The sequence below is a fragment of the Poecilia mexicana genome, unplaced genomic scaffold (assembly GCF_051168715.1).
Source record: "Poecilia mexicana isolate PSO_F unplaced genomic scaffold, ASM5116871v1 scaffold_6, whole genome shotgun sequence".
In the NCBI taxonomy this organism is placed as follows: domain Eukaryota; kingdom Metazoa; phylum Chordata; class Actinopteri; order Cyprinodontiformes; family Poeciliidae; genus Poecilia; species Poecilia mexicana.
Window position 1 is genome coordinate 30247404 of NW_028263375.1, and position 72089 is coordinate 30319492.

At 39.4% G+C, this 72089-nt stretch overlaps 2 protein-coding genes across 2 annotated transcripts; one reads left to right on the forward strand and one right to left on the reverse strand.

The window, feature by feature from the left end:
• Positions 1–15233: 15233 nt before the first annotated feature.
• Positions 15234–29706, reverse strand: rassf9 (Ras association domain family member 9). The gene is made up of 2 exons (XM_015008629.2): positions 29514–29706; positions 15234–16750 (listed from the first exon to the last, which is right to left on the reverse strand). The coding sequence occupies exons 1-2, from the start codon at positions 29597–29599 to the stop codon at positions 15493–15495; spliced, it is 1344 nt and encodes a 447-aa protein (XP_014864115.1). The 5' UTR covers positions 29600–29706; the 3' UTR covers positions 15234–15492.
• A 4795-nt stretch (positions 29707–34501) lies between these two features.
• nts (neurotensin) lies at positions 34502–42015 on the forward strand. Its single transcript, XM_015008630.2, has 4 exons — positions 34502–34577; positions 36150–36211; positions 39814–40023; positions 41612–42015. The coding sequence occupies exons 1-4, from the start codon at positions 34517–34519 to the stop codon at positions 41753–41755; spliced, it is 477 nt and encodes a 158-aa protein (XP_014864116.2). The 5' UTR covers positions 34502–34516; the 3' UTR covers positions 41756–42015.
• Positions 42016–72089: the final 30074 nt, after the last annotated feature.

The window sequence follows — 72089 nt, forward strand, 5'->3', positions numbered from 1 at the left end:
TTAATGGTGCTATAAAATACCACTACATGCCTGGAAGACACGTAACACATAAACGTTGAAATTCAGCTTGTTTGTGTGTTTTTTTTTTTATTATTATTTTTTTATCTCATTTGCATCCCGCCCCGGACAACGGTCTATTCAAATCAATGTGACCTTTGACTGGAACTGTATTGTGTTTACTTCATTAGACCTGCCTGACATCTGACACCGCTTTGTTTTGGTAAGCTAGCATGATGATATATATCATAGAAAAATGTTTGTGAAACCTAAATGTTGCTCTAATGCTTGTGATTGCAGTTTTGTCTCCGACTTGCTCGTTGCCTTTGAGACGTTTTCAAAATGAGCCTAATAAAACCACGATGTCAGGCACAGATAAAGACGGCTCGGTTTGTAGAGGTGGGATGGGGGCCTAAACATGTGAACAGTAATCTGATTCATGGCATACACAAAGCTTTATATAATGCCACAGTAAGACCAGTTTAAAGGTTAACTGTCCATTCTCTCTGCACACAGTCTGCACTAATATTCAATTTACTTCTTCTCTCTTCGTCTCTCAGTAAAACACCAACATGAATCATTCATTTGCCTCAAACTTTTGCCTTGTTGCTCCATTGGATCAAACTTTACCTCCATGGCAGCAAAACCATATAAACATAAAATCCAGGCATTCTGAGACACTCATTCCTTTTTTTTTTTTTTTGGTGGGAAGTTATGATTGCTAAATGTGTTTGGAGAGGAATTTGTAAAAATTAATGAAAAATTACATTTAAGCCCTGTGGACGTCTTCAGTTTCAGTCAGAGATACTCAAACCTTCACAACATGCAGCTAGCAAAAGATGGAAATGAAGAAAACAGCAGATCAGTTTTTTACAACGTCTGAACTGGATCTCATGACCTCTGTGTCCGTTAATCTTGTTTTCTCTGGATTTCGTTTCTTCACTTTTTCAGCAGATAAACGCTCTCTGAACGTTTGTAGCTTTTAACTGTTCCTGTTTACATGTGGCTATAATGGATCTGCTAGTTCTCGAAGGTTTCTTCCAGAAAACACAACTTTACTGTAAACAGACACACCATTTTCCTCACTTCCTGTGCAGAGAGCTGCCAGCCCCATGAGGCCTAGCCAGCAGACCCGTTCTTACACATGCAGCTGCTTCATCAGGACTCCTCAGGCCTGGGGAGACATTTTAAAGCAGAAAATGTGCAATTATTTCACATTAAAGAAAGCAAAGCAGAAAAAAGAATAATCTCTGCATAATTTATTTCCAGAATTAACAAATAGATAAAAGTTTTTATCATCCCTAAGGCATTTGATATTGCTATACAAAACTGTGAGCACTGAAACGGAAAGAATCTGTATAAACTGTGGTATATTTACACTTGGTTTGTATTGTGATTATTAGGAGTCAACGGAAACTTAAAATGTTTTTAGCACAATGTGTGAAACTCCACATCTAATTTTATATATATTTTTTAGATTGTTTCATAAAAAAATCCCAATAAGCAATTTCTTAGTTTTTCTCAAAATAGCCTGTAGCTAAACCAAAAATTAATCGTTGAGATTAAACTTAACTTCTGAGTTTCAAATGTCAAAAATGTTTCATCTTTGGAAATGTTATTATTTTCAGAAATATCTTTATTTGTGTTTTTCAAAAATTTCTGAGATCTCAAAATGTCAGATATATTTGATGGAAATGTCTCTCCTCTTCCCGTCTCCTCTCAGGACCCTGACGTGTCGTTCCACTCCTGTGAATCAGAATAGGAGCCACATTTTCTCCTACGCTTCACTATGAGCTCATGTGTATTGCATCTGCCCACAATAAACCATTAAAAAGAGTTTATATTACCCAGCATCCCAGCTCCTCTCATGCATTTTACATTGGAGAGTAGATAACTACTGCTATGAAAGCCCCGTTTTGACAGGAAACACCACAGGAAGCCACTGCCCATGAGCACACAGCGGCGATTGGAAAAAGATCTCACCAGGTCAAGACCTGCTCTGTCATCCGTCCTGGAACAGAGGCGTGCAGCCCTCTTTCAACAAACCCTCTAATCTCTGGGGGGGATTCTGAAGCATCTCTAAGATTAGATAAAGGCTGAACTCTTTACACTCAGAATAAAACTAAATTCATCTCATTTTACTCTCTGCAACACCAAGTACATTCATGTCTCTGTAAGTCTTTACAATAGGCTACATTCTGCTACAATCTGTATTCATATGTTTGGGTGGGTTTACAACAATAACAGCCCCCTCTCAGGAAGCAGGTCCCAAATCCTAATCTCACAAAGTGCCAGCTCTGGAGGGGGAAGTGTGTCTAGATTAGTGTTACCATCGACCCTCCTCATGGTACAGGAAACAGGAGAGCTTCTGGTTTCCCCCAAACCTCCATCTCCATCAAAGGCACAGCAGAGCCAATACGTCCAATTGGTCTTCATCATTCTGCTACTTGAAAGCTCCTTGAATCTTCATCATTCTGCTACTTGAAAGCTCCTTGAATCGAGCTAATTATTTGAAGCCTCCTCTGAAAGAAACGCAGCAGAGTATTCATGCTAGGTTTACATGAGACCGCTGTCTGGAAACTGCCTGTATATTCCAAGTTCCACGTTTTAGACCAGATCACCAAGAATCAGCTGTAGTTGTAATGCCAGGCCACTAGATGGCACATCGTTGGCATACACTTCTGACTCTTAGCTTCCACCTAGCTAGCTCCCAGCTCATTTAGAAAACAGAAAACAACATGGCAGTTCAGAGTGCTTTATATCATGAACACACAATAGCCATCATAAATAAGCACAACACACAGTCAACAATCGACATTACATTTTGTTATGTGACATTGTGAAAATCATCAAAACACATCAAATATGTTGGTCAGTGTTCCATTAATTAGGAATCAAAAGCAACTCTAAACAGGTGGGTTTTAATCTCGATTTAAATGAACTCGGTGTTACAGCAGTTTTGCTGTGAAACTTTTTTTTTTTGGAAGTTTGCTTCAGATTTGTGGTGCATAGAAGCTGAATGCTGCTTCTCCATGTTTGGTTCTGAGGACCAGAGGACCTGAGAGGTCCGGAAGGTTGATACAACAACAGAAGATCTTTAATGTCTTTTTCTGCTAAGCCGTTCGGTGACTTATAAACTACCAACAGTATGTTAAAGTCTATTCTCTCAGTGAAAGGCCTTTAGAATTGGGTTATGTGCTCGGTCTTCCTGGTTTTAGGCAGACCTGTTGCAGTAATCAATACGACTTCATGAGTTCCTCTAGCTCTTACAGGGACATTAGTCCTTTAACCCTGGAAATGTTCTTCAGGTGACAGAAGGCCGAATTTGTAACTGTCTTTATGTGACTCTGAAGGTGAAATGAGGCTGAACTGACCCAAAAATCAGCCGGGGTCAAAGGCACATGCAGAGAAACGCTCACAAAACACAGGAAATAGGGAAATGGTCAGAGTTGATGAGAAGATGGATGGAACTGGAAGAGGTCACACATGATTCATAATTATGCACTACTCTGTGTTTAACAACCACACACAGACCTAATAAACATACTGAAGTTTATGGTTGGAAAGAGGTATTATTATAGGCAAGATGGCTGTTATGAATTGTATACATTGTGGAGTCAGCTCAGGCCTTCCTCACCACTGTGAACTAGCTGCATGAACCAACCTGATGACATTCCAGGGTGTGTATTTCGAATTCAGTCATAAACTATTCCTACAATTAAGTTAATGTGTCGGTTTAGCTCAAAGCTACGAAGATCCTAACCACTTTTCTTTTTACGAGGTATCTGATTATTGGTTTTCCTTCATGACTAAATTTCCTTCATACAGTTTAAAATACACAGTGTTGCTTTGACTTTGAAAACATTAGCACCAACTGAAGTCCAAAGGTGTAATTTACCCCTCAATGTCTGAATTGCTTCAGTGTTTTTCTAATATTCGACTGCTTTATGAAAGAACAGGAGGTTCCCTGAATCCGGTGTGGCTCTGGGATAAGATACCCGTCCTGTCCAAGACCTCTGGCTGCGTTTCCATTGCAAATGTGCACAAAAACTTTCCTAATATACGGCTCGTGTCAAAAAACACTTTCACAACTGTGGCGTTTCCATGAAATAAGAAATGCAATTAAAATCACATGTGAATAAGCTCGTTCACATGAAGCATCATAACAAAATCATGCCAGCGATGGATGTAAACAGTTACAAGATACGGTCATACTTTAGATACGGCTCTAGCACTCATCATCGGGTGTCGGCCTCTTATTCAGGTGTTGGGGCGTCAAGGAGACCTGCACTTGTCTGACTTGGCTGCGTCAAGTTCAAAGTTCACAGAGAGGGTTTGGTGTGAGGCTGTTTCTCAGCAGTTTGTCGTTTCATTCCAAACCTTTTGTTGTTTGCGCATACCAGGACTTGTTGAGCGATTTATTGCTCCCATCTTCAGAGGAACAGTTCCCGTCGAGGTTCGTGGCTCTTTGGGTGTTTAATTTTGAATTCGGTTTTGAATTTAATTTTTTTAACTAAAACACAAAGTTTTATTGAGGATTTTGTTCCTGCTCAACAATAAGCTAAGCATGAAATATTTGAGTCAAACAGAGAAAATAGTTATATTCTTTTTTTTAGGACAGAAATGCGTAGGTGCAAAACTACAAAAAGGTTTCGCATAATTTAACTTTGCTCATTTATTTTGGGCTCAACAGAAAACAGAAAAAGATTAGATAGGTCACTCTTTTGTCCAAATTGAATAATAAAAAAAGTCTCCATCTGCATCAATCACCTGCGCTCATGAGACAAATTTCCATCATTCAGGTGCCGCACAGAATCAGTCTAGGGGCCACAAAATGACACCCGGGGCTCTCTTTGGACATCCCAGATGTAGAAGGGCTTAACTTGCCGGCATGCACCAAGGCAGAAAACCACTGGGATGAAGTCAGAACAAGTCCAGCTAGTTGTTAGTCCAACATCTACTTGGACTAGTTGGACCAGCCCAACTAGTCCAAGTCGTTGCACTAGTCAGATGGAAGAACATTTGACCTCACAAATGTTCTTATATAAGTATGTGGTGCTGTACAACTATATGTAGAGACACACACATTTACACACCCTTAAAAAGACCAGTTGACCTGACAGTCATGTTGTTCTGTGGGAGGAAGCCGGAGTACCTGGAGAGAACCCACACATCCACAGGGAGAACATGCAAAGATTATGTAGATATTGCAGTAATATGCAGAAATTACTGTATGCAGTAACATCTTGCTGAATATTACCTCACACAGTTACATTCAATAACTCAGAATAAGCGTTCCAGTGAGGCTTGTCTGTTGGACTGAAAGTAACTTTTGAATAACCTTCAAGTTGGTAGCAAACCTGCTTTACATTTAGCTCTCATTTCTGTATTTAAAATGTTTTTTTTTATTACTCTGATGTAATATTCTAATCTCAAACATCGTGTTTTCATTAAATGTAGGTAGAAAGTCGTCATCAGCAGTAATAAAGGTTTGAAACATCAGTCAGTGTGGAATCTGTACCAGTTTCACTTAATGATTTCACCTACTGATGTGTGTTGTTCATCTGTGAATTTAAAATGTACATATTGAGCAAAATTTTGTCACAAGGCCCCAATAATTATAAAATAAATAGGTACATATGTATATCAATCATATTTGTGTACATGTTGCTCTGTGTGCTGTTGGTGGAGAAACAACTTACCGTCCAGCAAAACCGTTTATCTGAAAAAAAAAATCATTTCTGGCTATGCTAACTAGCCTTATCATTTAGGACAGACTATGTTGCAGTGAACCAGCTGTGGCGTAAGGCAATGCTGGTGATTGAGCACAAAACTGATTGACAGTGCTAAGACACACCTCCTTGCTCTGATTGGTTGTTTCTGACTGAGTGACGAATTCCTGGGTTACAACTGGGAGTAGACAGATTTTTTTCTCTTTTTTTCTCCACAAGTTATCTAACAATGCCACGACATAATTTTGATTTCAACAAATATGTAAAAAAAAATGTAATTAATGATAAAAACTACATACTGCAACTTAAACTCTAACGTTGCAGTCAGAAGCAAATGACTTCTGTCCATTTCTTGGGTTTCTCCACCTGCTCTGAAAAGACGAAAAAACCCAAAACAAAACAACGATCTCTGCAGCCTCCACCCCAGCCGTAATGAAAGGCTGCAGAAAGCAGCAGGCGGAGCTGGGCAGCATCAGAGAGCACCTGTAGAAAGCTAACAGCTGCCTCCTGGACAGCAGCTCCTTTAAAGCGGGGGATAATTAACAGCCATGCCAAAATATAATATGTTTATGTGAGGAGGTCGGATTACTGGGGCCGCGTTTGAAGTGCGGCGGCAAAGAGAAGCTCCGTAATGTTCACTATGACCTTAATTTGAACTGTAGACATGTTGTGTTTCCTGCAGTAAGCGGCCGCGTGATTTAAATCATATTTCACAGGCTGCGACAGTCGCCAAATTCACACACTTAGAAAAAAAAACACACTCTCAGCCAGTTTGCTCTCAGCACCCCGGTGACAGTTTATTGCTCTCCGCTCCTTTCACCGGGTGATTCATGCCTCTTGGATGAAGTGCCACTCTGAAAGCGCTTTGATTGAAGCAATTAAGCCCTGAAGGTCCTTGAACTGCGTCGACAAGTCCGGACTCGTGCGAACGTGAAGCTCAGAGGCGGTTGGGGTTCGTCGCTCTGTCACCAAATACAAATCAACCTGATGGTGTGTAGATTGTTTCAGTGAATTCTGGTTCATGGGGACAATCTCCTTATTTAAAAAAAAGAGATTGTTTTTGTAGAAACAGAGGTTTCACCATTTCGTCACCAACAAGCAGAGCTGTAGACGTTTTTTTTTTTTTTCAGGGGAATCTGAAACTGCATCTGCCGGGAGCTGCGTTATGGGAACGCCAGCGAGCGTTCAGGGATGTTGGCACAAGAGCAAGCTGAGTTTGATCCTGAAAGACGAGTTATGTGGGAATGAGACGAGAGAAAAAAAAGGAGAGAGAAAATGTTTGCTCACTTCACAAAACAATCTCGCCGCTCAGGAGGAGCAGCTGACTGAACTCTCCAGTCACCTCTGCTCTGCTCCGCAGAGACGTGAGAAGCACTCCTGGTGTGGACGTCCGAAATGTGTTTCATCTGTAGTGTGATGATGGCAGTGTGTGTCAGTGCGTGTGTGTGTGCGTGAAGGGAGGAAATAACAAGTCTGTTTGCATCAACCGTTTGCTCTTTCTGTCATCCTGCAAAATAGCTTTTTAAACTTCGAAATGTGATTGCTCAAAAGTATTCACACCTCTTGACAGTTTTCATATCTTCAACTCATAGCCACAAACATCAAAGTGTTTAATTTGGATTTTATGTAACCTGCATGAGAGGAAATAAGTATTTGACACACATGTATTATTTTTCTTTTACTTCAGAGTTATGCTCTCGTTTTTTTTTGTTTGTTTATCAAATAATATCTTTGTGAAACAGACTGGAGTTTGTGGCTGTGATGTGACAAAAGGTAAATCCGTTTTCAAGGCGACAGTCATTGGATACGCACTGATCCTGTATCGTCCTGATATTGAAAAAATTCAATATCGCATATTGGTGACAATGTACCTGATCTCTTCAAGTCTAATTCTATGATTTGTGCTCTGAGTGACGTCATGTTTTATTATTTAATTTACATTATATTTAGAATTCCTAGTTGTACTTTCTGAAGCATTTAAAAGGTTTGTTGCTGTTTGGACTGAGCTTGTGAAGCTACTGGTGTGTTTTAGTGTGCTGTACTGGTGCAGAGTTATCAAATACATTAATAATTCAGTAGATTTATGTCTTTGTTAAAAAAAAAAGGGGGGGGAAACGTTTAAGTATCGGCCGATACTTAAACCTCAGATATCGATATTGGTATCAGAAGTAAAGAAGTGGATCGGTGCATTCGTAGTTATTTGTGTGTGTTCAGAATTGCAGAAAAAAGAAAATCATCGCTAGATGATTAAATATAGTACTATTTAAGAAAAATAAAATAAAATAATTAAAAAATAGAAGTGGTTAGCATCAAGCTTTATTAAATTATGGTGTCATAAGAATCCCTGTTAGTTTTTACATTATGAACAGCTCTCATGTGGTAAATGAGGCGGCCTCATAACTTAGAGGAAGACGAAGCATTCCTCTGTGACTGTTGACAAACTTCAAAAAGCATGTAGTCCAATTTGTGAACTAAATGTTGCTGAAAGGGATTAATTACAAGTTCATGTCAACAAATACAGATTTAATGCACCGTAGCCACAACAGAGTTAGAGTAAAGGAGTGTGCCCATCATGTTTTCTGTAATTAGGCAGTTGTTTCTGCAAACAAATCAGATTGCTTTGTAAAAAGAAAAAGAAAAACTCTATATGATGGTGAAAATCTCTTCAGTGCCTGAGCCCAGACGATGACAGATTATAGTTTACTAGCTGCCCTGCTGCATCTGGGAGGAGTGGCTTCCAGTCGGCCTAATTGTAATTTTGGTGCGTCTAATTATTGTTTTTTGAGATGTGGGTTTGAGGTGGTGAGTCTTTGAGTTGCTGATCTGTAAGGTAGAGCAGAAATAAATGTTGGGTGTTAAACATGGCAGCAGAGTGAAGAGCTGTGGCCTCTGTTGCTGCTTCTGTTGAGAGAGGAAAGAGGGAAAAAAAAGTTTCATCCACGTTTGAATGTTTAATTCAGTTTGGGAAGTGTTGTAAAAATGATACACAGTAAAAAGGAAGATTTGAATTGTGCCAAATATTAGCCGGTAAAATTCCTAACGTTTTATAGAAGCGAATAAGCTTTTAACTCAATTAAAAGCTGATTCTTAATTGAGTAAATTAGAAATGGATTAACTCAAAAAAAAATTATATATATATATATATATATATATATATATATATATAATTTTTTATATATATATATATATATATATATATATATATATATATATGTATTTGTAGAAAGATTACACAGGGCTGGTACAAGAAATATAAGACTTAAATGGTAGCTTAGTGCCTCCACACCACCAGAGGGCCCCCAAGAGAACCAAACTAGCTTGATATACATGTGTAAACCTACAAACCAAATGCTGTTAGATGTGGGAAAACAATTTCTTTTTGTTTTTATTTAGCAAATAATGATTAATCTCTTCCTGTTGATGGCTGCTGCCACTGTTGGGTTAATATAAGTTAATGAGTTAAAGTTAAGTTGTTAACTTGTTTACGGTAAATTTAGCATTTATCAGCTGATGTTTCTTTCAAATAGTTAAAATAAATTGGCTCACTTTAATACGACCCTGTATTTCAAAATCCAAGTTTTTTTTTCCCTGTGTTCTCCTTAAAATCAGGAGCCATAATAGCACTGGGATGCTGTAAGCTAATTACAAATGATGGTAATGCTAGTAGCTATGTTACATACATAGTGTATCTTAGAAATGATGAAGCCTCTGATGTTGGTATGTTGGTTTGGGGGCCCCCAAATAAAAATCTACTTAGGGTCCCAAAATGGCTTTTACCGGATCCGAATTTGTTTCTTTGTTACAAAAACACTTTCAAAGTTTCTATGTTTTTTGTTCCACTGTTGTCCTTTGGGCATAAAAAATGCTCTTTGCATGATTTTCATAAATATTAAAGAGGCACATTCTTTTTCAATATGTTTTTATAGATGTCAGCATTTTCTCTGCCTGGGAGAGACAAGAATTGGTGGTTCTATTAAATATGGTTGAATGGCGAATTTATAGACATGCATAAATATCTTCAGCAACTAGAAAATAAAACATAACAATTTGATAGAGTTCAAACGCCAAGTAATGTAAATACTAAACTAATATAAATGTTATTGTAATGGTATATTCAAATAGGAGTCAGTGCCAGAAAAAAATGCTTAAGGGCAACAGATCACTCTACTTAATTTAAAAGGCACATGAAAGACTAACAGAAAATTAAAATTCACCTCAAAACACACAACCTGTTCAGCGTGTATTAACATACTGTTTTCATTAACAAAGCCAACAGTATGGAAAAAATAAATAAAATAAAATTCAAAAAACATACACAAGAACAAGTCTATGGACTTGGCAGATTCAAAAACTTGTTTTTCTTTTTAGTTAAAACTGTGATGAGTTCAAGTCAAATCAGGAGATCCTGTAGAAAGTTTTTAATATCGGTGGGAATTTAACTTATTTAAAGGTCCTTTAGCTTTCAAATTTAGACTATTTCTACTGAAAAATATTGATGAAAATACATCATACATAGTTAGATTCCAACAGGTTGTTTTGTTAGTGGTGTGGTGTAGGGTGGGGGGTTTGTGGTCGTGTTTAGTCTGCAGGCCTCTACATCCTGCCAGGGACTAGAAATGGAAACGGTTTGCTTTGTTGACCTTGTTTCTGCGACAGGTAGCATGAGAAACGAACCAGGAAGGCCTTGATGCTGTAAAAGCCCAGAGTGAGAATTGGTTCATTTTGTTATTTACTGCCATCTGAGAGCAAACGGTGCCTCAACATGTCTGAATGCAGACCTGAGCCGGAGCAGGTTTTGTCCTCTGTGACTTTTCCAACACACCCTAAAGGATCGCAGCGGGTGTTTTTCTCTTTTTTTTCTTTCCTTTCACTTTTGTCCCTTTTCTGCCAAAGCAGCAACACAAACAGCCAGCGAGTTACGGAAGACTGGCTCCTTGGGAAAATTATGCAACCCAAGTCTTGGGAATTGCTTCAGTGGTTCTAAAGAAACAGGGGAAGAAGTGACAGTTGAGACTTGGCAGTAGGCAGCCACTGGCGCTCTGCACAGCTGCAGCTCCAAGTACCTGTAGGTTATTGCCTCAGGGTTCTCACACATTTTCCATGTCAAAGGTTTATATTTTTCTAGATTTACATTTCTCTTTTAGTTTTTCTTATAGCCCATTTGAAAGTATAAATACAAAAGTTCACTGTGAATTTTATACAGATACTTCTACAGTGAAAAAATTATATATATATATATATATATATATATATATATATATATATATATATATATATATATATATATATATATATATATATATATATACATACATATATATAAACTGCTTGCCGACAATGGCTTCGATTGGTTTTAGCTGTCAAGATGTTAACATAACGTGCTCAATCTGTATACTGATTATCAACACTATGACAACTAGATAACAAGGTCAGGAAAAAGTTTTAAGAAAAAAATAGAGAGGGAGAGAGAAGTAGGTCAGTTGTGCTAGCTTGACTATGACAACCTTAATATGTAGATGCTCTGCAGAATTTTGTGTGTTTTGGTTCAGTTAAAAAATAAGATACATAACAACTGTCTGACAGATCATCAGTAGAGCAGTTGTTTAAATTAGCAAATCGATCACTGCTGTGTTCAGATGATCACTTATTAATAATCCCAAAATAAACATCAAGACTGAAAACATAACACTGTAATGGACTGAATGTTCTGTTCTTTATGTGGGGAAACGTTTGCATATTTTGTGGTGTTGAATCCTGACACACTAGTGGAGCTGTTGCCAGTCAATTCCCAGCCAACATACTTAGATGGGCCCCACATGGGATAAATGTGAGCTACGATATGGGTCTCACATGGTTTTCTCTGTGGTTTCCATGGTGGCCCTACATGGGTAGCCCATGACAACCATTGACAGCTCATTACAGGAGCTACTTCTCAGTGAAACGCTGGTAAAAAAAAAAAAAAACGTTGTTAAAGGGTTAATAGAGGAGCCATGTTGTGATGACTTCCTGAAGGTGGAGTTTCAGAAGGACCAGGAGTTTTTTAAAGAAACAGAAACCTAATTTCAAGGACTTAAATTGCAAAGTGAAATTGCTTTTAAGCCATATTTGAAGTAGGATTTCTATGACAACTGAAGTTAACATAGTTACTTTATTGTGCTATATAATGGCACTATGTGCCTGTAAAACACATAATACTGCCCTTTTAAATATGCAGGGCCACATAAAATCATTCCAAGGGCTGCACACGACCCCCGCACCGCCTTTTGGACACCCCTTATTTATATCAGTGTAATATATTTTTAGATTCATCAACATCTGAGTCAAGATAAGACTCAGTGTGAGAGCAGCTCAGAGGCAAGCTGAAACCTTAAACCCAACCGGAGACTCCTGTGTCTGATTAGCTCCTGAAAGAATAAAATATTCAGACTCTTCCTTTCACCCACTCAGTGCAAATCTCATTAACATTATAATACAAACTCTAAGATTTTTTTTTTCCAAATTGCTGTCAGTGAGACGGATCATAAGAGCAAAACAGCTGAAAGCCACCTCTCCATCAACAGGTGTGAGGCTCTGTTGTTAAACCATCCACATTGTAAGCTCTCCGGCTTTTCATGCCTGCTTACTTAGTAGCTTGAGAAGGAGAAAGGGGAGAGCAATTACTCCATGAAACAGATATCCCCCGGCTCCTCCGCTCGGCCCTGAGCACACAAAGTGTTGGTCTGTCAGCAGTACCTTTGCTTGAAGAGATCGCTTTGCTGTTTTCACTGCTTCCCTGGCGACCGTTTCATTTGATTATATGCTGCGGCGGCTGAAAGCGAAGCTCTCAGGGAGCCGGGCCATTTCTCACCACTGACTCAGCCCGTGGAATCCGTCCATTTCAAGCTTTAGCAGAGCTTTAGCATTTAGCGTCACCTAAATCAGAAGCAGTTTGGCAGTGGGTCTCGTCCTGTTTGTGGTGCTCTCATCAACAGATGGCAGAACGACGTCATGCCGGCCTGCAGGAGTAGTCTATCTCTGTTAGGATAGTAAAAATGTACTTTGTTGTTAGAGACTATCATTCAGTCAGAGTTCTCTTTTCAGGGTCTTGGGGAGTTTTGTTTACTTACAATATTGTCATGAGGACAGTTTTTTATTTTTAATCTACATCCAAAGAATTAGCTCTTGTTTTAATATGAGGCATCATCAGGACAATAAAAAGCCAGGCAGCTTAGCAACCACCCTGAGAACCTAAACAGGAGAACGCCGTGTTCCCCGTCTCACTAACTGTGATGGAGGGAAAAATAAATCTCTTAGAAATAATAATTACTGCTACTGTGACATGTTTTTTTTCATTGTTGGAAGGTGAACTTTTTAAAACCCCAGAACATTAAGAGGGACCAGACACGAACAGCTGCGTTTCCAATAACCACACAATTCCACAAGTTGAAATGACGAAATTAAATTTGCTTAATGGAAACACGGCAATTTCCATAAACAAACAAAAAGAAATCACTTTTTTCAATTAAGTTTTTGTGCTAAAATGAGGTGGTTTTTCAGCCGTATCAGAATAGATGTGTTTCACAACCAGTGCAACAGAAACACTTTGTTTCTTTCACAGGAGCCATGTGATACGGATGTTACTGCAGGTGAAGAAATTCCTGAGATTAAGCTCAGATTTTTAATTTTTTTAAACCATTAAAAAATAAACCTACAATGACCCTGATACGCCGTCATAGATTGGAAAGGGAGAATTCATGAATATTTATTTTTAAATAAAAATCCAGAGTCTCATTTGGATTTACATTTGACTCTGCTTCTGTCGTACATCTTTTGGTTTCTACATCAGGTTTCTTCTTCTTCTTGAGTTGCTCTGTGTGTCGCTGCATCCATCATCAATGCTTTTCTTCCTTCTACAAGATCAAGTTTGCAGACACAACTAAATATCTATCCTGTCAGTAGAGTCTGCCTTGACTCAGCTGTGGATCTCCGCAATTTATTTCAAAAGTATCCCCCACTTCTTTTTGTTCTATCAAAAAGTAAACCAATAAAAAATATTGAGATTCGTGGTTGTAAAGAGACGAAAAAAAAAGAAAAAATTAACATGAATACTTTAGTGAGGCATTGTTCAAACAGCAGTTGTGGATTTATTGACTAGCTGTTGGATTGATGGTTCATAAAGCAGAAGCAACAACAAAAATCTGTTCCAAGTAATGAGGATGTAGAAAAGAAACAAAAGAATCTGGAAACAAGTTTAACCGGAAATTTGTGGGAGAAAAATATGATAATTTATTTCCTTATTTCCAGCTGGCAATATCACGGACGAAAAACAACGTCACAAATAAGAGGAAATGTACTCTCAAGCACTTTTCATTTATTTTTAGCTAAAATGTGGATAGTCCACCTGTAGCACAGAGCTAAGAGGTTTTACAGGAAGTTAGCATATGGCCGTCATGGTCGGCCATCTTGCCTGCAGCTAGTTCTGTCTCGCATGAATTATTTACCTTTTTACACCTAAAGTGTTTGTGTGTTTGTAGAAAAGTGAATAAACATGAGATTAAAAAGTGATGATCATAATCAGTGGATATAAAAGTAGCACCACTGTGAAGATGCCAGGATTGTCTGATGAGACTTTGATGAATCAATTCAAACGTTTTCCAGCTTTTATGCTGCATATCTGTGGAAGTCAGCTGGAAAACAAACAAATCTGTAAGGGAGAAAATAATAAAGGAGCTCCAGCCTGGCTCTGCAGCACAATAGACCAATGCTACCAACATGCCAAGTTTTCGGACGGAAAGTGTTGCATCTTAAGAATCAACTTTTTGCTTTCTTTTTAATGTCATAGTAACTGGAACCAGTTAATTTTTATGGTGCTGGAAGTTTTTATGGTGCTGGAAGTTGTCCAGCACCATAAAAACTTGGAAAAATTTGCTTTTCATTCTTTTGGTAAAGAAAACCTAAAAATTTCTTTTATTGTATGATTTAAATCTGCAATGATTTTCCATAAGAATTATTGTTTGCCTCATTAGCAAACTGTTTGCACTCTTAAGAAAATCAGATTTTTGCCGTCCATAGGCTGTTTTGCTTTGATGATTCTGGCTCATGTGGCTGAAGGTTTGGACACTACTAGACCAATTCACAATGCAAAGTTTTCAACAGCGTTTCACTGAGAAGTAAGCGTTTTACACAGCTGAATGGTTTCCATGGAGATTAAAGGATTTCTTAAACATCCATCCATTTTCTGTATACCCTTGTCCCTCAGTGGGGTCGGGAGGGTTGCCAGTGCCTATCTCCAACTAACATTCTGGGCGAGAGGGGGGTCACCCTGGACAGGTCACAGTCTGTCACAGATTTCTTAAACATGTTTAAAAGAATTAAGGCAACACTACAGGTACGTTTTTGATGAAGGAATAACATAATACATGATATAAAGTTGATTTTTGCAATAATACTGTCCCTTTACAGTTATGCAACAACACTTTGGATGTTGTTGCTAATTTACTTTGTTAAATATTACAGAACGTCACATTGAAGCTGGAAAAAGTGATTTATTTCACAAAAATACCTGACATTGAAACAGGACAGTTTTGATTTTTTTTTATACCCAGAGTATGTACAGCAAAAAACAAAAAAAAAAAAAACAAACAAACAATAAATATATCTCTCTAGAAAAGCAAGAAGCCAGTTTTTCTTTTTTGCTTAAAGTAAATGTACATAGCTTGAACGCTCAACCCTACAGATGACATGTGAGAAGCAAAACCTGCGACTGGTGTGTTACGTAGCATCTCTAAACATCTGTATCAAGCGGGGGAGGAAAGTCGAGACACGGCGACAGCGAGTCCTGGCTGTGGGTGGAGCTAATCCCCGTGTCAGAGTCCGTGTCTGTGGCGTCCGCCGGCGATGGGCTGGGTTTGAGTTTTACCGTTCGGGTCAGGCTGTCCTGAGGCTCGTGTTTGAGGAGAACGAGGCTGGGCTTCGTTTCCTCCATCCTGTCCATGATTTGTAGGGAGTTAAGCTGGGCAGCTAGCTGCCAACATTCCTGGTCCTTGGCCATCAGTGAACCTTCCATATACATGAGCTGCTTGTCCATTTCTGCAACTTGGTTCTGCAGAGTCACTCCGCTGAAGAGGCTGCGCTTCAGTTCATCCTGTAGCCTCTCAACTTCTGCTTTGTAGAAGGATTCATCGGTTTCAAAAAGGGCCGTAGCAGCGGCCGCCCCTTTCTGCTCGCTATCCTCTTCCGGAACCGGAGGGAGGCCGAGCTTCCTCAACTCGGCATCGATCTCCCGGGACAGCTGGAGGATGAAGTCTTCGTGCTGCTGGACCTGCGTTTCCAGCTGCTCGATGCCGTCGCAGGCGTAAAAGTACTTCTCCAGCTGCTCCTCGCTGTTTGCTGCCAAACTCAAGCCACAAGCCTGGTCCGAGAGACTCTCTGAGTCGTCTCGCGGTCGGTTCTGGAAACACTCGATCTCTGAGTCCACCTCCCTCATGCGCTGGATCTGCTCTCTGATGGTGTGGTCCTGGTTGAGGATGAGCTGCACCATCCGTTCCACCTCCTCGGTGCCGGGGGAATTCCTGTTTTCGTTGTGGAGTTGCTCGAGCTTCCGGAAAGCCTTCCTCACCATGCGCTTTTGCTTGTCTGCCGGCAGAGGCTGGGCTTGCTGAGCCCGACCGAACTCCCATCGCTTCGGCCTGGCTCCCTTGGACTTCGCACCCTTCTTTGCTGTCTGTGGAACGAAATCGCTTGTTTTCACCAAAACGAACTGGATGAAGGGTTTCTCATCGCCCCAAGCATACCAAAGTCTCAGGATTCTTGTGAGAGGCGGCAAGGCCCGTTCGAACCCTCTCCAGCGCTCCACAAGACAGAAGTCTTTGGGCTCCCCGTCCAGAAGCCTTTTGCTCTCAGGAAGAGATTTGTGGTCCTCCAGTAACGCCTGAATCATATCTGTGCACGTTGTATGCTTTGTGACTCCGCAGACGACCTTCTCCTCATTGCAGACGGTAACTTGAATCTCCTTCCCGACCACAGGATCAGTATGTTTCGTCCTGGGTGAGAGAGAGAGAAAAACAATGTTCACAACTGTGGCTTTGGAACGACATGTTTGAATTAAAGTTCTTTGCATCCACTTTCACCTGCTGTAGTTTTTGCTAAGTCCTTTTGTCATGGTAGTTTTGACAGCAGTCTTTGATGTCTAATTCTCTGTGACTTTTATACAAATATCAGAATTCACTGTTAAATTGCATTCATAATGCAAATTGAAGCCCTTTCATAATTGTTTATGTAAGTTTAATTTTCTTGAAATTGTGGTTTTTATAAAATCTCACTCCAGGACCCTGAAATGAGAACTCTGACCGAATGATAGTCTCAAGACATAACAAGTTAACAGCTCAGTTTTTGGACACCAGAGACAATATTCCACAGTAACACGTCCTGGATGACACCATCAGTTGCTAGCGAGTTCTGCTAATCCAGCTCCTTTGTTCCTGCAGCTCCGCTCTAAATCTCTGTGTGGGGGTTTGGTTGGAGTCGGGAATATGATTCTTGGATTATGATTGATGGAATTCACAGCTATTTGTCTATTGTACAGAAGAGTCTATCAACATTCATATAAAAATATATTTTTAAAACAAGATTCTTCTGATTCTTTGACAAAATGTTGAGGTTGCAAGCTAGCATGGAGCACACGTCTCAATGATGATCTGCCATCCCAGACTGGAGTGTCTCTCACTGGCCTCCCCAGGCTGACAGTCCTCTCCTCAGTCTGTTGTCCTGTTCGATGTCCACCCTACCTTTTGCCCAGTAACTCTCTTTCCATTTCCAAAACTTTGTCAATATCCCAATGATGTAAAAAAACAACATAATTTTGCAATTGTGATGTTTGTGTTGAATAAAAAATACAATTTAAATTGCATGTGAATAAGCTTGTTCACACAATGTCAATTGAAACATGCCACGCCATCATCACTTGTGTGATTGGAGTTTTCCAAAATAAGCCATCACATCCTAGCGCCAAAACTTTTCATCAAAATTAAGATTTTTTTTTTCTTTAGATTAGCATGTTTCCATTAAGCAAATTTATTTTTGAAATGTCAAATTGTCAATGGAAACACAGCTACTGACTGCTGAAGCCTCCACTGCTATCCAATGCAGTGGACAGAGGAAAATTCAGTATAAACATAACTCTAGTTTTCCCCAAAGTTCTTAAGCATTATTTTGTGTTCTTGTTGCAAACTGGATGCATCGTTACATAAACAGTTTATAGAACAAGGCGACATTTGACAGCAAGACCATATTTCATAACATGACAACCATTTCCTAAATAAAAATGCTTGAGAGAGCCTCTTAAATAAGTAGTTACAACAATATAGCCTTGAATTAAATTTAAATATAACACCATTCCACCTCTTTTCATGACTCAATGCTACATTGATGCTTTTCCATTAGGCCAGTGAGCATAAAACTGGATTCAGTCATTTTGTGCTCCCCTGCTTGATTCTATTAGGCTGTTACTCATCATCTTACTCATCAGAGACGATCATTTGGTTCTGAGCTATTTAACCCCAAGGCCCTCATTAGGGTTTTGTCTGCATCATAAAACTTGTTCAAAAATTGACCAATGATGGGCTGATGATGTCCATCTTTTACCAGCCTAATGGAGCACCGGTAATATGCCGGCCCTAATATCCACTCATTAAAGGACACGCTGACAGCCACAGTAGATAACGTAGCCAAACATTTCAATCTGATTTGAAGATAAAGAGGGACCCATAATGTTACCGGTTTGTTCTGAAGATGACAGGTTTGGATTTTTTCTTTTTTTTTCTTTTGAAGATAATGTGATTTATTGGAAGTCGGTTACTGTCTGCCAAGTTCCTGTTTCTCTGGGTTACATTTTGAGCAAATGCCTCTGAAAACAAAACCAAAATGACTCATAATTTTCCTACAGCTACAGTCCCAACCTAACCACACAAAGATCATTTGCATAATGTCACTGAAAGACAAAAACATGAACTCTACCTCTGGCCCTGAACCTACGGCTAATTTTGTGGTTTGAAGAAATATTGTTATACTTTGGCAACCTGGATGATGTGAATTCGAGAACCTGTTAGCATCTGTAAATCAAATTAATGTGCTGTCTAATGTTAAGTTTCTCTTGGAAAAGGTTCACACACTTTGTTTCAACTAGTAAAACTGAATGACATCAACTTATCACCTGCTGGGTTTGGTGTTTACTTTTAGATATTTTGCCCTCTGACCGCATTTGTTTTGCTTATAAAATGAAAAAGGGTCAAGGAAACTGAAGACGGTTTAGCTTGACTATCAAATGATAGGTACCTTTTCATTGCAAACACTAAATACTATATATTGGAATATTACATAAATTACAAGGTCTTGTAAGTATTTTCAAACCTCTTGACCTTTTTTTATTTTGTGTCTTTACTAGCACAAATATGGAGAGTGAAAAGTGCCTGATTACAATAAATAAATAACTTGGGAAATAATTACTTAACTGTCATTAATTTATTAAAAATAAATTATGCAGTAAATACAGAAATAACTGATTATTATTGTGCACATTGTGAATTAATTTAAGAAGTCCACTTCACCCATCCCACCCGCATTTTAAGAATGATTTCTTTAACTGTAATTTGGCACTCACCACTTTCGATACGCAAACCTCAGTTGATTTTAGATCTGAGCAGTGAGAAACACATTTGTATTCACCCCCAGTGTCGACACCTTATAGAATCTGCTTTCGCTGAAAGTACACTGCTAGTTTGTGGGGAATATCTCCTGACTTTTGCAGATCACAAAATTCCTTCCATAAAGACCTGATGTGAAAACAGAAGCAAAAATCCTATGAACAACAAAACAAATGTAACTGGAAATGGAAGTAGAAGAAAAAAAATTAGCAAATAGCAAAAACAACAGGAAGTATAAAACGCTGCCAAGTCACTCCACAAAATGGAAGTCCTCCAGACCACTAGGGGCTGTCTAGAGTAGAGTAGTAATGTAATATTTACATTCCTGCTGTTCTATAATACTGCGAAAGAGTTTCCCAAATATAATAAGTGTAGAGCGATTTTCTTTCTTCTGGACATCCCGTATGAATCATGACAGGTCTGATCCCATGTGATTTGGTGATCGACTCCCCCTAGTGGTCTGGAGCACTTCCGTTTCACAGAACAAGTTTGCAGTGTTTTATACCTGCTGTTACTTTTGCGGTTTGCGTCATTTTCCCTTTTGCTTCTTTTTTCTGTGATTGTTTGCTGATTGTTTGCTGATGCATTTGCTTTTCGTGTTTTGGAGTTTCCATCAGTCATGTGTTTGCACCACATTTTGAAGTTTGTTGTCTGTTTGCACCTGTTGGCTGGCGTAGTCATGAATAATCTTATTCTAGATAGTATCTGCTTCATCTCAACTTTTGCCACCCACTGAACAGCAGGAGAAAATAAAGATGATACAGATATCCATTGCGTAATATCTCAACAGAGATAAAATAGTCCTTTCAGAATGGAACCTACATGTTATCTCCCATTTAGCAGATTTTAAACTTGATACCACAGTGTTTTGGTTGCAGCACAATGTGAAAACATAACCAGAGTGCTGTGTAAACTCCAACTGAATCAAGTCTCTGGAATGTGGCACATTGCACATTAAAGCCCAGTTAATGGTTACACAAACCTTCGCAGGAAATCGGGGAGAAGAAAATACCTGAGGGAACACAAACCCGACCCGCCTCTGGCATTTCTACACATCCCGCATGACAAATGCACCCACTGTTTGTATTCCCCACTAATGCTACCGCTGCAAAATGAAGGAAGCAGCGGGTAAAAGCAAACAGCCACACCTAATCTAACACAGCAGGTCTGCCATTAGTCATATATGCGACAGAGTATTAGGGCTATGGTGGAAAACAAAGGAGTCCATTTAAAAAAAAAATAAAATTTTGAGATTATTCTCAGGAATTTTCTAGAACAAACAAACCCTTTTAGAGATCAGAAATGTTATTGTTTTTCTAGAAAATTTCTGAGATTACGCTGAAAATTTCAGATTTTTTGTAGCAAATTTTTGACGCTTCAAACCGAGAAATTTTCAAGTTTTTTTTCTAAAAAATTTAGGAGATTAATCTCAAATTTCTCAAATTTTCTTTTTGTTATTTTAGTGGAAATTCACTCTTTTTTTTTTATTTTTTTTTTTTACAATGGCCTTAATAGACCATCACGCATATGTTTGTGCTTCTTGAAGTACAAAATATAAGTTTAAAATTCAAAAAAGAAAATCATGAAGGAATTAGCCATTTTTTCATAAGGATATGGAAGTGAAGTAAACGAACAAAGCAGCTCTACCACACTTTTATAAATAAACCAAGGCGTAAATATATGACAGACATGTTGCTCTGGTCAGTCATTAACAGTGAAATAAATACGCTGTACAGACAATCGTGTATTTTGGAGTGGGTGAGCCAAGGCCTCAGCTGTACAGGAAGAGGGGACAGCAGAGCAGGGAAACACCTGTGTTTGTCCTGAGCCACAATCACCAACTCCCAGGCAACTTCCTGCCGCTGGAGATTGACCAGAGAGGGAGGAAAGGGAAGAATGGGTTTCATATCGGTCACCGCCAACATGTTTTCAACTCAGCTCCAACTTGGGAGTTGGAGCTTGGCAGTTCTCTGGATGGAACGCAGCATTTCAGAGACCAATATGTTGCTTTTTGATACATTTCTGTTTAACATGGTCTGACTAGCTTTCGTCTCCATTGGTGAACTTTTTAATGCTGAGTGACACATTGCTTGGTTTGATATGTGACCTTCCCTTTTTTAATGTGTAGAAGACTACAACTAACACACTTCATTAAAACTTACATAATGTGAGCTAGCCAGCTACCAGCTTTTCGATGCACCTGGATTTCGAGAAGCATCAGTTTAAAAACTGCTTAAATGTTGTTTTTTTAAATCATTTTGTCAAACTAATGCCATAACCTTATTGGAACTGAAACAGTTAGAGATTATATCAGTACAACATGAAGAGTTTGTTTCTCCTGTTTCTGTTTTCGGCATATTTAGTGTAAAAGTATTTATTTGTTTAACTCTATGTACTCTGAGTGCTTTAAGGTTGCTTCAACTTGTTTTTTTTTTTGTTTCATCTGTTGCCTTTATCTTGCTGCTTTCTTCAAGTTTGGCTCAGTTAGCTACAAGTTTTATTTTGCTGTTCGCTTCCTGATGACTGTAGCTTCATCTCACTGATGAGGCTAACAGTCAGATGAGTGCTAGCTTCATCAGTTATCTGACTGTCAGATTCAGTCAGATGACTAATGCTGAAGTCCTTTTATTTTCAGCTAGCCGTCACCTATATCTAGCTGCTAGCTTCACGTTTGGTTCAGCCAGATTTTAGCTTCCTGTCTGAATCATTAAAAGTAAAGCAGTGTTTCATAACTTGTGGACTTAGGACGTCTTGTGATCATATACGTAAAAAAACTTGGCCTTTTTACATAACCCAGGTTAAATTCCACTTCCAATACTTGTTGTGGCTGTCCTGTAGACTTTTATGCTAGTAGCGTGACAAGGTGAGAGAAGTTCATTTAAATGCAATCTGTGGTTTAAAAATCACAACTTATTTTAAAGTGACTCATTTAAAATAAGCTGCATTGGCTTCTACATTACCTTAGGATCAACTTAAAGTAAGAAGTAAAATGAATTGTTCTCATGCAACATTTTGGTTTGGATTTCTGAACTGAAATTCCCCACATTCCAAACAAGGATTAGTTTAACAGACTAGTTAAATTATACCAATAACAAAGTTACTCTTTAAAGGGATTTAATAGGTTATTTCTATTACATATTCACTTTTTCCTGCATAAACAGCCAGGGGCTTATCACTGAGATGTGTGGTTCATATAATTAACCTAAGCCCCTACCCCCTAACACACATCATGCTTCACTTCAACCAAACTAAGATCTAGATTTGTAGGAAGACCAGAGTTCGATTACGCATTCACACATCCCCAAATGAACCAGACTTTCTAAGCAGGCGAACTAGAGTTTGATTAAAGTGGACTAAACTCAAGTGGCGTGAATGCACCGTAAGACTTCAAAGATGCATCACAGTGAAATGACGAATGTCATTCTTGAAGAAAATGTTGCATGAGAACAAACATTTTGATGAGACTGTACTCAGCTGTCAGGAATGCCGTAATACACACAACCAGCGCATGCATCACTGGGCTGATTGCATCACAAATGAAACTATGATAAGGGCTGACACTTTTTGTGCCACTTCGGATGCTGATCTGGATTCAGAAAATGAGGGCGCCTTCATAGGTCAAACACCTTTGCTTGGCAAAAGATAACTATGTCAGGGATGTTGATACAAACTCGAAGCAAATGCGTGGCATGCGGAACTAGAGAGCAGGATGCGAGACGCTTCACCTTCGTGTCCCTGTCCATCTACAGCTCCTCACAGTGAGGACAGATGGCGAGTAGCTAATGGCACAGGACTGGTTGGAGCTCAAGGGTTCACACTTGAGTGCATTCAAGAAACCCGAGCAGACCGGCCTGACCGCAGGTTGAACTTGGAAGCTCTGACGCACCGGTAGACATCAGACATGTGGGAGGAAACCTCTTCTTAATTATAGGAATTCAGGATGTGGGGTTCAGTGTGGAAGGATAGCCTTGCAGCCAGACTGCGGTGGCATGGTCCTGTCAGTCGTAACACTCGTAATAACAACTCTAATTCCCTGTTGTGTCAGCAATTTGCCAGATGCAAGTTGGCACAGAGGACTGCATGCAGGTGGTTTTAACAGGCCACAGCAAATGACAGAACTCACAACCTTCCACTGTCTCTGCACGTCAACTAAGGTTAGAAAATGTGAGATAATGCCACAGTGGCAAAGACTCTCCTGGGTGATTAGTGCATTATAAAGTGCATGAAATATTATCAAACTTACACTTGATAAAAGCTATATTGGATGACATTTTTATAAAAGTTGAACATTATTCGGTTGGTATGACAAGCTGCGTTCACCAGACCCTCTCTGACCCGATGGATATTTCTAATAGAGTTCTGTACGGTGCATCTGTCTCTTCCCATCTTATATTTCTCACTGGTTCTTTCAGTCTCACCTGATTACATCTTATCAACTTCCCTACACTTTATGGACTGGACTTTGGACCTTGGACTATGTTTTTGTTGCTGTTTATTGCATAAACTCTGACTCTGGACTTGCCCTCTTCTGGGTCCTCCAGTCAGCACACCAGCCATGTTTCCATCAAGGTTTTTTATGCACATTTTGTAGTATTACAGAAAAAAAAATTGCAAAAAGGTTTTTAAGCTCACTTGAGGAGTGTTTTAGAAGATGAAAACACAATTGCTGAATAAGTTCTGATGTAGCAAACTTTCCCATCCGCTGGCAGGCCTATGCATGGTGGAGGTGTGATTTCAAAGTCCACACCTCCAGCATGGAGGGGAGGACTGTCAGCCTGGAGCGGCCCACGAGAGGCACTCCAGGCTGGGGAGAGGAGTGGTGGAACCAGGGGTCGTGATAACGGAATATTTTCCGTCTCTGGCTGGTTTTTAAAGGGTGTTGGGAAAATCTGAAGGTGATCTGACAACTTGGTAACTAAATTTATCTAATGTAGACAAAATCATATGTAAAAAAAAATTAAAAATCCATGAATGATCAGATGTTCCTGAAACACTTGAAAACTGAATGGGTAGAATAGCACTTTGCACCAATCCAATAGCTGAAGGACCTAAATGACAGATTAAAAACTATACATGTCTCTGTTGTGGAGTTTATATGTCAACTTATCCAAAAAATTAGAAGCAAAAAGAGCTTTAGAATTAAAAATGTTTATTTTGTCGATATACCGTTTTCAATTAAAATGTGATGAAGTTCTTTTGACTTTTCAGGCAGCATTTTTCTTAGCTATTTTGCTGATTTGTGTATAGAAGAACAAAAACTGAACATCTATTTACCTTAAATCTACATCTTCACAGCCTTTCAGGCCGTCTTTATCTCCAGTGACAGTCAAACATATAGATTAACATGAAAAGTCAGCAGTAATGTATGTTTTAGTTCAAACAGCTCATTATGGTGCTGGACGGAAAGCTGAAAGATCAATAAAGATATTGAATTCCCTTCTGAGCTGGAGGTGAATGTTTGTTACAAATGTCAATGTGTAATAGGAGCCATTTTGCTCAAACCTACAAATGTCAATGTCATTACATCAGAGAAGAAGTCGGAGGAAACAGAAGGTTTTTAAACCATCATTCTAGATAGAATTTCTGGATTTAATTAAATAATTAAAGTTATGCTGTTGGTGTTTAAATATTTGGACCATTAGGTTAAACTTTGTCATCCAAACTACCTTAAAAAACTCTACTTCAGTAAAATGTGTTTACTTGTAGAATTTTGTCAGATCAGTTGAATGAGTTTTGAACATCTGACGATGCTAAAGTAACAGTATGAAAATTGATCTTCAGTGAATGTTAATACACACCCAAACCAAAACTCTCTCATTGGCCTTTCCCGGACCAATCAAATTAGCATTAGCCATCTTTTCTTAATCCAGTTACGCGAAAAGTTTATTACAAGAACATTTGATGAAGTTCCACCCAAAACAAATATGGATACCATTAAAGAAATAGATCAAGTCAAAGGTTTACATCCGACCAAGAACCAAGCTTCTCCTTGGTACTTGGTTTTAAATTTTAAATAAATAAATTTTATTTATTTAACATTTTCTTAATTCAACATTTGATTATCGTGCAACTTACAACCTTAAATAAAGTCATAAAAAACATTTAACTACAATCTGAGGTGGTTTCAAAAGTTAGATGCTAACATTTTTTGAACATTAAAGCAAATATTAATTCAAGTGTTTATATACAACTGCTTATACAATAAATGTTTGGGGAGTGAGAGAAAGTAGAAAAAAAAATCACAAAACTATCAAACCAAGTTTTGCTTTTTTAAACTTTACTGGACTTGTTTTATAATGACTCCTCTATGGAGCTAAATTGGGGGCATACAGTTTGTTCAAAAGAAAAGAAAAAGACCTTGAATCTGAAAAGTACTTGTGAATGTTCATTTCAGTTCCACTTTTTTTTTTTTCAGTTTCAAAACTTTCCCCCCAGTTTTAAAATAATTTGTCACTTTAAAATATTTATTTTTTTCCCATATCTAATTATCTTTCCTAAAAAGAGGAAAAACCAAAACGTCATGAATACAGTAAATGTCTACAATTATATGGCATGCCAAGGATGAGATTATATAAACGTCTGCCCAGTTTTCTTTTAACTTGTGTTGATGTTTTCTATGAATATTAAAGGAAAACAAAGAAACAGAGACAAAAAAAAGAAAAGCAGGACAGGAACAACCAACTTCTGGACAGAAGGGGCTTCCTGTCGTTCTTATCTGAGTGAGGATGAGGGATGGAGGAGGAAATAACATCGTGTCTCTATCTGGATGTGTCCATCTCTGAGATGACTCCCACTGTGATAGGCATCTCTGTGCAGAGACACAACACACACCCTCTCCTCTGTGAGTCCCGCTACCCCCGTTCACCCAAGCTGATTTGCTCCCCTCCTCATCTCTGAATCACCAAACTAGGTTTTGCTTGGATGAAAGATAAATTGCTTCCCCTGATTCACCGGGTGCAAATAGCGTCTTTTTATTTGTTAGCCTCTGTGAGCTGATTTGTAAATATTGAGCTGTTTTGGCAGCTGATTGGCCTTGGGTATGGCAGTGTGCTGAACAGCACCACCAGCTGCTTTTAGCCACATTTCTCACTGGTTGGCAAGATCTAATGCAGAACTTTGGGTCTATGTTTAATATCTTAGCAAACCAGCCTCATTGGAAAACATATTCTAATTTACTGAATATGACTGGAAATGTTAATATAAGATGAAGATTATTCATGGTGCTAACATTACAATAAACAGGACGTAGAGGAGTTTGATGTTACTTGCTACGTATTAAACACTTTGCATTGGTACAAATCGGCTGCATGCTGTGTGGCCAACTGTTTGAGGATATTCTTTTTTATTAACGTTCTGAACATGTTGCAACGGGCCCTAATTTAGTCTTTTTTAGGGGGTAAAATGTAACCATATTTTAGAGCTCTTCTGCCACAACGCCATTTTTAATATTTTCTAAAGCCAATCGCAGAGCGTAAACAAATGTCTGGAACCGATAACCATGATCAGTTCCAGACATTAAGCTACTTAAACAAGTAGCTTAACAATTCAAAGGAAATCAACTACTGAGAACTGACTGATTGCAGACATTAAGTTGTTTTGTTTTTCTGTTGGATGGCAACCGCTTCAGAATACGCTCTCTGCGAAACGCCAAAGACTCTCCTGTCAGCTACAGAGAGGCTGAGAGAATCTAAGCCAACGCATTTCATCCTCTGACAGGTTTTAATGTTTCACAGCTCGGCTCAGCATCTCGGTGCGAGTTTGAGCCGGTCTGTGTAATCAAACGTCTGACATATCTGCAGATCTACACGCTTCACATAATTATAGGTGCTACAATTGTAATTACCAAGCAAAGCACACACACTCGCACACCGAGCGGTAGACACACCAACGTAAGACGGCGACCAGAGACGACTTTAGTCTGACTGTCTGAAGTTATCAAAGGCTGTGGAGAGCTTGAAGAGATATAAAAACAAATCCAGTCTAGTGATGGTGCCACTGTCAAAGCGTTTAGCGGCAATTAAACATAATAGCCCGCTTTATATCTTTGTTGACTTTGGTGGTGATTGAAGTTTCTGATAAGTAGAGCTAATGAAAATTCACTCCCCCTCTCTTAGAATCTGTCTTGCCAAAACAGATTCTAGAAGAGTTTGAATGATGACCCACAAACAAAATAAACTGCTGTATCTTTTTCTTTAGCCTAAACGCCGAGGTTTGCACTTTTGGGACGTTGGGTTAAAAAGAGACTTGAAAAGGCCTCACTTGAATTGGAATCAGAATCAGCATTATTTGGCAAGTTTGTGCACCTGTGGAGGTTGGTTTTTGAAAATAGCACCAACCTCAAACAGTTTGTGTCCAGGGTGTGTGGAGTCTGCAGATATTTCAAATTCAAAAGTACTTTAATCCCAAAGGCAAATTAAATACTAATAATATTTTGTGGATGAGCCAAACCACAGTCATGGGTAAAAAAAGGTCAGCCAAAATTAACCTGACATTCACAGATTAACATACAATAGACGATGAAATATGCTGTATAATAACGTCATTGTTATAGATAGTGTTAGCAACTTTAGTTTACACTACAGAACGAGTGTGTTCACTTAAGCTAGCATTAGCCTATAACCTGCTAAGTAGTTAGCACTTAGAAGTGTTAGCTATAATCAATTTTTCCACTTTACGGGGACAAAGGCAGTAAGAAAATATGTAATATACTGGTCTATATTATTTTTGAAATGTTGCTTTCTAAATTGTTTGTCAATAAAAGTCTTATTACACATATTGGCGTCTATAGCGTTAGCTCTTCAATTAGCATTCAACTAATAAGAAAAAAATGCTTAGTTTTAACACAAATACAAAAAATACTGATAATAGCAAACCATAATGTATAGAATAACATGTTTGTAACTGGCCTGAACCTTTGTTTGCTGGTCAATTTACTCTCTCTCTCTCTTTTAAGTTTAAGCTAGCATAATGGCTTCAGACTAAAATGTTTTCTGACTTTAATCACGTTTTGTCTCATTTTTAATAAATACTCAGAAAAAAATCAAGTAAGCAAAATTTATATTGATTAATCCAACTACTACATCAGTATTATTAGCTCAGATTGCTAAGCGAGTCTGATGTTAGAGGTTCTACTGTGGCTAAGCTAACTACTGCTAAGTACTACTGGATACAAACTTGAATTCTTGCTCCAAGACAGAAACTTTTCTCAAAAAAGACTCAACACATCAGCCTCACAGTTCTCTGCGCAACACTGTAAAAACGAAGAACAGCTGACCGAACCAACGTCTTCTGTTAAGTTCCAAATCAGCATTTTTCCAAGAAAATTACGAAATGTCAGAATTTAACCATTGCTGAACATTAAAATGCAGAGCAAGAAAAACTGATGTTACTCTCTCATCTGACCATACAGAACGCAGACTATACCACTCTGAGTAAAACTTATATTTGCAACTTCAAGACACACGACTGGCCCTCCGCCAGAAGAGAGATGGATCAAAAGCTTAAGACGGGTGTTTTCCAAACTGCTACAGAAAACTGAAAAAAAGAGAATGTTTCACACTGCAGAAGCTGAAACATATTTGCTATACACCGTTTTGACAGAAAAGGTTGCTGTAATTACAGAGCGGGAGAAGGTCAAAGGTAAGATGAACTATAATTTCTGAGGAATGAGAGCCACCGATAAAGTTCACGCGTTAATGCTGTGGTGACAACAAAATTAGCAAAACTAAACCATCCCTCATCCCAACCTCTCTCCAAATGTGTCAGAACTCCTGCTTTTCTCCTGTTATTTCCAATAAAAATACTACACACACACCTCAGGATTTACAGTCAAATCTGCGGGTTGGAGTCAACATTACAGTCTAATCCTCAGAGGTTTATAATGTGTCATAAACGGGATTAAATACATCTGTCTAACTCTGTTATATTGCTTCCTAAGGTACACATGAACAGCAGCTTAACCCGCTTTGTTCCTGAAGCTGCACAAATCCGACGCGCACCGCGCGCTGCGTAATCCGGCTCCGCGCACAGGAGTGCCGTCTCTCTGCACAGAGGAACACGCACTTGGTCGGTTTCAAGTAACCCTCCGACCGTCTCATCAAGTTACCTGTTCTTCAGTCGAGCTTTCAGGAAGTTCTTCCCAAACGGAGCCATGACTCTGGAACGCGAGAGGACAGACGGAGAGACGGCCATCCAAGACAGTCCCGGCGATCCGAAAACGCGCTACAGTCCCAGCAGCATGGCAGGACGCTCACTGACTACGCTGTGCTGGAATGTTTCAGATGGGGAGAAAGAAAAAAAAAGTTTGCAGGAGCGTCCCGACTCCAACTCTGTCCGCCCCCATCCGAGGGGAGGTGTTTCCTGAGAAACTCTGGTCTAACTCTGCCCCCTTCCACCTGTGAGAGCTGCCGCAGGTGGAGACGCTAAACCAGATATGCCACTCTTATACTCCAGTAGGAAAACAATTTTTTTTGTTGTTTGTTTCTTTGACATTATTTTTATTGAACATTTTTAAGCTAAACCAGTCCAGCTTGTAAAGAACTTGCCGAGACACGGGATAGGACACATACGGTGTCACACGAACAACACACGAACAAACTGCTTCTCTTCCGTCTCCGTGTCCATTACATTTGAAATAATAAACCCAAAGAAATTTCTGATATATATATGTGTGTGTGTGTGTGTGTGTGTGTGTGTGTGTGTGTGTGAGGCATCAACTTAATTATAATCGGATTTACAAATCTAGACCCCTGCATGTTATTGTTTACATAAGGAAATTTTCGCGCATGCGTACAATGCTGGAGGGCAAGAAGACTATTCTATAGGTCTTGCCCTCCTTGCCCTCTTCCGCACCGCAGAATAATTCCGTTATCTCAATCAAACATAGACATGTAGATATTATTAATTTCGTGCAGTGCTTCACAGCAAAGAGAGAAACCGTTGAAGTACAACTCAAAACCATGTATTTCTCGCTCTCTGTATCAGCGCAGATAGTTTATGGCTAGTTCGCTGTTACTGTCTCTTACTCTGCAGTTGTGGAGTCACAATGTCTGGGTTCATGAGCGCCCCCAGCGATGAGTCACGAGAACTGCCTGCCTCACCTCGAATCTGTTTTCTGCCGTTTATGATCGCTCCTCAGCACACGAAACATGTCACACACACAGAGTTGGTGACAATAAAAACACAGTACATTAAATACATAAGTTAAATTATGGAAAATCAGTTCATATATTAAATGTTTTTAACCATTTTATTGGCGACGTACAGACAGGAGGAGCATGCTTTCATGGAATGGCAACCGGTGCAGTTAGCGAGAGGTTGCGCAATCCCAGGTGAGGCTCAGCTCACTGCTTCCTCACCAAGCATTTGAATGGGAAAATGCGAAAATTCAGCGATTTTGAATATAATAAATATTATTTACGTCATTGAATATATATATTAAGTGGAGCAGTAAGTCTGTTGAGTCTCTGGCTAATTGTGCAAACTGTCCATCCATCCATTTCACCCTTGTCCCTCAGTGGGGTCGGGAGGGGTGCTGGTGCCTATCTCCAGCTAACGTTCCAGTCGAGAGGCGGGATCACCCTGGACAGGTCGCCAGTCTGTCGCAGGGCAACACAGAGACAAACCATGCAGACACACACTCACACCTGGGGGCAATTTGGAGAGGCCAATTAACCTGACAGTCATGTTTTTGGACTGCTGGAGGAAACCAGAGTACCTGGAGAAAACCCACACATGCACAGGGAGAACATGCAAACTCCATGCAGAAAGACTGGGGCTGGGAATTGAACCCAGAACCTTCTTGCTGCAAGGAAACAGCTCTACCAACTGCACCACTGTGCAGCCATTGTGCAAACTGTACTTAAGAAAATACATCCATTTAATAGAAACATGCTAATTTTGAAAAAACTTACAAGTTTTTTTTTTAACCAAAATGATCCCACTAGGATGAAGTGGTTTTTAACTGCATCGAAATTAGTGGATTTCACAAAACTGGAGTCACAGGAACAACCGGATGTTACTACTGGCAAAAAAGACGAAGAAGACGACAGGAAGCGGTAATGTAATTTTTAATGATTTATAGCGTGAACAAACTTATTCACCTCCTGACTACCAGTAGTTCATTTTTGTCCTCTGTAGAGGACATTTCTAAACTTGAATATCTCCCACCCTCTGCTTTCTACTGAATTAATTCCTTTTGGTATCTGGACAGGATATTTAGGGCTTTTCAATGATACCACATATGAAGGGGTGGGACTTTTGTACGTATCTTTTTCTAATACATAAAAATTGCGTTAATCAGTAATAACACATTTTATGGGAAGAGACAAAGTAAGTGCATAAAACCTTTTATTACCTTACAAAGAATGTGGGATTTAAAAAAAATGCTGATTGGACAATATTTTTTTTCCTGGTAGTCAGGAAGTTCATTAGTGATTATAGTTACAATTTTTATATAATGGAAGCAGTGCAATTGAGAAATTTATTTTTCAACAGTTATACTTGATGAGCTCCACTTGTCATCAGCTGTTAGACCCAAACATGTAAAATCCAGAAACAGCCCCAGACCCTTTATCTCATTTTTGCTTATTTGTATTCCAAATACTGAATATGTATTTTTGTTTCAACAAGTTACCATACATCTTGTTTGTGTTTCTTTAATAATTTTGCCAAAACGTTTTGAAATGAATGACAATTTTTTTAACCAATTGATGCTTTAGAATCAAATGGATCAGATTGTTTTGAATAATTTTATACCTGAATCAAAATGTATAACATAGAGCAAAATTATATAAATTAAAGGGTCTAGATTAGATTTTTCTCTTGTACTGGTTTGAGTTTTCACTTGATTTTACAGAAATGAATTTTAAAAAATGAATTTTTGGTCTGAGAAATGTGTTGGGTTAAGGTGCGTTACATGTAACTGTCTTTCTCTTAAACATTGTTTTTTTTTTTTTTTAAAGCAGCCCTGCATTGTAATTCCGTGGTAAATATAAAGAAATTCATTTATTTGAACATAAGTAAAAACTCAGTATCAGTTTAAAGCATTGGTAGGCGGAGCTAAGAGTGGTGGGATTGTGATGTGATGCAGATTTCTTTCATAAGTTCATAATTAGAATTTTCAGCCATTGTTTACATCCTGATTTACCATGCTTGGTGCAAAATTATAAAGTTTCTTTCTCATAAATGACGCAAAGGTTTGAAGACAATCAAATATGTATTTGATGTACCATATATGGAACTGACGCAAATCAGATTTTTTTGATCTGAAAAGATCAGAATTTGGCCGTCCAGACTGGTCAAAGGAGCAAAACCAGCAGGTTTGGGTCTCATTTACCTGATGTGTGAACATAGACTAAGATGCTATTTATGTATTCTGGTTCCTGTTTGCTATTTTCTTCGTACTAGGGAACCGTCTTGAGTGTTTTACAATTATGAGTAATCTTTAAACCACAGAATTATGATGTGTAAATGACTAGGGAAGCCCTTTAGTGCCCAGATCGATTAGCAGCAGCAGCAGCAGCAGTGTGTCAACACACCCCCCAAAGGCTCCAGAGCAATAAAACACAAAGCCATCTGCTGCTACAGAGCTGCTGTAACACAACCAGGCCTGTCACAAAAACATATTTTGCTGGATGATAAATCTATTGTCCCAGAACTTATTGCGATAAACGATAATAATGTTGCTTTGAGATCATTTTCAAGTAATATAATGATAATGACATAATAATAATGGTAATAATAATAATAATAATGCAATTACACACTCTTAAAGATCAAGAAACTTTAAATTCTAACGAACATTTAACACTGGAGGTGGCAGGCATTTTAAATATTCAAAATAAGCAAACAAAACAAATAAAATTAACACTAAAATTTGAGTGAAAGAATTTTGCACCAGACTGTTTGTTGTACAGTCTTTGGTAAAAGAGAGAGAGCTACAAGAAAAACAATCATCCAAATGGAAATGATCTAACTCGTTTTAATTGATCATGCCATTAATTGATTTATTGTTTATTGTGACAGGCTGCACCGATTGCAGTTTTCTGACCGATCACCTATCTATAAAAAGCCTGACCTGCCAGTTCCAATTTTGTCCGATACCGTTTGTGGGGGGAGTTTGTGTGATATCTCGACAAATAAAGGAAGAAAGTTGCTAAGTTGCCAACAGTGGGTTGTGCAGACATGAGCTGGTGGGCGGGGCTAACAGGCCTCTCACTGCAGAGCATCAGGAGCCAGTGGCTGATTTTTAGACCTTTGTCGAGGTAGAAAAGATTGGCTTCACAAGCAACTATCAGCTGATCACAGATCCCCCAAAATTAAGAAAATAGAAGTTGATAAATCTGCCAGCCGATTCTTGGTGCACCCCTAATCTATTATCATTAAATACTAAGGATGGTGTAAGTTTTTACACATTTATAGAGAAAATGTCGTAATTGGAAAAAAGTCTGAACTTTTTTAACAAGCTAGCTGAATTATTACATGAATCCCTGAGTGATGAGTGAAGCGTTACTCAGACACCGGCCCAGAGCTGCCTGTTCAACTTGTTTCAAACTCGTCCGGTAATTAACAGAGAACAATGCTTTGTGTTTTATTTTGTGTTTTTTTTTTTCCAAACGGTGACAGAAACGGTGATCTGTGCGTCACCCTCCACCACTCAGAGACCAACGTACAGCTAACCTCTTCCACTGAAGATGTAAAAAACCAAAAATCTCCAGAGCAGTGACGCAAAAAACCTTTCTGCCCCGTGATGCCAGAGTGACGACCGGCGAGACACAGCAACGTGGATGGAGGGAGACGATCTGGAGGGGCAAGGGGAGGGAGGAAGAGACCCACGCTCTGACATCACGCGGGCTCTTATATACGGAGGGAATGGAGCCCACCGCACTTCACATCCAACCAGGAAGCTCTGACAACCATCTCAGACCTTGAGGAGGAAAAAAGAAGGGGGGAAAAAAAGAAGCGGCAGCATCGTCTCCATAAATTCATCTCCAGCCTCTTCAGTCGCGCTCTGACCCTTAACCTTATGGACTAAGCTCGTCCTCAGGTGAACTCCTCACTGCAGAAGCTCCCCTTTTGTTTCACACCTCTTCTCATTTTGTCGTCAAGATGCAGGCGCAGTTGGCTTGTGTGCTCCTCCTCTGTTTTCCATGCGGCGCGCTCTGCACAGGTAAGCAGCAGGCATCGCTCAGCGGGTCCCGTTCTCCGTCGTTTCATCTGCTGGACCAAAAAGTAACAAAATAGATGTTTTCTCCCCGGGTTCACGTGATTCAGAGCGTTCAACAGGTGCACGGTTTCAGAAAGTTTATGCAACAGCAGACGCTTTTCAAGATGAATCGTGTCTATTTTGAATGTTGTTTGCTGAAAAGTTGAATTAATTTGACAAGTTTTTAAGAATTGGCTATTTGGAAAAGAATTCAGTTATTTAAGTTAAATCTCAATTAAACATTTCAAATGTCTGCAGTTCAGTTTTCCTTTGAAATTTGTGTGTGGAAAATTAGATAAATCCACACTGATAAAATAAACTGTAACCAATAAATTAAAAAAAACTTAATTATAAGATTTGTGAAATTAATCTCAAAGATGACTTTACATAAATCATTTACGCTTCTATTATGTTACATTGACAGCAATAGGTAAGATTTCCCCTTTTATTACTTATTAATCAAATGAAAGAACTCAAAAGCATAATATTTAAAATTTCTTATTTCAACATCCAAAATAAATATTTAAGATCTAAAAGTTTAAGCAGCTCCCGACCCCACTGAGGGACAAGGGTGACAGAAAATGGATGGATGGATGGAAGTTTAAGCAGATTAATAGTTTCTCAGCTTCTGTCATTATTATGCACAAATAGGTTTTTGCTTGGTCCCAATGGGAGCAGAGTGATGACTTATAAATTATAAAAAAGTCACTTTGTTTATAAAAAATACAATTAAATTGTAATTACTTTGTGATTAGGCATGAAACATCTGTGAAATATTGATAAATACTTAAATTTAGCAGAGATTCAAACCTTTTCTCTTATTACTTATACTTTTTAGAGGCAAAATTTTCATGGGGTTATGAAATAAAAAAATTTGAATCATGCATAATTTTCTTTCTACTTCAAATTGTTAACCACTTCGTGTTGATTTTTCACATTAAATTCCAATGAAACATATTTGTGTTTGTGGTCTTAATGTGACAAAATATGGAAAAGTTCAAAAGAGTATGAATACTTTTGTGAGCCAATATATCAGCTGGCTAAATCCTAAATGTTGCTACCCAACCAGCTAAATCTGGACACAACTTACTACCAAACTCTTGAGAATACCAGCTCACTTCTCATCAACATGTTTCTGTAAGATTTGCTACCAAAATGAAGCAGTTTGAACATTATTTAACATTAAATTTAAGGACTAATATCCTGAATTGAGACAATTCTAGTGAGTAATGTTGCTAATGCTTCAAAATCCAGTTTTGTAGTGTAATCTGAATATTTGGCTTTAACCTAGACATTTATAAATTAGCTTTTTCCTAAATATTTTATGTATCGGCCCTGATGAAGCAGTTGGACATGAAACTGATATAAACTGAATCACCTGCTGGATCACCGATGTCGCCTTCAGCCTTGTTAAACTGTTGTCAAGATACATTAACTTCCTCAATGAGGAAAAAACTCTCATTATTGAAAACAATCCTGTCTTGTAACACTCTCCCCTGCTGGCTGGATGGTTTTCTGATCCTGTTTCTCTGTCAGATGTAGAGCAGGAGCAGCGAGCGCTCGCTGAGGAGCTCCTCACCAACCTCTTCACCTCTAAGGTACGTTCTCTTTATTTTTATTTTTTTACCCCTGCAGGATCAGAGAGCTGGTCTCCAAAAGTGCCGGGTGTTTTTAGTGACCTCCCACCTTCACCCGCACCGGCTGACCAGGTGTCCTCTCATAAAAACCTGCAGTGGAAACCCCCACCCCACCTACCTGTGTTCAGGCTGAGTGGGTGGAAAATAATCAATCTAAAGAGAGCACGGACGGCTCCTGGTGTCCTGTGGAGTAAAAATGTTTTCGTCTACACAGTCAGAAAATCCACTGTTTGAGAAAGAGAGGAAAAGGTGAAAAATGAATCACTTGTTGCTTTTGGACTTTTATCACATTATCTTGATCATTAAAGGTGTGTGATACTGCATATTTTGGTAAATACACTCTCAGTATCACCAATACTGATACTGATACATTTATTATTTCAACTTGATATATCGTCAAACTTCAGACCGATAGGCGTTTTTGAGTTTTTTCCTTTAAATTATTTAATTGAAGCCTGAGAGATAATTTCAACTTGATAATTTCAAGTTTATAGGTGTTTACTAAAATAAAAATAAAATTTAAGTATCGATCTTACATGATAGTATCAATACCAAAACTGATACCATTATTTTTTGCTTAAGTTTAATAAATAATCAAACTGCTGATGCTTTGTGCTTGAATTATTTCGGAACAAGCCAGGACAGAATTTGCACAAAGTCTATAAGTGTCTACAAAATAATTAAATAACATATTAACATGACAAACAGAATCAATAGAAAAACAAAAAAAATTTTTTTCCTAAATAAAATGCAAAAATCAAAACAAAATTTTATTCCCATAGAGTTGGGAAACTTACAATACTGAAATAAAATTTCAAGAGGGAATCTGAACTTAACGCATCAATCTTAACACACTAGTATCGATTCGACTAGTATCCATCCGATTCTGATGATATTTTTTATTATTTAAGTTTAATATATCATCAAATTTTTGAATTCTAGGTGTTTTTCCGATTTTTGTTTTGAATTATTTCATTTAAACCTAGGGCAGGCAGAATTTGGACAAAGTTCATAGATGTCTACAAAATAATGTCATAGCATATTAACACGATAAATGATTGAAATACCAAACAATTTTGTGCACATTTTCTCCTAAATAAAGTAAAAAAAAGGATGTTTTGAGAGATAATCAAAACAAAATTTCTTTTGAAGTAGCACTGAGAAGCCACAATACGAAAAGAAAGTAGCATTTCAAGAGAGAATCTGAAACTGAAGCATCGATCGTATCACTTTAATAACGATCCGATGCTGATATCAGCTTGGTATCGAAATTACCAATACGTTGGATTGATTCGCCCACCTGTAATGATCACACCCAGTCAATGAGAGAATAACTCTTTAAGAGAGGAAGTGTAAAGACGCAGAGACTGGCTAATGGGATTCAGATGGAGCTGACAGCTTCCTAACGACATCACATCCTGCTCCTTTTCTCTGCCTGATAAACAACCGGGCCGCTCGCACGGAGACGTGACGGTGACAAATCAGCCGTGTGATTCATTGCAGCCGATGCTCGGCGCGCGCTCAGGGGTGATCGTGATTCTAAGTTGTCGGATGACTGATAGAGCGTTCAAGAAACTGGAAGGAGAACCAGCGTAAAGAGAGGATGCTGTCACTCTCCATTTGAACGATATTGGTGATCATTCAGACTGAATAACCCGCTGATGAGATACAAGAGGCAGTCTCTTATCAGAATGTGTCACTGTAATACAGAATGCGCTTACCTTAGACTGATTTGTCTTCCATTGACCTCGGTTCATCTTTTGTAGGTTTCTATTGTTGAAATGATAACGATTTTTGTTGTTGCTGCTCTTCAAAAAGAAAGAAATAAAGAAATAAAGAAAATGTCTTAACACACACATGGCCTCACAGGGCCATGCGTGTGTCTGTACATTTAACTAACCTGGAGCTGTGTAAGTCTTTGATTGATTTCCAAATGTCGGCAGCTCTTTGTTTCTTTGAGAGCTCTTTATCTTCTACTAAGCAAACAGAAAAATCCCAATGTAACAAATTAACGTCCTACCAATAAAACAAAATTAAACTAATAGAACTTTTTTTAGTTATACAAATCATCTGCACAGTGGTTAATGGTCGAGATGTTAGCATGCATTTAACATTTCTCAATCTGGATGTTATTTACCTACATATTAATTTACAACCTGCAAAGCTACATCCAAATCTAAGGATAACAGTTTGTGATGTTACTAAAATGGTAATAATTAAAAACTTAAGTCAAACTTTTACATCTGACTTAAAATGTTATCACGATATTTCGTGGTACTATCGTGATAACGATAAGTGTCTTTTGCGTTTTTTGTGTGTTTTTTTTTAGTTATGACTGCATGGCACAGCGATCAACGCCCAATAAACACAAATACTGATAATAAAAAGCATTCCTATTTTTCAATTGGTTTCTTAAAGACACCATTTAAAGATGTGGGATTTACTAAATTAAAAATAGTAACTGCATTAAGTCATATTTGCGAATTTATTGTTATTTATTGAAGCTCTCATGAAACAGAGGAGAAAGTTAACGTGTTAAGTAAGGTCATCACTTTTTGGACTAAAGCAAAATCATCATTACAATAAATCCAAATTCTTATCATGATAAACAAATAAACAATATTATAAATGTGTACTGCTATCTGTGGCCTTTATAGTGTATATATCGTTTTAAATAAACCAGAATTATAGAACTTTGGTTAAGAGAAACTCAGGTTGTTAGCATGTTTGGCTTTACAATTAGCATAGTTGCTACTAGCATGTTCTACTAGTTTGTTCTTCACTACTTTGGTTCTTTACTACTACTATTTTTCAATAATTTATTAATAGTACGTCATAAAATTACTTGGTTTATCTTTCTCTGTTACATCAAAATAAAAAGTAAGAACTGCTTTATGGTTAAGGCTTGCTAGCAAGTCTAATTCTGTTGCACATGTCAAATGTGAATCACAACTGACACAATATATTGTTAGAATTTAGCTATCACAACATTAAACTTACTGTGCTTATTGTGCTTGATTAAAAATTCAACGACATTGAGTCTTTAATATCTTCCTAACGTCCTTTCATAGCAATTCTCAGAGAACTTCATCTCATTTTGCACCTTTAATTGCTTGCACTGCTCACCAGGTTTCAGCTAGGATCTTTAAAATACATCAGACATGAGGTGGGATGAGTTTGAAAGAGTTTAAGATACTTACCACCAAAAGTGTCTATTTTGTTTACTTTAAGCCAGTTTGTGCATTTGTCGGTGTTCTCTGGACATAGAGGGTAAGGGTAACAAGAGGCAGCATGACGGAAATTCTAACAAGAACATTGGATTACTCTGCATTAGGCTGATTCTATTTTTACCTGAATCTGATTTGTAAAACTTCTTATTACTCAAAGTTTCTTTTATTTTGTCTGACTGTTTCAACTTCAACGCGGACATCCTACGCGCCAAACCCGGATCTAATTTGCTCTCAGCTTTTGAAAGTGAATCCCTTTCCATCGTATCCACAATTCAATTAAGAGCCCGGTCCCGGTTCCAGCCGACCGCCCCCGTTCTTCTCTTTCTGTTACAGATGAAACACAACAGGCAGACTGCCCCCTACTGGCACGTATCGTTGACCAACCTGTGCCGGCTGATGGGCGGCCTGCGGCAGGAGGCGTGGAGCGGCGAGCAGGAGGAAGAGGCAGAGGCTTCCGAGCTGAGGGAAGGGAGCCTCCCGCTGCTGGAAGAGCTTTACAGCCTCCAACACATCTGCAGAGCGCTGCAGAGCCGGGAGGAGAGGGTGAGAGGCACACACACACACACACACACACACACGCACACACACACGCACACACACACACACACACATCTCAACACCGACACATCTGCGCAAATTCAACATCTTAGTCGTTTGAGTGTATTTCAATGTAAAACTCTAGGTGACCTACCTTGTTTTCCTTCTGGATTGTTCTGCATTTGGACGGTTCTCCATTTTGGCAGCTGTGCAGGGACGTGTCTACATCAGGTTATAGAGGGGGGGTGCCAGATGGGGGCCGCTGAACTGCAGACCACAAGCAAAAATTCTGGTGGTTTTTATTCTATTGTTATATACAGTAAAGAGCCCATGGCATACGATGGCTTAAAAGACCATTGAGGATAGAAAATTAAAAAGCAGTACATTTCTGCCAAAAAATCTCAAACTTTCTACAAAAGAAAAAAAAAAACAGAAAAACATGGACATTTCTGAGTTTGAAAAGTAAAAAAAAATTGCTTGTAAACCCTCAAAAAATGTTTATATTAATATAAAAAAAATTCTTTAAAAAAAAACCTGTGGAAATTGACAAAAGTCTAGAGTTTTTATAATTTTGAAAATCCTATGTTTTTCAGGAGTTGAAATATTTTCAAATAACCAAATTAGTCTCTCACAGTCAAGTTAAAATTGCAGTGTGAAGCAACAAGTTCATATAGTACATTAACTTTTATGAACAATATTTCTTTGTTGATACTGTCACTATATTGTGACAATATGATATGAAACAGATAATCTGTCTCATACCAAACTTTTTTTCCTTCTCCCATTGGTCCCAGAGCGAACTAGAAACAACCAATCATAGCCAGGAGGCGGGTCTTAGCGCTGTCAATCACCATCCCCCTTGCTCTCTGCTATGATGCAGCTAGCCTGTCATGAATGCTAGGCTACTTAGCAAGGCGGATAAACAGGATCCTGAAACGATGAGTTGTTTCATGTTAGCACGATGAGCTGCTAGTACATGAGCTTGATTGACAGAGCTAAGTCCCTCCTCCTGTCTCTGATTGATTATATTTTGAGATCGACCTTTTCACAGATTATGTGTCTAATATTACACTATCACAACATTGTGATCGTTTTAACAAATATGCAAAAAAACCTTCATTTTTTGTAAAAAAAAAAAAAAAAAGTTACAGTGCAGCTTTAACAGCCAAAACCCCCGATCACTGACAGAATAACTCTAACCCAGCTAATCCAATAAGAGTCTGTTTTAGCTGATATGAAATCCCCTGAACACACAACGACACACTGTCCTTCTGACACACATTCAGACACAAACACACACTTTTGAAAACAGCTAACCGTACCCACTTGTAAACACACTTTTCACTTCCTCTTCTCCCACATCCTCCATCATCCTCCTCTCAAAGAGGTTTTCCTCCCTCTTTTTTCTTCTTTTTTATTCTTGAAATGTTAACATAGCTCCAGCAGATTAGCACCTGTTTCACCATGCATGAACGTGCAGAGCAAGTACACTCCTCTAATCACAGTGAGCGCCAGCTCAGCATCACATTACACTGCCTCTGAGCAACAAAACCCATGTCCTCTCCCCCCATCTCCCCTCCTCTGCTCCTCACAGCTACTCCGAGACTCGGTGGAATATTCAGAGGAGAACGGCGACGCGCCGCTGAAACGAAAATCCCCGTACATCTTGAAGAGGCAAGCCGCCCACAACGCCAAGTCGCGGAGGCCTTACATCTTAAAGCGGAGCTCGGTTTACTGACGGCCGTCGCTCATTCTGTCTGCGTGTGGCTGCAGAGTTTGTTCCTTTTTTGTTTTTTTCTCCAGTAAGAACCTGCGATTGTACGTCCAGCGCTGAGGCCTGTCGTTATGCTGCTGCTGACAATAAAACAACTGAAGCATCGTACACATTGTGTTTTCTCTGAGGATCCGTATTCATTCATCTGTTCCTTCACTGCAACGTAAAAGATTGTTCTATGTTTTTAAAGCGAATGAAGGATTGCTAATAAAAAGCTAGCCTGACCTGGATGTTTGTGCTCTTGTTCAGTGCGATCCACAGCAAACACGAACACGGTGTCTTTATTTGTCTCGGTCTTGTTTGCAGACTTCTTGTATGAATCCGATGCAAGTCGTCTGGCTACAGGAGTATCAAAAGATGGACGAACACATTGTTGGTTTTATAATCTCTACAAGTCTTTTGACGTTTGTTTACCAGCTTTTCACATCTACAGACTTGATGTTTTCACCCATTTTTCTTTTTCAAAATAGCCAAAGTCTTATTGAATTGAGAGTATCTTTGAATGGAAATTTGCCTTGCCACAGATTTTCAGTAGGAATTTGTTCAGTATTTTAAAACATGATTATGCTTCAGTTAAACTACCGGTGTATTCACACTAGGTCCAGACCAAAATCAGACTTTTATCTTTTTCGTTTGTTGCTGTCTGCTTTCGCCTGTGGCGTAGCGCACGTCCACTAATCTGCTAGCAGCAAAGCTAACTTCTTCATTTGGCAAAATTGCCAATCTTTGAAAACATTTCGCACACTTAGCTAACCCTCACATGAATCTAAGGCGATTATTTACTTGTCTGTTTGTTATACGTTTTCAGCTGAATTAAATTCTACATCTGCTTTGAAGTTTTGATGATCGACTGTTAAAAGATCTTCAAGTTCATATTCATACTCTTGTTTTGAAGTGCGTGAAGACCATTTCCTCTCCTCATTCTCTCTCTTTTTTTCCCCACGAACAAACAAGAAACATAAAGGAACAGAAGAACAAGATACAAACATAAAAATAATATCTTGGGGGATTACAGAATATGTAAATTATATTGCAGAAATTTAATTTATCTTTCAACGGCAGATATAATTTGAATTAAAGTCAGTGTTTTAGCATTAGCTAAATACCTTGTTGGTGTAGCGCCTTAGCTTACTGTTAGTGCAACTAACATTTAGAGTATCTTCTGCCTCTGCTAGAATCCTGCTTCTCACGCTCAAACTTCCTGTTCTCAGAGTGTAAAACTTTTGCCCTCGGCCGTGTTTTCTCTGTTTGTGAGTCTTTCTGGAGTGAACTTCAGCAGCACAACACACATGCCCTCGAGAGGACTATGGTTTTAAAGTCACACTCTCTAAGAAGACAGAAGGCAGTGATGTTTCTGTTGGCCTGATATCAATTTCAGTCAACAGAGACATCACTGCTTTCTTTGTTTTACCCAAGAGAAGATGAAGTTTGAGCATGAGGAGCAACACCAGGACAATCAGGACAGCTTCAGCCAAAAGTATGACAGTGTTACTGTTGTCATTGTCACAGGGTGCTACCTCCTCCCCTGTAACAAGGATAAAGTGGGTCTAGATTATGGATGGATGAAAAGAAACTCTGCAAGCAGAGAAAAAAGAGCTGGAAAAAAAGAGGAACTCTTAGCATATGGTGCATATGTATTGAAGCAGGAGGCATGAAATCTGCGCACAGATTTGAATGAGATGATTGTACCATCTGAAAATGGAAATGAGGACTAAGGCTCTCACATTCAAAAAGTATGCACTTAGGGTTCATTCACATCATCCCAGTTCAGCCCACCTTAATCGAACCTTGGTTCGTTTTCCTTGAAGTCTGGTTCGTTTGGGGAAGTGTGAATGGGTAACTGAACTCTGATGTGGATCAAAACAGCTGCCTCTGGCCGACTTAAAAACCTCGGTCTGGGTTTGGTTGAGGTGAACTCTGATGCAGTTTGAATGCATATGTGGATGCCAAGGGGACCAGAGATCGCACCAAATGCAGGAAGTGGTGTTACAGTGCAGGGCATTCTGGGTAAATACGACCAAAACAAACACGCCATTCTAGCACAAGATGGAAAAATGGCTTCAGTTCTTCTGCCAAAGAGAAATCCTACACCCGTTGCTCAACGTAACTTCCTTCCATTTCATGAAGAAGGATTTTGTGCTGAGTGTCTTCTTCAGAGGTTTTCATGTCATTTCCTTGAATGGCTCTTGGTGCAGCGCCACCACAGGCGAGGGAGTGAACAGGGTTTTCAATTAGTTTGGTTCATTAAACACAGCACAATGTGAAACTGTGATTTTAATCCTCCAACGAACCGAGTCAACCCGACTGTCAGGTGGGAAAACACCCAGACTGTTGAAAGACAAACTTCTGAACCGCTCTCCGAGTTCCACTTGGTCGGATGAAACTCGGCATCTCTCAGGCTTTAAATCTTTACAATGCGTGTATCTTTTCATCACCTTCGTACAAGGTACGGCCAGATGGTTTCTTGCTTTGTCTGTGATCTGCTATCACAGGTTTGACTATTTTTGCCCTTTAGTAACCAAGCTTCTCCTTGCATAATATGATGACATCAAGTCTTTTCCTTAATCTGCCTGGGGTACACATGCTGTGCGGAGGCTTCATTTCCTCTATTTTCTGAATTTGATTTCTCCTGCCTGAGTTATTCACTTACACTTTATCTCTAAGGAGGCCATCTTTGTTCCCTTATCTTGAATATCGCTGTGACACCCGTTAGCATCACACATCGTGCTTCAGTTTGTCTTTCCTTTCTGGCTCATAATTAAGTTGGTTGTCACAGGTGATCCATCTGAGGTCAAATAAAAGAAAGAAGTCTGTATTTGCCATGGTTCCTTTTAACATTGAGAGCACGCTTTGTTCCTGCTCTTTTTTTGTGATGACTTCAAGAGAGCAGCAGGCTTCAGCTCTTAGAGCAGAACTTTACTTTTACAGCAGAGAGTTTTGGCATTGATAAATGTCAGTTTCATCTCCAAATCAAAGAGTCTTTAGGGCTCAGTTCTTCATCCTGTCAGCCAGAGGGAAGCAGACACACACACACACACACACACACACACACACACACACACACACACACACACACACACACACGCACACACACACACACACACGCACACACACGCATACGCGCACACACAGGAGCATTTCGAACAGCCTCATCTTTGCTTCACCAGAACACTCTCACTATAGAAAAACAAATCATACAATTTATGATGTACAGTATCTGATGAGCACACAGTTAATGTCAGAGATTTATATACATAGACCAAAGGTCATCAATGTCATGTTAATTTTAGACTTCAAAATATTCATCAAAATGTTTATTTTTTTCTTGGTCTGGGATTTTAACATGTTAACTTTGGTCAATTAATTACACAATTTTAGTGTTTTTTTTTTTTTTTTTTTTTTTTTTTTTACACAATTATTGCAATTTTATTTATTTATTTTTTTTTACATAAAAAAAGTTCCAGCAGGAACTTTTGTATTCATATGTTTCAGGTACGCCTGTAATTCTGACACACAGGCAGAATTAGAATTACAACACTGATGTACAAAGAAGATGCTTCTCTTAACCCACCGCCGGTTAATATTTCCTTCAAAAAACGATTGAAGGAAATATCGTTTTCCTTCAATCTATTCCTTCAATAGGTTTGTTGTTGTGTTCACGTTGTGCTAAAAGCAGTTAGCCTAATGCTGAAGCTATCCAAGCCTATAATAGCATCTGAATGCTAAACATGTAGCAGCAGCACATGCTAGCATCTGCAGTCTAAAGATGGATTTTTTTCAAAACTCCTGAATCACTCCTGGAATCTGAATGGGTCGAATAGAACTTTGCACCAATTTGATGGTATAATGAGCAAAATAAAAGATTAGAAACAGCAAATATAGAAGTTGTTGAGCTCATGTGCCTAAATTTTAACAGCAAAAAGGAGTTTTGAATTTAATATGTTGCTTATTTAATCAATATATAGTTTTTGATTCTAATTATAGACCCTGCAGTTAACTCTATAAAAATCTTATAATAGATTCCCAAAACAATTTTCTCCATTATGTAGTGATTATACTACAGATACATTCAGCATTGCCCTTTCTGCCTGGTACAACTGCTTTAAAAATAAATGCTGGAAATACAGAAAAAAATCTTTTTATTCCATTTCATGCAGCTGTGCACGTGCCTGTCATGGGCAGTGGATGGCGCTGTTGCTTAACTTGTCTGGTGGCCTGATTTATAGTGACATGATGAAAGATGCAAGCAGAGAATCTGAATGTCTGTGTAACTTCATGTGATAGCGCTGCAGTGGCTGCAAATCTGCTCTTGACTTTCAGCATCTTCTGGTTGAAACTGACTTGAAGACAAACTTGAGTTAGCATTAATTAAAATTAGTATTAATAATAATAATGATGATGATAAACCCACTGTTTTATATCCAAAATTTCAATTGAAATCATACAAAAAGGGCTACAAAATTCTTCTCCCCCTTTTTACTACTATTACTATTTACCTTTTCACAAAATATATTTTAAAAATGTAATAATTGTGTCATATTTCATTGGCATGCAGTTATCAGGTATTTAGGGCCATTTCAATAGATTAAAATATTTAAAGTGAAAGTAATAAGAAGTTATTCTTACAAGCTTTAAACCTGCTGGAATTTCTTTGTGTCATCTTTCCAATTTCAACACAAACTAAGAACTTAGTTTTGGAGATCTAAGTTACTGTAAAAGTCTGCATATAAAAAATATTGAGAAGATGTGATTTCCCCTTGTGATAAAAACATTTTCATATGAATTTTTTTTTACTGATCTCTATGTCTTAGTTTCTGAGTGTCTTGTCTATTTGCTTTACATTTTTTTCACATTTCCTTTTGTGTGCAGGGATTCAGTTTTATTTGTAAAAGACAAAATCAGTTCAGATCAGTTTATTTACAGAGCACCAATTCACCACACTTCACAAACAAAGTCAACCCAGTATAATCATACACACATTGCAACTGATTCTAGTTATCAGACAGTTTATAATTCAAACTGGTTTTAAAAAAAAGTTTTCTTTCTATGAAAATCCAGCAGTTTCCATGGAATCATTGATCTGCATCATTCGCTCCTCAAATGCCTTCAGAATAATAAAAGTTTAGATATATAGTCAGTTTATTTGACCTTAATTAAATCCATTTTAAGTAAATATGAATTCTTTGGAACGAAAAATCACTCAGTCATTCAATTAGTTCAAATGTTTGCGCTTGTAGAGTCATGACCAGCAGGTGGCAGCACATCCCAAAATGAAAGAAAGGGCAGAAAAGCGTAGAGAATCTGTTAGTCTTTCAAAAATGACTGGTTTTTATGAAACGTTTCTCAAGTAGAACAAATCAAGTTAGTTTTTATTTAAATAATCTTATTGTTTGATATAAGAAAAACTAAAACAACAACAGCTGATTTTAAATTGTAAAAGGTGCATAAAATGACAGATTTACAGCATCAGAAGGTCCATAATGCTCATGATAACCAGAATATCTGATGCCCCTGAAGTCAGACTGAAACTAGAAGTGACTGAAGAGGCGATCCACCTGGTCTAAGTTTGGATGCTGCTGAACTCCATCTGAACTGTACATGTTATTCACCAATAGATGAGCCCTGGAGAAATATCTAAGTAGGACATTTGCAACAAACATGCGTGGCTTTAAATAACCACAAACCTCGTCGTCTCCAGGCATCTGCTAGCTGTTCAGCGCTCGAGTGCGCATAAGAAGAAAACTCAATCTCATTTCTTTTCTGAGAAAGACTGAAAATATCAATGGAAAGCACAAAGGGATTCTGGCCCTCATGCCACTGAGTCACAGCCAGACAAACGGTGAACTAATCTGCGCTTTGTAGGTGGGATTAACAACAGGGACATGTTTATGTGTGAGAAAGCCAGCAGAGAAGAAGAAAAAATGATAAGTAGGAAAGTTTCTTTAAGGTGACTCCTAGTAACGGAGAGTTCAAGCAGCTGTTTGAGTTCAACGGCTGATTTTTCTATCCACAGAAATGACTTTTCTTTTTATCTTTATTGAACAAAATGTACAAAAAACGTTTTGCATTAAAGAACAGCACATCAAGAACAAAGACAAGACTGCCTGATAGTGGTGGACACACTCCTGCTAATCCGCTTAGCAGTGCTAAGTTTTTGTTTTTAGCACATTGCCTGTTTTGTAAAATCTTAGTTGGATAAAATTTGACGTCTGGATTGATGTTTTGGTCATCGACTGTTAAGAATTCTTCATTAGATGTTTATATTCAAGCTCTTATTTTGAAGTGGGTTCACAAAGTTTAATTTTCTCTCTTATGTTGTTTTTTTCCCCAAAAACTTTATTCAGCAAATGGCTCGTATACAACAAAGAAATAAGGAGAAAACTATAGCACTTACATGAACAACCAACCAGGGTGTTAAACAAATATATGCAAAATAATTCATATATATTAACAGTTTTGAGTGACTCTTCATTTTCTGCTTGTGTTGTTTGAGTATCAACCTGGTTGAATTTAGTGCTTTGGCGTTAGCTTCTTAACATTAGCAGGACTAATGCTTATGATTAGTGCTTTAGAGTTAACACAACTAGTCATTTCAGTTAGCGGTGCCCACTGCTGCCAAGTTGCTGAGCTAAAGCTCCGAAAAGAACAGTCGAGCTTGAGGATGTAATGCTTGCAAGGCTATAAATCCATGAAGGAAAACCTCAAAGAAGGAGAAAAAGATCTGTAACATAAAGAGGAAGAAACCTTGCAGCTGATGACGTCCACAGAGAGCTCAGCTGTAAAAAGTTCTTCCAGCTTCCTGAGGCACTTTAGATGTGATGCATCTCGGTGTATTAAGAAGTAATCTGCTTCAAAAACAAAGAATGGCAGGCCACAGATTTGTTTTCTTTTTTTAGTGACATGATTTTCTACAACTTCATGCACTAAATATTTAAATTCTATTCTACGTGTCAACAGTAAACTTTAATTCTCTAAACCTACTGCGAAATCCAGCGCATGGACTTTTAATAAAGGCATAGATTGTGGATTGGAATGTTTGAAGCTGCGGGATGCAAATTTTATTTAAAAAAACAATATATGTTCTTTTTTACAAATGTGCTAGAGTTATCACAATGTCATCACAGGATAATATGAAACAAATAGTCTGTGAAAAGATCAATCTCCTCCACTTCTTCCCTGAGGTACTACTGTCGTCTAAAGATATGAGCCAGGAGGCGGGTGTTAGCGCTGTCAATCAACTTCATGTACACGCTGCTAAATGTGCTAATGCTGGAGAAACAACTCACCGTTACAGGAAAACCCTTTATCCACCATCATCGTTGGCTGTGCTAACCAGCTTTGGAATTCACAACAGGCGGCGCGCACAACTCTTCATGATTGACAGCACTAAGACCCGTCTCCTGGCTCTGATTGGTTGTTTCTAGTTAGCACTGGGAGAAGGCAGAGGAGCTTTATTTTTTTTTCACAGATTATCTCTCTCGTGATACTGTCATGGTTTCGAAAAAATGTTTTTGTCAGAGTTACATACTGCAGCTTTAAAAATGTGTAATGAATTGGTGGAGAAGGCGATGAAACGGCCGAACATATGTGAGGGATCTGATCTGGCCTCACAACCAGCCTCGCATAGGCGTAATGCAATCCATCACTGCCCCAATGTCCAATCAGATCTGTCAGTTTTTACAAATCTGCCGGCCTCTCCAGCAGATGCCTATCAACGCGACGACTCCCTTGACCCTGAAAAAGTTCGGCCTCAGAATGCCTCCCACATCCACGGGACAAATTACACCCTATGCGAATTAATTCGAGTCCATTAAAAACCCTCATCGACATCTGCCGCAGCCGCCTCGCCCGGGCCCCGCTTGTCTTGGCCCTTCTCCAGCCGGACGCCTCTTCAATTTAACTCCAATTTGGAGTTGGTGCGTGTTGGCTGACAGTTTGAAGCTTCTCAGTGGGATGCTGATGAGCGCGTTTCACTGCCGCTAAAGAAAAGTCATTCTCTCATCTGGACAGCGTTGCAAATTGTGTAAAAGCCCGTCTGATCAAGGTAATGGCTTGTGAAGGAATGAGATTAGCTCTCCTCGTGTGACTCCTGAAGGTGTGAATGGGAAGGTGGCGTCAGCAGCGCGACCTTGTTGCACCAGAGGGAGGAGGAGGGGGCGGCTCAGAAAGTAATTAGGCCTCACATATGGGCAGCATTACAGCGAAGGCAGTGAAGGGAAAGCCACGTCGAAGACGTTTACCGTCACAGGTGAGGCTGTCGATGCAAGATGAGAATAATGGTCTGAGCTCAGTCAGACGCGAGACGGAAACAGAACAACATGGAGGTTTGTAGATGTTTGCTGTCAGTTTGAAAGGAGAAGTGACTGAGGAGATGAAAGTAGGTGGGAGGTCCCTCATTAAACCATCTATAGATGATCAATACTGAAGTCTCTGATGCCACTCAACCTCATGTCAGTGGTTCCTGGTGCAGCGACGCCACAGGTGACAATTTCCCCAAAATGCTGCATCCATAGGCGTTCCCTCAGTAGGCGGGGCTTGTCACTCCAACAACACAATAAGACGCCGACGTCTCCTCTGATGGCTGATAGATGATCAGCGCTAGCAACATGGCTGAATTAGGAATATAATCTCATGTAACTGTTTACATCCGTTGCTCCATTTGTAATGGAAATGCGGAGCTGTGTTCTTCATGGTGATAATGCAGAAACCACAAACTCTTTTATTTATTTATTTTTTAACTTTACAATGAAAATAAGAAACAAATAGTCTTCTAACATGCTACTTTTGTATTGGTTGCTTCATTGCATAATTTTTTTGCCTTAAGTCATACATGGTGACAGGCTATGTGTAGGCAGACCATGTCTCTTCTGTGCTTGTGTTACTTGTAAATTAACTACCACTCATCTACAGTGTCAACAGGTCAGCTCATTTGTGACCCTGAGCTAATTTGCACAGGTTTCGGTAGATTACTTTGGTCATTACAGAAATGAGCTGCCTCTGTCTGCGCTCATAAATCAGAGCAACGTTAGAAGATCTCGAAGACGACCAGCCTCCTCCATCAGATCCTGTTAAACACACTGCAGTGCTGTTTGGCTTTGATTATTGGCATATGTAGAAACAGTTTTTTTTTGTTTTTTTTTTAATGTGAACCAGAACATGACAAAGTGAAACACATTTAGTAAAACTCCCCTAGACTAGAGAAAAACTATCAATGAATGTCTTAACTAATCACAAAGTTAATTTAATTTGCGATCAGAGATATCATGTCTGTTACGGTTCTCTTTAACATCAGCTCTAATTCTCTTTCCATCCTCTCGCTGTGTTTAATACTCTGCGTTCAACGACATGCTGTTAGTTTTACTTCAAAGTCGTGAACTTGTTCCTTTTCACTTGAGAAAACATTGCTTTGTAGTGGGGGGGGGGGGGGGTCTCCTGTGTTCCTCTGTGTTTGGTGGCGGCTGAACAGATGTGAGAGCCGGCTGGTACCGGCAGATCTCTGCCAGGGACCTGCTCCATGTTGGAGAGGCGTCTGGCTCCCACCGGAAAGATTTTGAAACTGTCCGATGAATTTCTACACTGGAGAGAACGCACACATGACGATGCAAAATCTGAAGTACAACAGGTTTAGTCATACAAAGTGCAGGAGCAGCACACCACAGACGAACCGATTTCACTCAACAACATTCAGATGTCAGATGAGAAATTTAGCAAAACCTCTGAAGATCAAACGAGAGTTCAGGGTAAACAAAGGTCTTTACTCAGTGAGCATATGGTGGAGAAACAACTTATTGTTACAGAAAGAACCTTTTCTTAGCAAATCGGTAGACATACTAACTAGCCTCAGCATTCATAACAGGCTCTTCTAGCTAGCTGTAGCTTAGCAAAGCGAGGGGAGGGATGAACAAGACCACACTAGATTGTGATAGACAGCAGTAAGACCCGCCTCCTGGCTCTGATTGGTTGTTTCTAGTTAGCACAGGGAGAAGTTGGAGGAGTTTGATTCTTTTCACAGATTATCTGTACTGACAATTTCAACAATTATATATATAAAAAATACATATCACTAAAGTATCATGGTGCTATGTGGACACATAATTTCACATTACCTCCGGGGGATGATGCCACCGCCTGCCAGTGCGTTGATGGCACCTTGGGCCCCTGCCTCTGTCAGGCCTCTGCTGGGGGATGGTGTGCCCTTGGGCCTTGGATCTCTGGGACCTTGGCTGGATCTGCTGGGTGGTTCCCCCAGGGCTCTCCTCTGCGCTCCTTTGGGGGCGCCCATTTGTCCCTGCGGTGGTCCTCTCAGTGCTCTGGTGCTCTGGGGGACCTCTGAATGCCTGTGGTTCTGATCTCCCTCATGTCTGCCTCGGGTCCCGCTACTCAGGTGTTAACAGATGTACTCTATATTGTGCTGTGGTTGTCAGCACTAAATATATCTTGTGTTAATTGTACTTTTCTGTGACGTTGTTGGTAAATCCATATGCTTTCACTGTTTCTGCAGGTGCAGAAGCAGACTCCCAGAGCGTTGTCTCTATATTTCCTCCTGTTCTTTTTTTCAGTCTGCATGTTCATTACATTTGAAATAAACACAAAGCATTTTCTAAGAAAGTTTTATATACAGTACATATGTATGTATGTATATCAAGTGGAGCATTATAATGTTCACTGTAATGCTCCACTTGTGAAAATACATCTGTCTTTTCTGCTGGCATTGAACAGACCAGAGCACAACAGAAGTGGTCAGACATGCTGTGCTTTTGTTTCTCTGCGCCTGGCAGCTGCCAACTTTCCCTCTTCAGTCCTTCAGTAGCTAAAAGGATGTACACAGTGGAAACTGTTTCACTCATTTAAATGATTGTAGAACCTTGTAAACACTATAATTGTTCATTTTGCTAAATCTAGAACAGCAAATGAGTGCATTTACTTCTTGGCTTGACTTTGTGTTGCACGCAGATTGTTGGAAAGGATGACTGATGCTAAGTGAGAGCACAGTGATAAAAAAGCTAATTTACAAGTAGATAAGCAGAAGAAATGTAACTGCAGTTGAGTCAGATTGTACCAAAGAATACTGTGGCCATGTTGTACTTTTTTTGTGTTTTTAAAGGACATTTTCATGAACCAAAAGTGAAAAAGTAGAATCGGAGTTTTAAGGTGGCGGTGCCAGCAAGGGGGGTGCTGGTACCGCCACCTTAAAACTCCGAGGGGGGGGCTCCTCCACCCCGCTGGAATAGTTACCAAGCTTTAGCTATACAAATAACAATGGCTTTGTCAATCAGGAACAGCTTTCAATAACTTCTCTTTGTACTTTCTCTTGAGTTAATTAAAGAAAGCCTATCTTTTATTTGTTCAGTAATTGCCAATGTTGAAACAGCAATAACGTGCTCTAAGGCATAAAGGAAAACGATGGACCTCATTGACGCCACCTTGTCTGTTCCTTTCGAAACGGCAAAGCAACTTGTCAAGCTTTGTTACTCCCACAGCAAGCACAGCGTTCTTCTATAGACTGTGACAGTCATTCTCTGCCCAAGCACACGCAATCTGTTCCAGGATTGGGATTATAATTATCTGACACACGCTTTAAGTCACCATTATGGAGGGCAAGCTCATTTTTTACCACCAACTCACAGGAATCATCACATTATTTCACATTTTAATGCATTTTTTGGGTGGTGGATTTTATGTGATGAATCGACACGAATTAGTGCAGAATTAATTATAAATTTAACTTCTGTATGAAGCCCATAAAGGTTTGTCAAAACAAATAGCAATAAAACAGCATCATGAAGACTGAGGAAGACCGCGGGCAGAACTTTAATAGAGACAGTAGCTGCGTTTTCATTACAAATGTGATCAAATCTTTGTCAATATCTGCTAATGTCGAAAAAATAATTTCACAATTGCTGTGTTTCCATTAAACAAGAAATGAAGTTGAAAATCACACGTGAATAAGCTCGTTCACGCGGTGCGCCATTAAAAATCATGGCAGCCACTGATGTAAATAGCTACGTGAGATATGTTCATAATTCAGCGCTCATCATCAGTCAGCCATCAGGCGCTGGAGCGATTTATGGGGGTGCCGGAAACACGTAAATACAACGGCACTAGTGTTAAAATCTATGTAATTAACTAATCATTAATGGGTATTAAAGTCCCATCCCAAAAAAGTTGAAGAAATATAAGTCATTTTCAAAGAAACTGTAGCTGAACTAACGGCTACACTAACGTTAATTCTGTTCAGTCTGACTTTGAGTGAATAAGGAAATAATCAGAGCGCATTGTATGTTTTTATTATCCCCTGGATTTCGCAGCTTGCTGGATGTCATTGGGATTTCCTGTTTCAGGGGCTTGTTCAGCTTTGTTATGTGAAGAGTTGTTATTTAGAAATGACCACAGTGGAGCAGTAAGAAAAAAAAAGTGAAGCATAGAGTGGTTTCAGACCATCAAAGTGTTCTTCGTTAGAAGCCTGTAGATATTCATTGCAAACAAGATGCTACACGCCTTTCTTATCACAGGAGAAACAACCTTGACATGATGGAGGGAAGGATCTGTTAGTAGATGGTAAAAAAAAAAAGACAACTCCCTCAACAACAGTGCTGTGGACAGAACTCATCTACAGCTAGTGGAAATTGGAAACATGTGTTTGTAGGCATCCGAATGCCTCCGCCTGTAAATACACGCCACTCGTCTCCGTCTCTGAATGCGTCTAATACAAGGCTCGTTTACACACAGCGATGGCTGCGTGGAGTGGCGCTGCCCCAACACAGGCAGCGGAGAGAGAACAAGCATCAGTAATTGTAGTTAGGGGCGATGGGACGGGGAGCCGCAGCGAAGGGCCTTCTGCCGCCTGATTGTGTCACTTTTCCTGAACGTGATTATTCTTCAGCCTCATCCCACGCTGGTGGCACCGTGTGCAGACACCAGCTGAAGCTGTTATTGCTCGTCCTTCGGCTGAACACGTCGCCTTGGTGCTTTTGTTCTGAAAGGAGGAAGAGGAAAAAAAAGAAAAAAAGAGAAATCTGGAGTCCAGCCTGGGCGGTTTTATCAGGAAGGCGCACTGGGGGATGAGTTATCTAAGCGCCGCATGTGAGAAACACTGACATTAATCTTTAATTAAGGCCTTTTCAGTTTTTGGACAACGTGCCTGACACTACGAGAGTCACTGTGGGAGACAGATATCTATGGTTTGTGTTGGTGGAGCAGCGCCACCCGGTTTGGACGGGTTTCTGCCCAATTGGCTTTGGACGAGTTGTTAAAATTTGGGCTGCTTTTCACAACATTTGGCAGGTTTTTAGAAATGCTTCAGAGGAAAAGTCTTTTGAAATAGTTGTCACTGTGTGGCAGAAAAGCAGAAAACGTTTAATAAAATGCACAATCTCTAGACTCTTTCTAAGAATCACCAGGAAAAAAACTAAAGTCTCACTGACTTCAATGTGTCAAGTCTTCTGTAGTCCAAAATGGATCTGGTTCTGGTCAGAATGTAATAAACAACAACCACAAATGTTGTGAATTGTCACAACACACATGACTATATGGACTGGTTTATTTGAAGTTGGGCGGGTTTTACATCATTTTCGGGCTGGAAACTGAGAGTTTGATGTAGCCGCTCTGTTGGGAAGCACACCTGACTGTCTGCTGTTGAGCTTGTTTTGTTTCATTCAAGTCGAAGCTCCAGCTTTATGTCGAGATTCCAGTTATATGAATACGGAGCAGGACACGTAGCAAACGGGAGTCCTGAATGCAACACAGGTGCGGTGGTCATTACCTGATACCAGGTGTGTCAAAAAGGAATCTTAATGAGCTGGACAGCTGCATTTTCTTGCAACATATCATTTGCTTATATTTATTTTTGTTTTAACTGGGATTTTATTAGCCTTTTGAATCCAGTGCTTTGCTTCATACGGAGGGTCCTGAGCTATTGAGAAATGATTGCTTCCTGGAGGCGCACTGCACCAACTAATTATAAAGTCTTAAAAAAGGCAAACATAAAAAAACCCCACTCAAAATAGATATAGCATTTTTTCATTTGTTTTATCCTAATTAAAGTGATCTTACAGTGAATAAAAAAACGATATCTGACACTATGACAGTCACTAAGTCCAGATATAAATCAAGCTGAGAATCTGTGGTAGAACTTGAAAACTGCTCCTCACAACCTGCCTTTTCATTACAAATCGAAAAAACACAACTTTGTAATTGCTGTGTTTCCATTAAATAAGAATAGAAGTTAAAATCACAGGTGTTCACAGTCTTTAAAAAAACTTGCCATACCATCATCCTCCAACTACTTCTTGTCTTCTTCTTTGTGGCTTTCGCCAACGGCAACATCCGGTTGTTGATCATGTGATGTGTGTGACATGAAATAAATAAATTTGGATACGGCCCAAAAAACCCACCATCCAAAAGCAAAACTTTTCAACAAAAAACGTAAGCTTTTTCAAAATTGTAATGTTTCTATCAAGTAAATTTATTTTTGTAATTTCAAGTTGAGCAATTTTATGGTTAATGCTACAAATGTTGCCAGTCCAATCTGACCATAATTGAGCTAATATGCAAAAAGCAGGGATTCTATTGAGTACTTAGGTTGGTTGAGAAAAAAAGAACGCCACACTTTAAACACATATTTGTTTTTAAATTTCCAATTTAAAAGTTTGTGGCTGTTAAATTGCTAGAGAAGCTCCTGACGTGTTAAAAATAAGTGCATCAGGAGCTTCTTTAAAATAAATAAATTGCTTATGCCTTGTTTCGGTAAGTGGCTGCACATCTTCTGTCTAAGGATCCAAGTGATAGACCTGCTGGCAGACGCCGGCGCTCTGTTCCAGCTTGTGCCGTGTTTTGACAGCTGCTGCCTGTGTGATGTTCCACGAAACGTCCCCGAGACGCAGACCTGCTTCAGTCTGGTGGAAGGCTCACATGGAAACAGACAAGTCTCTGGTGAGGCGAAACGAGACTTAGGTAATTATTTTGATTACCCCTTCCACTTGCTCCCAGTTGGATAAAAGCATTACAAATCTGAAAGCGAGGGCTTTTTGGGAGGCGGTGGGGACTGGCGAAGAAAAGATGGAGGAAAGGTGGCGGCTGCTCTCCCTCCGGTGGGATCCGCTCGCTGGCAGCAGAGAGAGACAGATGGGAAGGGTGTTGGCAGAGACTGGGGGTAGGGGGAGTGAAGGGGTCTTACCTTTGTGAAGAAGAGCAATTGGGAACTATTAAAGTGATTCGCTGTAGGGGCTCTTCGCTTTGAGACGAAAGACGACTTCAACTTTGCTTGCAGCACCATTCCTTTCATCCCGGTTCTGTAGGAGGATCCTGGGAATGCCGCAGGGATGTGGTGAAGGAGCGCGCCGTGTTCAATGACATGCCAGGAACTAAAAGGAATCTGGACGTTGTTTATACCAAACTGCTGCAGCTGCTCCTGGCACCACCATTTCAAAACTTTTTCCATGTTAATGTGACCGAATCCTGTTTAACATAACTGAAATAATAATACACGAATAAAAATTCTTGTTTGAATGACGCCTGTCAGCATCCCACCACTCTACATCAGAATATTTGCCCAAGCTTTCATGTTCTGGTCAATCAGATTTTGGGATTATGTATTTTTATTATGTATTTTTCAGGCACTCAGTTCTACTTGATACCTAATTCAAATCACTGTGCTACCTTCAGTTGTTATAAAAATGCCATAAATATCATCTATGATTTCAAAGAAATTCCACGTCATAATTTACACCTTGAAATTGGCCCGCTGTCTCTTTAAAAACTCCTGCTCTTTCTGAATCTTTGCCTTCAGGAATTCATCACAACATCTCTATTAACCCTTTAACAATGTTTTTACCAGCGTTTCACTGAGAAGTGCCTCCTGTGATGAGGTCAGCAGATACTCAGTTCCACCAGGTGTTTGCTAATTGCTTCTGGCTAGTCTGAAGGAGCTGAGTGGGGGAGTGGTGTGGGACGGTAGATCTGTGAGGGGGAAACGCAACACGAGGAGGAGCGTCGTCCTCAAAGGCGGAGCTAAGTCAAACCAGACATTTTGTGTACACCTGAATGGTTGCCATGGGAGATTAACAGATTTCGCCAACATGCATGAAAGAATCAGGGCAACACTTCAGATTCACTTTTGATAAGAGAATACCATTATAACGCGATGTAAAGCTCAAAATAGTTGATTTTACTTTCCCTTTAAAAGAAGTTATGATATGCTTTTTCCAAGGCTACTTACAAAGAACTATATACACTTTTTTGGGAATTCCTGTGTGTGACTGGCATGTGTGACATTCTGCGCTTGTGAAAATGTCTCCGTACTCCACTGCTTTCCTCCCATCTGGCCAAAATGATGATGACTGAACGCCTGGTGGGCTTTCATCCTGACCCTCAGCCATTTTCATCCCAGTGTTGGCGGTTAAGAACACATCCCTTTCATTTCTCATCAGAGGGCCCGTTCGTTACCCGCTGGCTCCGGCTGGCTCTGGCTTCTCGGCACCCATAGCGACTGGCGTCTCATCAAACCGAGAGCCACTGATCTCTGAGGGGCCGCCCTCCATCATCGCCAGACACACAATCACAAGTTGCTGGCCAGGTTATTATGAGTCATTCATCTTCTGCGCCCTCTTCATTTCACCTGGCCTTCATATTTTTTCCTTCAGCTTTGCTACTTTTAATTCCTCCGACTTGTTCTCAGCCCCCTTCAGAACGCCGCCGTTAGCTCCATGCCTTGGCCCGGGTTCCAGAAGCTCCACGAACAACACAGCAGCACATAATCGACACAATCAAAGGCCATTGAAAGACTCTGATGCCACGCTGACGCCGTGCTGTGCTTGAACCAGAAGAAACGAGGTTTCTTCCCGTCTCTGGAAGAACTCAAACAGGCCACGCTTATTGTTCGTCTGATTTCCAGCAGTTCCTCGGGAGACCGAGAGCAAACGGGTGAGGATTAGAGTCCCTCTGCGGAGACGGACGGCAAGAGACGAGGAAGGTTGGATCAAAAAGGCAAATGAGGAACTCCAGATTTCTGCAAGGTATCATGGGGGTTTCCCTCATGAGCAGTGCCAGCTCTTTGCCATTCCCAGGCTATTGATTGGCCAGTACCTTCCTGCTGTGCAATGGGCAGCTTCTCTTATAAGGGATGTTGTTTTTCTTCCCCTCTTCTCTTTTTTCTTTGTCACCTGACTCGTCCTCGCGCGCTATGGTGCGGATTGGTCACGGTTTGGGAGGAGCAGAGTTTCCGTGTAGCCCACTTTCCGTTTGGTTCTGGATGACTTTGAAGGGCGGGAGGCGGAGGGAGGCAGGGAAGACCGGAACAAAACCATCAAGGACTCAGAAGCTGCTCTGTGCGAAGGCTCTCCATTATCAAAAGTAGGCATAAATAAGCATGAAACCAATCCATACTGTTCCTCTACTCAGCTCGTGGAAATGCGCTTCTTTTTTTTTTTTTATGCTGGATATTGATGTCCAGTGTGTTTAATTACCTGAAGCCATTTGGTTTGAAATTATGTTCTTGTCTGATCGGATTTATGTCCTGCTGGGTCATTCAGAGCGATCTGAGGCAAATGTTACCTGTAGATCATAATTATCTATTGTTAAAAAAAAAATGAGTGAAGTTGATAATTCTCTCTCTCTCTCTCTCCATATATATATATATATATATATATATATATATATATATATATATATATATATATATATATATATATATATATATATATATATATACACATATGTGTGTGTGTGTGTGTGTGTGTCTGCATTGTTAGTCTTTTCTGTCCACCATGTTCTCTCTGCACAGCAGCATCATTAATGTATGGTTGGGACGCAGGTGGACGGCTGAGGCTGAACTTGGCGGTGAACTGCGTAGATAACGATACTCTGCTTGTGTTTACCTGTTTCATCCCTGTGAGTTTTGCTCAAAAAGGTGGTGAAGTTTCAAGTGCAACAGGATGCTGAAATTCTTCAAAGTTTCCAAGACACTTCAGCCATAAACTGAGTGACAGCATTGTTCTTCTGCTCTCTCTTCAGGGCAGTCTAGCTTTCTCCCACATCTCTGGGCAGCATTGTCCATACAGAACTGTGTTTTCATTGGTCCTGAGTGCAGATGTATGTTTTGATACTGGCAATATGGCTTTCTGCCCAAGGCAGCATGGCCTGAGGGGGTCACGAGAGCCATCAGTTGGGCCCTTATTGCTTACCTGCATGGAATTGGGCGCCCCCTTGTGCTGTACATGAGCACATTACAAAACTACGGCTGAACGCCACAGCCTCGTGACTGTTAGTCACAACTTATGATTTGTTGCTAAATGAAATAAGTTTTTCTGGGATTTTTGTCAAGATCCTAAAATGCATTCAAAATCTTGAACACTTAGAGTGGTCAGATCTCAGTTTAATAATTCTACATTGAAGACATTTGAATAACTGGACATAAGAGACGTACATCCTTACTTCAGAGATGACAACATTCACTAGAAAGATACCAGGGGTTAAAAAACAACATGATTGGAGGCATTCATGTCTGCAGGAATACTTTTCAGTTTCTTGGGGTGAGTTTCAGAACTTTTATTGTTTTTAGAGTACTATTACCATTCGTAATATGCCACCAGTGCTGCATTGTGTGCCTGTACTGAATGACGGTAACCATGTGAATGAGCGGTAGTGGCGCCCCGTGCTGACTAACTGCATCTAGTCGCTCTTACACCTACAATAAAAGAATCATATATATCAGACTTTATTCATGCTGAAAGAAAACATTGTCTAACGTGTTGTATTTAATGTTATTCTCTGGGGTCCTGTCCCGGGTCGGATGGCAGGTGCGTCCACTTAAGCAGAGAGGCCCAGACTTCCCTCTCACCAGTCACCTGGGCCAGTTCTTCCGGGGGTTGAGGTTTTTGTAAATCAGTTAGTTGATCAGGTCTTCGGATAATTCTCTTTACATCTTTGAGGCCTGTTTTTTTTCCATGATCTGGTTTTAAGAGTGCCAACATTCGAATCATCATATCTTCTTCCTTTTTTAAAAAATGTATTTCTGTGTTGTCTTCATCCCAAACCTTAAAACAGCTTCAGAATCAGTAAATAAGTGAAAATGTCCTGGGCAGGTTTTGTTGTGGCCGGTCACGTTTGAGAAGAAACAAAGAGACTTTCTAACTGACACATTGCTTTGGTACGATGAAGAAATATTCAACCAAACACAAATTTCCTTTCTTTATGAGCTAACTGCTAAAGCTAGTGAAACTTTCTTATCATTTCACTGTGATTATTAAAACAGAAAAGAAATCTTTAGGTTTTTTTTTTTTAATTATCTGTGCTATTAGCCTCATCAACGAAGGGCATGTTTGTTGCCTATAGAAACGTTCATGCTGGATACCATCTCCCTCATTCGCTGTATCAAGTTCATTTCAGGGCTTCCAGGTTTTACCAGGAACTGTATTAAATCATCAGTAAAAGTGACTCCCTCCTGATTTTATCCCATCATCGCTGTCACCATGTGATGACACCAGAACCTCCCGTCTCCCAGATCCGTTTCACAGCTGCAGAAGGTGAGCTTAGTGTTTCTGATGACCAGCTGGTCACACTTGGATCAATCAGCATCAGTCTCCATGGCGTCGGGACACACTCGTGGAATGATTGACGTTTACTCAGCAAGCTCCCTTCGTTTTGTCCAAGCGGTCCGTCGGTTCTGTTCCCACACTGTCCTGACCGGCTGCAGCGCCGCGGAGACGTGAGAGCTCTCGGCCCTGAACTGAAGCCAGTCAGAGATTTCTCTGTTACTGCTGACATTGGTGAACATTTCTGAGCTTTTGACAAATTCCCATTTTGTGAGAGAGGGAAAGGGACTAGTGCAATTGAAATTTTCAATTAGCCACTGAGTAAGGCTGAAATTGAACCTTGAATTGGTTTTGCTTGTTTTAATTTTTAGCTACACTACATATCCTTCTGTATGTTTTTATCATCACACCAAAAACATTAATGATGAAAGGAAACCGGTCAAACTAAAATGTGAGACCAAATAATTAACAGGACTATTTTGTTTCTTTCTATGAAAGATATTTTAAAAAATAAGTAAGTAAAGGTACCAGAATGAAATAAATTTGTTTCTGTGTGGAAGCTGCTTCCTCTGCCCTTGTAGTCATATTCAATAAATTAGAATATGACATCCACTGAGGCTCATTTGTCAGATTAAAATTACCTTTTGAAAATTGACAACATTTAAGCATGTATTATGTTTTATTAAACCCATATTAATTTTTTTTTCTTATTCGTCTGATGTGATATTCTAATTTTAAATGTGTTTTAATTAACTGTAAGAGGAAAATCATCACAGTTAACAGAAATAAAGGCTTTCACACATCCATCTGTGTAAACCATGTACATAATGTGTTTCCATTAGGGATCAAATTTCTGGGAGTAATATACTTTTTAAGAGTATTAAAATTTATTGAATGGGTTGGAAATTCTCCCCTAGCCTCACGTTGTGGCTGAATGCCTAGCAAAGTGCATTCGACACAAATGAAAAATGCTACCTCACTCTTTACTAGACAAAGATACCTCACCAGCCTCTTCCATAAAATTTATATTTAATCAGAAACACACTGGTATGGATCAAAAATGTTGCTACACTGCTTATTTAGCTTGTCAACTAATTATTTAGCTTGATGCTAAGGATTTAGCTTGCTAGCTACATTTTTAGGTCGGAGCTAAATATTTAGTTGCACTTAGCAATATGTACTTGCTAAGTACATACTTAGCTTCAAACTACATACTAAATAAGCAAGATAGTAGATTAACTAAATACTTCCCTTGTCAAATACATATTTTGCTTCAAACTATTTAACTTGGTAACTAAATATTAAGTTTGAAACTATGACCTAAATGAATAAAGGTGAAAAAAAAATAAAAAATAAAACCCCACTTTTTCCCTCTTATGACAGGTTGGTATAAATGTTTGACTGAGTGACATTACAAACGCCACCCCACAGCTTTTAGTGGCTTTTTTGTGTTAGAGTTAAACTCTACATATCTACGTACCCACTTCTTTATTACATTTTGTTAATCAGGACTTAAATATTGCAGTCTTTCCACAGCACACGGTTAGATATGTCTTAGCAGGGAGCACATAGCCGTTTTAATGATGTCTGAATTCCACTTAGGAGAATCTCCTGCTGTTTTACATGCTGCTTTATTATCAAGGTTTACTGGGGGACTAAAAGAGACTCAGCCATTTTGAAGTTCATCCATCTTTTATATTTGTAATTTTCATGCTGTGAGAAGTAAAAATGTCCGCTGTGAAAAACGTCAGTCATCTTTGTCAGTCTGGATCGTAGGGTGCCTGAAATCTGAATGTTTTTTCAGAGTGAAAGTGTGTTTTGTCACACCGGCACCTTTTCTACACCTTAAAACGCGACATGAAGCGATGCTCTGTGTCCAATAATCCAACTGATCCCTCTGATCCAACAGGAAATGCTGTCCTTTCTTCGGAGTAAAGACAAGTCTGCTTGTTTTTTTAAGGTCCTTCTTCAGCATCAGCAGTGCTCTTTCTTACCTCTTATTCAGCGGAGCCTGTGAGTTTCATTCTGTCTTCTCTTTGACCTTGGACTCATGAACCCTAATGGTACACTGCTGGAATACAGTTATGCAGAGTGATAATGAGTCCTTGGTTGTCTTTGTGAGTGTTTTTCTGAGCCTGTTAAATAGTTGGAACAAAAAGCAGCATTCTCTAAATGGGCAGTGTTATGTAAAATTTTCTTTTGTGAGGTTTACATCATGTTATAATTTTATTCCCTCACCAAAAACAAACCTGGAATGTTGGCTTGATTCTTTCATGCAGGTTTGAGAAATCCTTTAGTCTCCCGTAGCAACCATTCAGCTGTGCAAATTGACTTGGTGAGCCTAGCTCTGGCTTTGAGGACAAAGCTCCTCCTCACAGAGCTACAATTTCCAAGCTTCCCCCCTGACTCTCCCACTCAGCTCCTTCAGACTAGCAAGAAGCAATTAGCAAACACCTGGTGGAACTGTGCATCTGCTGAGCTCATTATATGAACTACTTCTAAGTGCAACACTGCAAGATCATTTCACTCCCCTTCCTGGCTGTTATTCATTTCCTCTTTTGCCTCTCCCCAGTCCTTTTCCCTGTTGTATCCACTCACCTGTTATTAGCTCTTCTGATTCCTTTGTTGACAAAGGCATAAACTTTGAAAGACCACCCAAAACACTAGCTTCAGTTTTGGCAACAAAAAACAACAAAGGAAAATCAGAAAGCTTCATTGTGACTGCACTACAAAAAAAAAAAAAAAAAAAAACACCAGAATGAAATCCTTAGAAGGACAGAAACGAGAAAACTAGGTATAAGTTTAAGGACAGTATTTAGTTTTAAGGTTTTCTGCAGTAAATGTAAAATATTCTTGTTGAAAGGTTTCTTGGAGTAAATGCTTTTAACTGTGTTGGACGTTATTCTATAGCGCTCACGCTGATATACACACAGGTTAAACACCTGCTCACCACAGCAACCTCTACGTAGAGTCTGGCTGAAGAATAAAACACCGGTAGCAGATAAACAGCATTATCAACAACACTGCTGTTGTCTGGCGGCTGCACTTTTTAAGAGAAAATATGACCCCACTTTTGGCAAATACACAAACAGCAATACGGTATCCCTCTGGCATTATCCTCACACGTTCATTAAGAATGCAGTAGGAAAAAAACCCAGAAGGGATATGAATGCTGACATAAATAATGTATGATTTTTAACTTTTTTTTTTTTTTTTGCTTTTAGCTACAGCAAGATGTGAGTTCTGGAGGCTGTGAGTTTAAATGAGATTTAAAATGCCATTAATCTCTCTCTCTCTCTTTTAATTATTGAAATGAAGATCATAGCTACTGTTAACTCTGAGGTAAACATTTCTAGGCAAAGACAGCACGACAATATTTCCGATTTACGGTCATGTAAACAGTGCTTACGCTCTCCGTCGGGCGTCGAAGCAACATTCAACACCTGACACAAATTCAATACGTCACCTTCCCTCCGGCGCGCGCCGACAAAGACGACGCCGAGTCAGCCTTCATTCGCTTTAATCTAGTTCCGTTGGAAATACATTACATACAGTACAACAGTTTGAAATGATACGTGTAAAAAAATATATGTCATCTTACAATACAGTACCAGTCAGAGAACAAAAGAAAAAATGAAGAGAGAAACAACTTCTTGACGCTGTCGCTTCACGTAGCAGTAAGAAAACCTGCTGCAACGTAGCGCCAGTGTGAAGATTAAACACACACACATATTTAATAAATTTTAATATTCCAATGAGACAAGTCAAATTAAAAGTAAAGTTTGAAAATAACATTTTAATAACAATTAAACACACTTTTCATTAAGCCCATGTTCCCCTGTGAACCCTGTTTCTTTTTTATATTGGTTTGACATAATCTAATCTTAAATGTTTTCATGTAGCTGTAAGCAGAAAATCATAATTAACAGAAAGAAAGGTTTGAACACGGTCTGTGTGTGGGTAATCAAAATGTGTTTCACCTAGAGAAATTAATAAACTTTTTAATAATATTCAAATTTGCTGAATATGAAGAAACTCATTAATTTCAGGGTTTTTTTTATTTAATAGCACAGCAGAAGAGATTTTATGTTTTCCGGAGTGCAAAGTCAGGATAGGAAGCAACTGAGGCCTGGTCTTACAAAGCTGGAGATTCAATTCCACCTTCCACATGTCAGTGTGCCTCTGGGCAAGGCACTTAACCCCAAGTTCCCTACTGTGTATTGGTGTATGAGTGTGTGTTTGCTCATAAATGCGGCTCTAGTGTAAACCGCTCTGAGTGGTCAAAATGATTAGAAAGAAACAGAATTGGGTGCACACATCTAAATTCATTCTAGTTTTTCTGTAATCATGAAAATTGTGCACACCAGCTCAAATATTTAAATACATCCCCACTTACGTTTTGTTGAACGTCCCTTGAGCCAACATACTCTTAAAAGCCATCAACAAATATCATAATATCATAACTGTGGTTGGATAATTGACCAAACAGCACTGATGTCAGCTAGTAGCTGACTTTCACACTTAGCAGCAAACTTCTCCAGCGCACCCTGGTGGTCATGGCCTGAAGAAGTCAACAAAACCACATCATTCACGATCCAGACATCCCCAAAACAGACTCCCTCATCTCAACCACGACCAGCACAACACCACAAACAGGTCCTGTGACCAGGCGCAGCCCTGAAAGAACTTTCAGTCTGTTACTTACATACATAGTTACTCACATAATTTTGAGATTCTACCACTGCTCTGCTGATGATCGGTCAGAGAGTTGTTGTGTGGATCGCCTTGTTTATTTTTTACTCAACCGAAACTCACTGAATTCCACAGCACATCAACATGTGAAGATTTTCAAAGTCAAGCTAGCATAACGAACTTTACACAAGACACACTTGTGTAAAGTCATGATGACGCCCCGCTTCGCCATCACTTGCTGCAGAGGATCACGTTACATTGCTGAGCCAATTAGTGCTGCGGAGGAGCACTGATTGAAGGAGTTACACTCTCAGCATGGATTTGAACTTGTGTCTTTAATTACTTCAGCAAACCTCAGTTTTTACCAAATTCTTTTCTTTCGGTGTACTTCTAAATCTGCTTCTTAGTCGCATAATTTTCGGGGTTGGTACTGCCTCTAGTGGCGTGGGGGTGGTAACACAGCTAATATAATTACATTACTAAATCAGAATACTGCAAAGTCTTTATGATTTATTATAAATTTTTCATTCTCTTAAGAATGTAGAACTAATTAAATGATCTAAAGATCTTAAAGTGGTTCCAGTTTCTCTCGATGGACAACCTGTTGAAACTGTGGCAAATTTGGGTCGTTCCTGGACAGTCAGCTCAACTTTGCTGAAAACACTGACTATATTTTGAAGAACTGTTCTCAGAGACTCTACCTTTTAAGCAGACTTAGTGATCACGGGGTGACCCAACTATACTCTAGTTGGGTCACTGAATCTTGGGGGGGGGGGATCAAATTTTATTTAACACTACAGAAAGGTTCAGTGAATGCGCATATGAAACTGGTGGGTTTGGTACCTCAAAAGAGGTTAAGAACCACTGCTTTAGTATATATTTTTCTAAATAAAACTTTTTCCTGACCCTGTTATCTAGTTGTCATATTGTTGACAATTAGTAGCAAAACACTGCATCCCTTTGACTTTTATACATCATGCGTACATTTAAAATTTAGCATGATGTGTTGACAGTTTGCTAGCTAAAACCAATGGTAGTTATCATCGCAGGATAGTTTTCTGCTCTCCAGCAGGGAGCTGGAGGGCAATAAACCTGATAATTGGAACACATTTAATCTCATTAGTTTTGGTTTATATGTATATTTGAGCCTGTATGTTCAAAGTTTATAGATCAGAATGAACACATCAAAATTCAAATCAAGGACCCATTTCTTTCCATTTTTTAAAAATCATTAAAGTGATAATTTGTAAATAGACATAGAAATAAAAGAACAATTCAAATGCATTTTTAAAACGTCCCAAATTCTCTGACGTTCATGCTGATGATCTGACAGAGAGTACAAACTCAGAACCATGAAGCTGGAAGCTAAATCCCAAATCATGACATGTAAAAGGAGAGCTATTTTAATTGCTAATAAAAATGTTCTTTTCTTTGTCCATGCTTCACTGAACATGCTTCATTGGAAGACAGTTCACGTTTGGAACAACTCTGAACCAGACACCAGTCATCACATCAATCGGCTTCACAGAGAGTTCACAACCAACCTGGTTGCGTATCGGAAGGTCCTGGCCTCATCTCACCGAGGTCTGCCGCTGCGCTTTTCTTCCTGACGAACACACAGGGAGGGAACCATTTCAAATGTACGACTGACTCGTGCGCGCAGGAGGCTCTGTACGGACAGAGCTTTTCTAGCAGAGAGTGCTGTGCACAGCAGTTTCCTGACATCCACTTGAGGAATTTATGCAGCTTTTGTTGTTATACCCTCCCCCCCAAAGATGTAAATCTGGCTATATATCTGCAGCGTGCAGCTACTTTTTGTTGGCATCTTATCTCAAATAAAGATCAAGATGGCTATATTTCTTCCTGAAGTATCAGAAGAGCCGATGAACTCAGACACAGGGAGGCTTTCTTTCCTGCGGTAACAGGCCATGCAGTTACCTTGTGCGTTAATAGCTAACTGAAGAACTGGCGGTCATGTAGAATGTCATGCGGGTGGCCCAGTTTAGATCAACACAACCTCAGCAGTAGGAGTCCGATTGGCACAGGTCACGGAATCCTTCACTAAAATGAAAAATGGCATTTCAGGAAAAAACAATAAGCTCTGACGGGAGGTGGTAGACTTTTTAATTTCATTTCAGAGACCACATGTCAGCAGGAAGTGGGGAGGGAGGCTGGGATTTGAATTTGCAGAGTCCCAGTCCAAATGGTCCGAGGCCTCGAAGGAAAACAGGTGGAACGACAGAGGAACGACGGCCCGCGAAACCGTCATCGCTTGTTTAATGACAACTTGTTTCCCTGAAGAAAGCTGGTGTCATGTAAACATTTGCCTCTTTATTGCACCGAGTCATTTCAGCGTTCAAGCTAATCCATCATTAAACAACGCTCAGGAACGAGCTCTGGCTTCACAAACACAGAAAACGCTCCGCTGGCTTCGGCAGCATGGTTCAGAAATCAGGCGGTGTGAGATGAGGAGTTCAAGCTTTCTGTTTTAAGAGTTGAATATCTGATCATGTTAGAGCATCTATCTTCAATCCGTTTTAGTGGGAACACAAAATAGTATGGCAGCTGTAAGGAAAATAAAATGTATTACTAGTGAGAAACTCAAAAAGTATTTCAACACCTTTTGTAAAACCACATTTTTCTAAAAATACAGATTTAAGTCAGCCTACCAAATCTAGAGACCAACATTTCTGCATATTTTTCTTTTGCAAAATATCTTAATTGGACTGACTGGATGAAGAATGTCTGTGAAAATCAATTTTCAAAGTATCTTGCAGATTCTCAACTGGATTCAGTTCTGGCCTTTGACTGGACCATTTGATGTTTTAATCTGAACCGAGTTTGATTAAAGTGGACAAAACAGGACTGGTTTCATTTTTGGAAACTATGTCAGCTTTGTGTTAGTCACCACTTCAGTTGACATCGACTTGCCAGTTCCCAGTTAATTGCGTGACATGACCGTCCAGATTCATAACGAGAGCTCCATTTCAAAATCCCAGTAAAATTTGCTTTAGTTAGAGGTCGTACTGTGGGAAAACGTGAAGATCGGCACATGCTATCAGAGGCATAATAAATGTTTGCTTTGTTCAAGCGTACCGTGCAACCAGGTTCGCAAAGAGCAAGTTTCCGCCGAAAGCAGCTGCCGGTTGTGTGAGCTGAGAATAAAGATCACACAGGAGTAACCGTGGAACAGCTGCAGCACTGGAAGTTGGGGGAGTGCAACAACAGGGGGGGAGAACCAATTGAGATCCTCTATAGCTCTAGGGGAAGATGTTGTTTTGCTGGTGTAGAGAGCGAGGCAAACACAGACCAATTTACGAGGAGGAAAAACTGTGTCGGAGAAGAAAACAAAAAAAGAAAAGGAAAAAAAAGAAGGATACAGCAGACCTGGCCCATTCTTCACTGCGCGGTCTAATCTCAGCTCTTAAAGAAGATGGCTGGAAACAAACTCTGTTTTGCTGTCTGCAGGCCTGGCTGAACGCTCGGCTCTAGTGAACAAGCCCACTGAGTCACGAACTCAACCAAGGAGGTGAGAAAGCAGAAGATGTTTGGTTTGATACAATGATTCGGGAAGGAAAAGCTGCTACATGGTCATTGTGATGACATATTAATTTAAGCATACATCGACAAGCAACATTAAGCAACAAGTGAGTGTTAAGATTACATAACATTAGCTCTCACCCCTTCATGTGGATGCTTAACTTTGAATGCCCACCTACTCAGGATGCTTATTTTGGCACTTCTGACTTAAAAATAACATGCAGACCAGTAATGTGTATGGAATATGCATGTTGGGACGAGTCAGACAATGTGTTAGTGTGTAACAGTAGTGGGCAACGCTAACTAAAAGGTTAGCTACTAGAGGTGTGCCGATCGATCGGTCACCGATCACAATCGGGCCGATTTTCGTGAAAAAGTGCATGATCGGTGATCGGCGATCATTGTCTCTTTTACCGATACCGATCACCTGCTTCTCAATTCGCAGCCTGCCTGTGCAGCTGGTCTCCTCTTTCTTTCACTTTGCGCAAACGCGCAGCAACAAATCCTAAGCGATATGGAACTATAACGCACTGAATGAATGGGGAAGTTTGCATGTTGCGGTGGAAAATTGAAGCAGGTCAAAACGCATCAACACGACGAATCTAGTATGGAATAAAAACAAAGCCATACTTGACGGAGTTTGGCTACATCGAGGCTCACTGCGGTAAAAAAGACATACGGAGCGATCAGATAGCAGGTAAAGCAGCGCACAGCTACAAACACTCACCCGGATTAGCATGACGGTCAGAAAGCTAAACAAATAACCCGCAAAATTATTTAAGTCTTCGAGCTGCGATGTCAGACGCTGGTTCTGCTCTCGCTGTTGAACCGCTGCTACGCTACAGGTAGTAATATTTGACAGACGGAGCTTCGCTTCTGCTCCACCTGGTAGTGACTCTCACACCGAACCTGCTTAAAGCTGCAGCATCTAACTTAAAAAATAAATTTTACATATGTATTAAAACTTTCGCTGTCCTAACATGAGACAGATAATCTCTGAAAAAATAATCGATCTCCTCCCTGTTCTGCATAATTACTCCGCTCAGTCAGAAACAGCCAATCAGAGCTAGCAGTAATCAGCTAGCCGCCATGCTATCAGGAAGTTTTCATTCAGTAACTCAGGATTGTTTATTGTAATGGAACCTGTTTTTGCCTTTGAATTTCAGGTTTTATACTTGAACTTCTTGGCAATGTTGAGAGGTTTTATTTTGGCTCTTTGTATTATTTAGCCTCTTCAGAGCCTTCATATGTTATCAGTCTGTTAAAGATAGTATTACTATAGCAGTACAATTTGCACAATGCCTGTTTTGTTTAGTTTTCTTCTTGGAAAAAGTTATTAAAAACAAGTTTTTGTCTAAATTAAGGTGAATTCATGGTTCCTTTTTCCACATAATGTAACCAGTAGTGTTTATGATAATAATAATTATGTGATCGGTATCGGTGATCGGTATCGGTGTATCGGCCCTCATGGGTGATCGGTATCGGTATCGGGAGGAAAAAACCTGATCGGCACATCCCTATTAGCTACTCTACCTCTATAGCACTAATCGTAAGCATTAGTTCCTTTAATGCTACAGCTCTATCCCAACACAGTATTTAGTGGAAGCTAATTGTAAAACGCTATGCCAATGTGATATTTAGCAGAAGCTAATGCTAACAAATTAAATCCAGCTATGTTGATACTCAAAATGTGTGACCAACTGCGTTTCCATTACAAATGTGGGCAAAATTTTGTAAATATTCTGCTAATGTAAAAAAATAGAAAAAATAAAATTTTGGTGTTACAGTTAAATAGGAAACATAATTAAAACTGCATGTGCAAGCTTAACTTGTTGCTTAATTTTTTATGTCAGTGAATGTATTTTTTTTACTGGGACAGTAAAAAGAAAAAATGCCTCCAGAATTATTTTAACTAATTTACAATGTAAAAAAAAAAAAAAGTTAGATTTGTGGAAGTGGAAAGCTGCCAACAAGGCAAAAGAGAATTAAAGCAACATCATGTTGTAAAGTGAAAACCTCAGTATTCAAAAAAATGTTTTTCATATTTTTACAATATACTATTATGCTATTGCAGTACACCCATCATGTTATAACAATATATCACATTATACATTTATAATGTTATAACAAAGACTATTCACATTAAAATTGGATATATTAATTTGTTGTGCAAATGTCAAAAAGTTCAATATTGTTTGAACAATGTTTTCTTGTTAGAAAATGAGACATTTCACATTCTGACACACCATCAAGTGCTACATCCAGTTAAAGAGCTTCAGTTTGGCAGGAGTCAAGATGCCACATTAATTTGGGGTAATTTTTGGTAAATTTTGTCTTAATTGAGCCAGTAGGGTCCAGGTACAGCAGTAAAAAGCCTGCTTGAATTCAGTTCAAACTGGTTATCGGCTCAATAAGAAATGTGTTTATGTTATAACATGATATAGCTCTGTTTTCTGTTGCACTACTTTTCACTATAACCAACTCACATCCACATTTCTGAATCTGAAGACCCATCAGGAAAATTCATACCCCGGTAG

Excerpts from the sequence above, each read along its gene's own strand:
- rassf9 (XM_015008629.2), bottom strand. The coding sequence starts at position 29,599 with ATGGCCGTCTCTCCGTCTGTCCTCTCGCGTTCCAGAGTCATGGCTCCG. Across the intron at positions 16,751-29,513 it reads AAAGCTCGACTGAAGAACAG|GACGAAACATACTGATCCTG; the intron begins GTAACTTGATGA and ends TCTCTCACCCAG.
- nts (XM_015008630.2), top strand. The coding sequence starts at position 34,517 with ATGCAGGCGCAGTTGGCTTGTGTGCTCCTCCTCTGTTTTCCATGCGGC. Across the intron at positions 34,578-36,149 it reads ATGCGGCGCGCTCTGCACAG|ATGTAGAGCAGGAGCAGCGA; the intron begins GTAAGCAGCAGG and ends TTTCTCTGTCAG. Across the intron at positions 40,024-41,611 it reads TGCAGAGCCGGGAGGAGAGG|CTACTCCGAGACTCGGTGGA; the intron begins GTGAGAGGCACA and ends TGCTCCTCACAG.